Below are 56,815 nucleotides of genomic sequence, written 5' to 3'. Positions count from 1 at the left end.
AATTTTGTGAAATGAGTATCAAGATTTGTAAGTCGTGCATCGCACGGGTGCTGTACTAGTTTTTATAATACTTCCTCCGTTTTTTTTGTTGACACTGTTTGACTTTTACACTATTCACACAACACGCTTTGACTCGCTTTTGTGGTTTATAGATACCATAAAACATATTCATGTGGGATTTTATTTGAATAGTTTCAATGTATATTTTATTAATATCCACTTTTTATAATTTTATAATGTTGATAATTAGAGATATTAATGTTAAAAACATATGTTGGCAAGCGTGATAATAGAAAGGTGTCAACTAAATAATTTTTTAAAAAAATTAAGAACTGAATTGAATTGAAAATAATTTGAAGAGAACTGGCCCGTACTATTTATATAATGTCATCAATTAGTTTTTTTTTTCTTATTTTTATTTTCTTTTATTTTATTTTAGGAAATTTTGATAATTACTACCTACTATTCTTTCCATTTTAGCAATTACCACCTGCTATTTTTTTTTTTTTGAAAATTACCACCTACGCTTTTATAAAACATCAAAAACTCCCACCTATTTTCCTCCCAACTACCTTATGACAATATCACGTCATGTGAGCCCCACTTTTTACTTTGCCTCTTCTTTTCCTTCCCTTTTTGTCATTTCTCACTTGATTTTCATCTCCTTTGACTCACTTGTTAAAGACGAGAGGGATCAGAATTTCTCTTTAAGCAGCTTTCTTGCACTACATCATTGAGTTGTAGGTTATTGACTTGATTTAAATGACACTCGGATTAATTACTCGTATTCATGGTCTAGGTGTTGGTGATAGCATAATTGTTTTCTCTTATAGTCGCCTTTTGGTTGTATTGGCAACACGGGAGAAGGAAGCTCTTATATATATATGCCTAATTGACATACTCGAAAAAGTACATAAAAAAAGGAAAATTTAATACTTACCACCTATGTAGTTCAAGTTTTAATAATAATCAACAGTTTTTTTTTTTTTTATTTTACCATTAATAATTATTCAAAATTTTAAATTTTACCATCAGTTTACTTAAACCCCCCTACATGACATCATTCACTTCAATTTCCCTCACTTTTTGGATGTTTCTACTGTGGTCCACTTTATTTGGAACATAACTATACTGAATTCTCATTGGCCGATTTTTTTTTTTTTAACCTTGGTCAAACACTATTTTTAGTATTATCCTTTTTTAATTCAATTTTTATTTTCCAAAATATATTTACCGAATTTCTGAAAATTATTTTATGATTTTCAAAATTTATTTATTAAAATCAGTTTTTAATTAAATAAAAAAAATAACATTAAATTAAAAAAATCAAAATCAAAAAATTTTTCATCAATGTTCTTTATTATTCATTATTGTTCTTCAACTTTGTTCATCCATGGATGAGATTAACCACCATTATGGTAATCTTTGTCCCGTAAATACACTCGTACATCAATGAAAATTGAAAATATGCATCGATTTACATATTATATGTGAAGAGTTCATTCGAAATTTGGATTCATGTATGAATTTGGGATTGTTTTTAATCCTAAAATTAAACAATAAATGTTAATTGCATAATCGCAAACAAGGGATGCAAAATTGGTCATTATATGTATGGGAAACTTTTAAAAAAAAATAACAATTTTCGAAATCTGGGTTTGTGAACAAATTGGAGAAGACAACGATTTTTGTTTTGAAACACTTGTTTGATCCGAAAAAAAAATATAGTTTTCAATTCTGTTTGCATATAACTATATAAGGCATTAACCCAAATGCTAATAGGACATTACCTATAAAACACAATATTATTGTTTATTTGGTCTACGACCATACGTTATTTTGGACATTGCTAATTATTAGTTCATACTGTGCATGCATTAATATCCTAATAATTTTCTTAACTGATAGCAAATAGGATCTATCGTGGTCCTCAATCCTCATTCACTAGCCAAGTCACAATGTACATATACCAAGTTTGGTATCAATGATCACTTATATATCAGCTATTGTGGTTTGATTTCTGTATGCATTCCGTTTAATCCCGCCCTTTATTTAAGCCATCGATTTCCTTTATTTACCGGCAAGGGTACAGGGTAAAGGGGAGAGGGAGGGGGTCAGTTCGGCAGGGGTGAGGGATTTCAGGCGGCGGCTAGGGATGGTGGAGGCTGGGAGGGAGGGGTTGCTGCCATGGGAGGGGAGAAGGATGGGGTGGTTGAGTGGTGGTGGTGAGGGTGGTTTTTGATTTAATTTATAAATCAATTTAATTATTAAATAGTTAGTGAAAGTTATGACTAATTAGGATAATTAAGGGTAAATTAGTGATTAAACGATTCGACCAGAATCAGAACCAACAACAATGTAGTCCTTTAGAGAGCCGGTTAAACGGAATTGAGATAAACAGCGAATAGTACCAAAGATTTCAACGGAAACATGGGTTTGAAGCTTACCGCTTTCATTGGGGCAAACAAGATCTAGAATTTTGCCTCGTGCAATCACGATTTCATGCTTGTTGCTGCCGGAGAAATTGCCGGTAATGCCGGAGATTATGCCGGTAGCTTTTTGGAGGGTTAAGCTGTAGAGATACATACTTCAATTCACAACTCAAGGATTTTAGGTTTTCACTTTCCCAGACACAAATCTAAAACAAAACTTTTATTAGTCCTATGTTTTTTATTCGACTTGTCTTGTACAATTATTGGACTTTTTGTACTTTATAGATTGTACGGACACAATGGGGAAACCGTGAAACCTAAACCAATCATTTTTTTTTATTACGGAGTATTATTATTATTTAACGATAACTAAAGCGGCTAAAGAATACGTACTTCCTCCGTTTCTATTTAGTTGACGCGTTTGATTTAGGCACATATATTAAGGAGAGGAGAGAGAGTGATAGAGAATGAAAAAACAAGTGGGGTACTTGTAAATGTAAGGTAAAAAATTTACCCAAAAAAGGAAACGTGTCAATTAAAAAGAAACTTCCTAAAAAGGAATACGTGTCAACTAAAAAGAAACGGAGGTAGTATATTATAGAGATGGAATGAACAAATAGTTACTCCCTCCGTGTTTTAATAAGTGTTACACTTATCAAATTCGGCCGTGTTTTAATAAGTGTTATATTTCTATTTTTGTCAAAAAACTACATTAAAACATTATATATCTTTCCTCTCATGATCCCCACCCAAACCCACTACTACTTTTTTTTATTATATTTCCCTCTCACGTTCATTACTTTTCAATAACACACCATCTTTCTTTTACAATTTTTTTAATACTTTAACTACCCCACTTACCTCTTATTTTACTTAAGTCATCAATTTCATTGCCTCTCTTCCCTTATGTTGTTGAAAGGCATTCTTCACGTCAAGTTAAAATAAGGGCCACTTTTTGTTTGATTGCAGCCAAGGCAAGATAAAGTGTGTATACTTTATATCAGCTTGAAAATTTCTACTCCCTTGGGGCCTTTTACAATTTTTTTAATACTCCAATTACCCCACTTACCTCTTATTTTACTTAAGACAATTAAATTGCCTAAAACTATGTGCCGGTCGAACTGTAACACTTAAAAAAAACACGAAGGGAGTATTCTAATTTCTTTCAAAAAAAAAAAACAAATAGTTATTCTAATCCATAGTTTTCCACGAGAGAGTAAGAGATAGCTCAAGTTGGGCTGGTCATCGGTCCAAGATCGGACCGGATAAGGCCGGAGAATGAAATTTTAAATTCAAGAATCGAAAACCGGACTGATTAAGCTAGGATCAAACCCAAATCGGACCGAAAAAATCGATCTAGAATCCGAACCAGACCACTTTGAGCCGATTTTATAAATTTATTTAAAAAATGCTAAATTTTTAATAATATTATGGAAAAGTGGAAAACTCGAAAAAATATCTAAGGAAAAATTCTACTTTAGCGTCTTTTTTTTAATTTTTAAGTACAAAAAAGTCCATATAATTAAAGTTTAACCATTAGCTAATATTTTATGCATAAATTAAAGGAAAAAATTGGTCCGGTCCAAGACCGGTTTTTTCTGGGGTTTTGGACCACACTGGACCAAAGATCGAAAAAATAAATTTAATTTCTAGACCAAGAGACTGGGCCGGTTAATTCGATCTGGTCCGGTCCGAGGTTGTTCCAATCTGGTCCAGAACACATTTTCGGCCCGGATCGATTTTTGAACATCCCTAAGCTTAGGAATGTCAGTGGAGCGGGTCAAGTAGGACACCTGCCCCGCCCTAGTGGGGCGGGGATGGGTCTCGGTTTGGCGAATGGTGGGGCGGGGATGGGGATAAAAACGATACCCGCCATGGGTGATGGGGCGGGGTGGATTTTAAGTTGTACCCGCCCCATCCCCGCCCCGCCTCACCCGCCCCACTTCGTACCCGCCCCATCCCCACCTCATACCCACATCTATATGCTTTTATATTATTTTATAAAATAATTACGTGAAATAAATATTAATTATAATATTTTGTACTACACTTATATTATAAACAAAAATGTGTGTAATATTAAGAATTTTTTTTTTAATAATATAATCCGTATTAGTTATGTAGGATTGTGTATTTAAGACACGGAAATTTGGTGGGTCTTGGGTGGGGATCAGGCGAGTATTTGGTGGGGATTAGGCGGGGATGGATATCCAAGTGGGGGTGGGGCGGGGATGGTTTTGGAGTTGTACCCGCCGGGGCGGGGATGGGGATGAATATTAGACCCGTCGCGGGGATGAGGATGGGGATGGGATGAAAATGTTAGGTGGGGATGGGAAGGCCAACATCCGCCCCGTCCCGCCCCATTGACATCCCTACCTAAGCTCAAGTGGTTAGAGCTTCCCTCTCGATTCCAGGAGATCTTGCAATTAATTCTCACCCCTGCCCTTGTGCGCTCTCTATATACCAAAAAAAAAAAAAGTTACGTTCTCCACAAAGCGCAAGCTATAGAAAAAAATAAAAAAACAACGGAAAAAGCATATTATAAAAATGTAATGAACATATAATTACAGTGAAATAAAAAAATAAAAAATAAATAAATAAAATTAAAAATTAAAAAAAAAAAAAAAACAATGTTAAAATTTGATGACTATATACCTAGAATAAAATAACATATGGTTAAATAATCAATAATTATCAATAACTATATACTAAAAGCAAAATCAAGAATGACACGTGTCATCCGCTATTTAAAAATTTTCCCACCTATTTTACTCTCTTTTAAGATTGATAAAATGGAAATTAAAAATCTAACCTTTGCACTTTCTTTTCTAAAAACTCCAACCTTTTTGTTTGTCCCACAAAAATCCAATCTTTATACCCCTTTTCACCAACAGATCCATTACCTATTAATAAACATCCTACTAATGGCATCGCTTCTACTCATGGATAATTTTAGGTGTCTTTGCATCGTTTTTGATGGAGCTATTAATGTATAGTCGCAGGAATGATAAAACTTGATTGGTCATCAAGATCTGCAAATTTGCAAGACAGATCTTCTACATCTACACCCCTATACCAACAAACCCAGAATATCACAAATTTGCAAGATGAATCTTCCAAATTTGTATCTCTACACACACACAAAACAAACAATATTAAACATCCCAACATTAGAGAACTGACTAAACCCTACAATTGGCTGAAAACATTAAATTAAAAAAAGAATAATTTGAGGCTTACCATCGATAAAAATCAATAACAGTCTCTTAAGTTTTACTATGGTGGTTAGGGGCGGAGCTACAAGGGGGGCTGACAGGGGGCCCAACCCCCGTAGCCTAGCCCTGCGGCCTATAATTTTTTAACTTAGCCCCTGCAAATTTATTATACATAAAAAGTCTTATTTTAGTGTTAGAAAGGTAATACTTGATACCTCAAGGTTATAAGTTCAATTCTTATAACTTTCTTAATCAGGCGTTTTTTTTTTTTCCCTTTTATAATTCCACTTTATTTTTTCTCTTTTATTTTAATTTTGTTTTATAATTTGGCTGTTATTTTTTTCTTTTTATGATCCCACTTCCTTTTTTTTTCCTGTTTCTCTCTCTTGTATAAGTAGTAGATGAATATTCAACGCTTCAAATTCAATAATACTTTGTCTAAATTTGATTAATTGATGATCATAATGATTTTCACTTTATATAATGTTGTGACATGCATTCAAAAAATACATAACTTTCAAAAATCAAGATGTTGCACTTTGCTTGTTGATGTTTCTCTTGGTTTTTGTTAATTGTCAATAAAGCCAGCCTTGTATGATGTTGTATTGTTGTGACATACATTCAAAAGAACACGTAATTTTCTAAATTATAAATGTTGTATATTGTTAGTTTATGTTTCCCCTTATTCTTATCAATCATCAATCATCAATCAGTAACTATATACTAAAAGGCACACCAGCCATGACACGTGTCATCTCCTAGTGTGTCCTTAGTACATTTAAATAAAAATATTTAAAGAAACTAATATTTTGCATATATCTAAATAAAAAAAATCTTACAGTCTATGGAGAAATTATATGACAAAGATACAATAATGTCAAAGATATGAATATATAAATATTACTACCATCAATTTATTATCTTCTAAAATTAAGGAAACAACAATAATCACCAAGTAAATATTCTACTAAATATACCATGATTGTCCTAACATATATATTACGATGATATATAATTATGCAATCTTCCCTTTAAAAAAACAATCTTTGATTTAACGAATATACCCTTCAAAAAAAACAATCTTAAACTTAACAAAGACACCCTTCAAAAAAAGACTTAACAAAGATAAGAAAGGTCAATTAATATGAATTATGCATATTTTTTTTAACAAGTAATACTTAATAGTAAGTAATATTATACTTAACTTTATAATTGACTCACTTTTGATAACTAACAAGTAGTAGTTCGGTTATATACTATTATGTCTATATTTTATATTAATAGAGATGATGACTATATTGTCTATATACCTTAGAGAAAGCGAAATAAATAAATTATGCAATTTTAGATTTAACAAAGATAAGAAAATTTGTATAAATTTAAGAAATGTCAGTTAAATCATGCAATAATCTTTATACCTTTTATTTTTAGCTCAATTTTTCCAAAAACATCTTACCTAACCATTATAAAAAGTATTAATCTAAATTTTTGAGTCACAACCACTAAATAACTTTAAACGTTATTTTTTCTAATGGCACAAAATTATACACTCTAAATATCAATCCGTCGAATGAAAATATTACTATACAAGCTAGGGTTATCTACTTATATGAACTATTCCATATTTTAATAATGTAAATGATGTACATTTTCTAGAGATGGTTCTACTAGATGAATAGGTATTCAATGGCACATGTTAATTTCTGGTGTGCCATTAATTTTTTTATTTAAAAAAAAAAACTCCTATAAAACATTTATTTTAGGAAATTATTACATAATAATAATTGTCATAGTTAAGTGTATACATTGATTAATGATCTTTTGCATTCTAAATATGGATATTCCACTATCTAGTATCTAAGGTATGTGTTTTGACAACATATATATAAGTACTTAAAAAAAACACAATCTTTTGAGAATATTTTTTTTAGCAGATATAATCTTCATTCATTTATTTGACAAGAACTACTGAATTAGGCACAAAAAAATTTACTTGGTATTTCTATCATCTTCTTCTTCTCTATTTTGTACGAGTATTCTTGTTTTCTTTTTGAGGAAACTCATTCTACTACATATTTCTATAAGAACAAAGGATTGAACAAAATGTCAATACGAGTATACAACAAAATGATTGTAAATTTCTATAAGAACAAAGGATTAAAATGCTCATTTTATTTTAATTAAATATAATGCAAAGTTAATAATAAATATTAAAATATACCGTGCATGGCACGGGACCTAACCTAGTTTTTACCGATTTAGAGTAGTTTTTAACTTTTTTGTGAAGTACTTTATACTTGTCTTGTATTTGTTATAATGTTAATGATGAACTTTGAAAACAAAAGGTAATAAAATGATGAACTTTAAAATTTGTTTAGGATTTTTTTTATTATTAATAGCAACACGAAAGAAATTTTAGCCTCGAAAATATAATAGTCTTGGCCCCGTAACTTTTTATTCCTGGCTACGCCAATGATGGTGGCTAGGTTTAAAGAGAGAAAATAGAGAAAATTTTAGGGTTTTTTTAATTAATTTGACTCAACTTGGTTTATTTTGATACTCCCTCCGTGTTTTTTTAAGTGATACACTTTCCATTTTCGGCCGTGTTTTTTTAAGTGATACACTTCCTTTTTTGGCAAAAAAATACATTAAAATATTATATCTGATCTGTAATACCCCTCATGATTGCTTTAAAGGAGTTTGATATACTACTCATATCAACAAGATGCATCTTCCTTTTAGGGAGCTCATATGCTAAGAATACTCCTTAGTTAAGCGTGCTTGGCTGGGAGTAGTCTTTGGATGGGTGACCTCCTGGAAAGTTTTCCCGGGGTGCGCTTGAGTGAGGACAAAATGCGCCGGAAGGACTTGTGTTGGTTTGTGGGGACAATTGTTGGCCCTCGATGCGCATTTCGTGACAATAGACCCCTCCCTAATTTGTTTGGGGTCGGGGTGTTACAAATGGTATCAGAGCAACCCTGCGACCGCGTGCTGACCGTGGATAATTAATCCTATGTCAGTCGCCTAGCGGGGGAGAATTCTGGGGCCATATGGCCATAGCCAGACTGGATGTAACACTTTGGCTACCCAGTTGCCGTTAGGCGTAATACCGGAGTCCTAAGGCTTCTAGGCGCAACGGGGGCGTTGCCGTTCTCAAGTGGGGGTGTATGTAATACCCCTCATGATTGCTTTAAAGGAGTTTGATATACTACTCATTTCAACAAGATGCATCTTTCTTTTAGGGAGCTCATATGCTAAGAATACTCCTTAGTTAAGCGTGCTTGGCTGGGAGTAGTCTTGGGATGGGTGACCTCCTGGGAAGTTTTCCCGGGGTGCGCTTGAGTGAGGACAAAATGCGCCGGAAGGACTTGTGTTGGTTTGGGGGGACAGTTGTTGGCCCTTGATGCGCATTTCGTGACAATAGGCCCCTCCCTAATTTGTTTGGGGTCGGGGTGTTACAATATCTCTCTCCTCTCATGGTCCCCACCCAAACCACTACTACTTTTTTATTATATCTTTCCTCTCACATTCATTACTTTTCAATAAACTATTAACACCACTATCTTTCTTTAGCAATTTTTTAATACTCCACTACCCCACTTACCACTTATTTTATTTAAGTCAATTAAATTGTCTAAAATTATGTCCCGGTCAAAGTGTATCACTTAAAAAAATACGGAGGGAGTATGTAAACCATACACCAAGATTTTGTATATTGTAGGGATATTCAATATTTAGTTTCATAAAAGAATTAGTATTAAATTTTTTTTTTTTTTTGAAACAAAGAATAAGGGCCTGTTCTCATTGACTGAACTCAGCTGAATTAAACTGAATTGAACTGAGCTGAACTGAACTGAACTGAGCTGAACTGAACTGAACTTATTAATTATTAATTTTTAACTACGGATTAGTGATCTTTTATTATTTATTGATTATTTATTATTATTATTTTATTATTATTATTATTATTATTTATTGATTGTTATTATTATTATTATTTATTGATTATTATTATTTACTGATTGTTATTATTATTATTATTATTATTTATTGATTATTATAATTTATTGATTGTTATTATTATTATTATTTATTGATTATTATTATTATTATTATTATTATTATTATTTATTGATTATTATTATTATTATTATTTATTGATTACTATTACTATTATTATTATTATTATTATTATTATTATTATTATCGTCGTTGTAATAAGAGCTTAAAAGAATGAAATTTGGCTTTATATTAATTTGCTCCCAAAAGTTAAAAAATTGAAAAACAATTTAGATCTACTACCCAAACTCCACACAATCGAACAACCAACATACAAAATAACCAATTACACAAAGCTTTGTTTCAATAAAATTTGAAATATACAAAGAATTAGAAGAAAAAAATATATAATTAGAAATTGCATGGCAAGGAACTAGATCTTACATATGCGAACAAATAAATAAATTTATAAACAAAAAAAACATATTTGGTACAGTTGGGCGAAGTAGCAGTGACCACCGACATTTTTATTATTGTTGGGCGAAGTAGAAGCGACCACCACTGACGACGGAGTTACTTAAAGCAGCAGCGAGCCTTAGGTGGGCAAAGCAGAGGTCGGAGGCTCAAGGATCGATTTTGAGAGTGAGGGAATTGAATGAGAAGGCGATTGATAATCGATTTTTGAGAGTTTGTGAATAGAGAAGTAGAAGAAGCAATGGAAGTAGGAAGAACATAGAAGGAACTCAAGGATGAAGAAGGAAGGAAGGAAAAGAGAGAGAGAGGAACAACGTGAGAGGAAGAGAGAGAGAGAGGGACGGCGGAGAGAGAGAGAGAGAGAGGAAGAGAGAAAGAGAGGGACGGCGGAGAGAGAGAGAGAGAGGAAGAGAGAGAGAATGATAACCCTAATTTTGAAACCCTAATTTTGAAAATGGGCTGGCCTGGGCTTAGTTTACTAAGTAGTAGCGATTTTTTTTTTAAATTTTAATTTGGTATTCGGGTATTCGGGTACCCGTTTCTGAAAAAATGCGCCCCATGTCCCGACCCGGATAGAAGGCAATTTTCCCGGGTCGGGTACCTGACCCGGAAAAACTGCTTTTTCTCCTAAATTTCCCATTGGGTATTTACCGGGTCATCGGAAAATCGGGTCGGGGTTTTTTGAACACCCCTACTTTATATCATTAGCAATATCATTACACATCAATTGAACTGAATTGAATAAATCGAATTAAATCAAAATCAAGCACAAAATCATATTTTAGGGCTATTAATTTCGAAATATTCGAAAATTAGGGTTAGGGAGTTCGAAATTTCGAACATATTAGGGCTTAATTCGGTCCTTTTCATGGCTATTTGAGCATAATTAAATCACATTTAATTGAATCCAAGACTTTAATCACATTAAATATAACAATTGAACCATAATTAAATTAATTTCTCCCTCTTAGGGTCTGTTCACATTTACTAAACTGAGATGAACTGAACTGAACTGAACTGATTGGAGCTGAACTGAACTGAATTGAGCTGAAATGAATATTTTATGTGAGAGAGATATTAAGAGCTGAACTGAACTGAACTGATTAGAGCTGAGCTGAACTGAAATGAACTGATTGGAGCTGAACTGAACTGAAATTAAGTAAATGTGAACAGGCCCTTATTTGATTATAAAATTAACGTGGACATCAAATAATCGTATTATTATGATCTAGCGCGTTCATGCAAGAGGCTAACTGATATCATTGTAGGAGTTTATTAGGTACTACGCAGCGGAAATAACATGAATCATATTCATAAAGCACCTAAACCAAGAATCGCATGCATAACACACAAGACACATAATCATACCTTTGATGCGTGAATTCCACAAAGCTATTCGACAGGCAAATCAGGGAGAGAATAGAGCCCTAAGTGTTGCTCCTCTACTTAGTCAACGAGATTCGAACGAGCCGTCAACCAATACTAGATTGGTCGAGTGATTGAGGAAAACCGCGATCACCACCTTTACGGACAACCGACCACCGCACAATCCACCACCACCACGAGACACCACCGTGCGTCGAGGAGGAGGAGAGAGCCGTGAGAGAGAGGACTTTGAGAGGGGTTGGGTTTCGTGTTTGCTAATTCGGGTTTGATCAAAAGATCAGTTAATAATTGCTTACTTGCAAACCTAGGCACCTAGTCTATTTATAATGTCATTATAATTAGACTAGGGCACCCAAAACCCTCCTTATTCCTCCATATGGCCGGCTACCTAGAGTGATGAGGCCCATGATGGGCCTCGCTCGTCCTCTAATGCTCGATCTAGCCCCTTTGTGTGACCTTATAGGATCCGTCCAATTGGGCTTTGGCCTATTTTACTAGTCCAAAGATCGTAAGTATCTCTAGCTATGGCAAAACGACGACCCAAATGTCCGGACTTAATTATCTTTATAATTTGATCCATTTATATATCTAGTAATTGCACATGACGAAGACATAACTCCTTCAATTTCGCCAGTGCTTTAGGGTTACTCGGTTAGTGTTATAGGGGTTACTCAGTTAGTATTAGAGGGGTTACTTGGTCTGTTTTATATGGGTTACTTTTTTTTTTTTTTGAAACCATTATATGAGTTACTTTGTTCTTTTACAAGTGGTCGCACGGTGTGGTTGGCCATACACAAGACGGGTTGTAAGTTTAAAAACGTAAAGACAAAATTTTGCACAAATTAGTGTAATTAATGAATATATTTTATTAATACTTTCTTCTTTTAGCTTTTTATACATAACACTTAGGGCTACATATAGCATTTTTCATTGTTAAAATATGTACAAATAGACAAAGAAAAATACAATTCCCTTGGAAAACACAAAAGTTATATTTCCGAATTTAAAAATAAAAACGTAAAAATGGGATATTGGATATTACTCCGTAGAATGAAACTAAAATCCATGTGTAAAAAATCATTCAAGCTTACTAAAAATACATAATCAACTTGATTTTTGGTTAAATATAATCAACTTGATAACTCAAAGCAAAACTGATAGACGAGCTGAACCGACATACCATGATACCAACTAAATCAAAAATTAAGACCACAATTTAATGAAACCAATCTAATCCATACCTCAACCAAAAGCCTACAAACCAGAATTTAAATCCTACCCCACATTTACTTGTAATTGAACGACCTTATTAGCCATTAACATTATGTTTGTACTAAAACATACTTGTATCTATAATTGTACTTCCTTTATTTGACTCTTTTCATTCACTTGTAGGGCCGTTTTGCACTAGTTACTTGTTTCATTTCACGCTTTCAGCCAATGTTGTGAATTATACAAAAAAAAAAAAAAAAAAAAAAAAAAAAGAAATAAAATTGGTTTTTCTACATGATACCCCTTGTACATTGTACCCTTGTACCCTTGAGTTATTGGGTTTTCTACATTGTACCCTTGAACTCCGTAAGTCCAAAGTTCTACAAGGTGCCCTTGAGTTTTTGTGTTTTTCTACATGGTAGCCTTGAGTTGTAAAATAAATTACTCTTAACTTAATTTGACTCAAACCAACACCATCTAAATGATCTATTTACCACTTTCATATTTATATTAGATGGAGGAATCACCAATCTTTATTATTCGCTATTGTAGGGAATATTTCAAGCATTATGATAACCCCAAACTTGAACCCCACTGTGATCATACACTAAAGTATGGTGGCGTTCCAAAGGGAAAGAAAAGAGAGCAAAAGAGTCGCCAACAAGTTTTAGGAACTTGTAAACCCAAAAGACAATCCAAAAGGACCATCAACTACTCCATAAGGTCTTGAACCAAACAGGGTCCGGGGATGAGGGTACGAATCCAATCTACAAAAGAAAGGACCCGCCCTATAAAATAGGCCTCTACTTTGTTCTGCTCGTATTTATGTGCGCTTTTCGAATAACATACAAACATCATATTGAACCTAACCTGTTTATCTATGTTGGTTGAATATTAATGCACAAATAAAACTATTATTGGCGATCACTTGAGTTAAAATAACATTAACCTAAACCAAATTATTAATTATCTTATTAAGCGTGATTTCAAGTACAAATTCCCTTTAACATGCATAAAAGGTGTGATCAAGCAATAACAATATAAAATAAATATCAAGCAACATAATAATAAACATAACAATAATGATGATAATAGCATGATAAGGCATGATAAAGCTTGATAATAATAGCAAGATCCTAGGCATGATACTAACAAGATTAATAACAACTCCTAGCATGTCACTAAACAATAAAGATCAAAGCTTTAAACCTAACATGGTACTTACATGATATTAGAAAGAATAAAGGCACCCTAAACATGATACTAGAAAGCATAAAATAACATCCTAACATGATACTAGGAATTGAATATCCTAACATGATACTAGGAATCATAAAACAATAATAAGCATGTTTTCTACATTGTTAATAAAATTGGGAGTAAGCTAATCTACTTACTTTGAAGCCTCGTACCTCTTTCTAATAACAAAATACACAAGTTAGTAAACTTCAATGAAAATAATAAAGAACAATTAAATAATTAAATTGAAATCAAATTAAACAAAGTTTTGACTAGTTTTGGACCAAACCCTCAGAAATTATCAAACCTTGCACGTCTAGGGCGAAGGCAACTTCGAACTTGGTTAAGAGATTCTAAGTCTTGTGAATGCGGAATATTGTATGTAAAAAGGGGTAGTTTAGAAAGAGAGAGAAAGAATAAGAATTAAGCTATATTGCCTAGAGAGAGCATAGAGAGAATTAATGATGAGAGTTGATGAATCAAAACAGAGGTTCGGGGACCCTATTTATAAGGAAGCAGTCCGAAAAATCATAGAATTTGATAAGGAATAAAAATACACGCTGTCGCCAGGAATCGACTCTGTCGCGAGGCGACAGGGTCTGTCGCGTGGCGACAGACTTGTCGTTTGGTGACAACCTGTATTAGCGTGTTTTCTTCACGCAGAATCCGATCTTTAATCAACTTGATCTACAGAATCCGTACAGAAGATAAAATACGTACTTTTAAGATAATAATAATAATAAAATAATGTTCTACTCCAAATAAAAGTCTATTTAAAATAAATAATTATTAAATCTAATAATATTAGAATTAAAAAGAACCTTCTAGAAACTTCTAGAAAATTATAATTAATCCTAATGATTATAGGAATAATAATTAATATTTGGCCCTCCTCTAGATCATTGGGCCGTATGTAAATAATTAACCGGGCCCAGTTTAGTATTTTGGCCATAACTTCCTCAATATTCATCGGAATTGGGCTTATAATATATTGTTGGAAAGGTCTTTTCGAGCCCCATCCAACTACACTATTATTGGACCTTAATTATGAACCAAACTAAACTGATTTGGCTATTTTCAAATAGAGTTATTTTCAAAAACAGAGAGAAGAGAATTTTAATAAAACTAAACCGCAACACTTGACTTTCAACCACTTTCACCCCATTCGATTATGGTTCGACGCGAAAGGCATTCATCACTGGGTTTGGTTTTGGGGAGACACAAATGGGTGTCTACAGCTATTTAGTGGAATTTTTGTATGATTGTTTGAGATGGAGGATAATAACTTTTTTTTGCTTCTACTTTAACTAAAAGAGCTTGTTTTAGAGGGGACTCAAGTTGTTTGTTTTTTTTTTTTTTTTTTTTTTTTTTTTTTTTTTTTTTTGCAATAAACATACTAATTGTGTCTTTGAGGGTGCTAAATAAGTGCTAAATGATCTATTTACCACTTCTATATTTATATTAGATGGAGGAATCACCAATCTTCATTATTCGCTATTTAGTGGAACTTTTGTATGATTGTTTGAGATGGAAGATAACAACTTTTTTTTTTTGCTTCTACTTTAACTAAAAGAGCTTGTTTAAGAGGGGACTCAAGTTTTTTTTTTTTTTTTTTTTTTTTTTTTTTTTTTTTTTTTGCAATAAACATGCTAGTTGTGTCTTTGAGGGTGCTAAATAAGTTGATTAGATGGTGTTGGTTTGGGTCAAATTAATTTAGAGTCATTTATTTTACTACTCTAGGGTACCATATAGAAAAATCCAAAAACTCAATGGTATAATGTAAAATAAACTAATAACTCAAGGTCACCTTGTAAAGATTTGAATTTAGGAGGGTATAAGGTAGAAAACTAAAAAATTCAAGGGTACGATCAGAAAATAAACCCAATAAAAAAAAAGTTATGTGGGTATGTAATTGCTAAATCGTCAACGAATAAATTATTAATAACATTCGATTGTTTTAATTTATACTTTTTGATTATTTAAGATATTATTAGCAGTCAAAATATGAGCTTAGCACACATGACGACAGATCTTATCGTCATGTGTGCTAAGCTCCAACGAGGCACTTAAAAAAGAGGAACTACATTTGAAGGGTTGTGAGACAAAATAAAATGTCTCACAACATAAAATAATATAGCAAATGTACTAGGAAGAGGGAGAAAGGAAGAGAGAGATAGAGAGAGTGAAAAAGGGTGAGGTAGGGCCCACCTTTGGAGTCAGAAATGGTTTCACGTGCGAAAACGACAAAAAAAATTGGGACCACAACTACTGAAAGTCACAACTACTGAAAGTATATTTTGTACCACTGAGGATTTTTTTAAGTACCACTAAAACCGCATTGAGTACCACTGGGAGTGTATTATGTACCACTGAGATGTAATGGTATTATTTGACAGCGTAATTAGATATTTGAACTTTTTTTTAAATACCATTAAAATTATATTTTTGTACCACTGAGAGTGTATTTTGTACCACTGAATCTAAAATGGCAAAATTTAAATCCCGCATGAAATGACCAACCTACCCCTGTGAGACACTTCTAAATCTCTCTCAACCCTCCGTTTATATAACCTCCTTAAAAAATAGAGTCATCCCTCCTTTATCTGCAATACTATACCATTAACTAGACTTAGACCTGATTTAATATTTTGTCTTTTAAAGGAAGGCTTTTGCCACACTGACTTGGAGAAAACTTATGAAGGAAAAAGTCAGATTTGACTTCAAGTTACATCTAGTTACGAAAAGAAAATTTGGGATACATGCCACTATATACTTCCTCCGTCCTCTTTAAATAGTCCTTTATGTGCAAATTTTAGTCTCAAAATGTTCACCCCATTTGCTTTTTCAAACAACTATTAATATTAATTCTTTACCAAAATTCCCTCCAATTTACAACAATATTGGTGCAATATTTACCTTTCCCATGTAAATTTTATTTTCCCATATACTTTTATTACCTTCTCTCTACTTTTTTTTCAATTTTCTTTTACTATTCTTATTTGTATTTATTAATTCCCGTGAAAAATGCCCATAAGGGACTATCAAAAGGAGACAGATGGAGTATTTGCTAGCTTTGCTAAAAAAAAAAACCCCCTTCTTTCTCTACAAATACATATCCAGTTCTTTTTTCTTGAAAATCTATTCCTCTTTTACCGAAACGGACCTCGACGAGCCCTTGAACCTAGCCCTCATAATCATCAAATCTAGTCAAAGTGACATATATAAATAATGTAAAAGTTAAATTTTTTCAAGTAAAAGGAAGGAAATATAACAAAAATTAGGGTTCGTTTGGTATCACTGTGGTTTTCTGTTTTTTGGTTTTTTGTTTTTCAAAATTATATGATATATGTCATATAATGAATTAAAAAATAGTCAAACTTATTAAAATCATGATAAATTAGAAAACTGACAATTAAAAAGTGGAAACACCTTTTTCTTGTTTTTGTAGTTTGTTCTAAATTTTGTAAATATATATTATTAGATAATAGATACTAATGATAAAAATTAATTTTTTTTTTTCTAAAAAATAGGGGAATTGCTAGTTAGATTCTTCTAAGTTCTAAACGTCTTTTCAAAAATCAAATTCTAATATATTTTTTACATAAAATGAGAAATGATCAACGAAAATAAAAGGAGGAAGTATGGATGTACAAATATAATACATTTTTTTTGAATAAGTACAAATATAAAATTATAAAAATGTATGGATTGTTCTTCAATTATTTGATACAAAGTATTATTTAACTCTCTTGCAATTAGAGAATTAAATTTGAAAGTTTTTGGTATTAAAAAAAAAAAACAAAAAACACAGTCTATGCGTCGAATGTGCCTAAAAACTAGTTGAGCTTAACAAGTGCTCATGAATATACTAGTTAAAAAAAAACTTATTGATGACATTGAACATATAGTACAATGTAATGTTATTAAGCCTTGACGGAAGCAAGCAACTGATCAGAGATCTTATAATCAGCTTCAACATTAAAAACTCCAGAAAACATAAGAGGAGGCCAATTAAATGTAATTGTACCAGTCTTTGTCTTAGCATCATTACGGTTTTTAAAATTGTTCAAGTTATAATTCATTCTCTTTAGACTATTGTAAACATTTTGTCTAATTATTGTCTTAGCATCATTAAATTTCCTTTTAGAAACTTCAGCTTGCGCACTAACAACTCCAGATACCATTAGCAGCGGGGTAGAGTTAGCTTTAGTTTTTTTAAAGATATAAATCGCTGTCAAATCGGAGTTGTTATTGATAATGTTGTCCATATCATGCCATAGTTTTAAAGCATCGTTATACAAGCATCCAAGCATTTGGTGGATGACATCTACGTCCGTAAGAGCGTCCTTGCTATTGCTCTTTATGCAGCTAATGCATACTTCTGGAGCGAATGTTGCACCGCACATTTTGTTAACTAGAGTAACGTTGTCTGCGGCATGTGTCAAAACGTCTATTAGGCAAAGGAGAGAAATTACTTGTGTGCAAATTTTCTTGTAAAAACCCATTGTATTGTACGGAGTATTATTATGTTTTTGAATTGGAAGCCTAATTCAATTTTAAATAGATTGATCAATTCATGTAATTTATAGATCAGATTTAGGTAGTTTTAATTATTAAAAACTTATTACGCCGAAGAATATGGGTGAGCATGCACAAATCACGTTAGCCCAAAGATAAACTATTGGATATACTTTAACCAATAAAATTAATGTGGTCTTAAATAATTTTAATGCATTTTTTTGGATTAAAAATTTACATTACAAACATTTTTAAAAATTATGTGGTTACAAAATTACTTGAATATAATCATTTCTATAGCATTACCCTTTAACAAATTTGATAAAACGATCTGCTAACGAACGCGCCCGAGGCGTTAGATAAGCATTTAAAATATTACCTAAGTGGTATTAATTTGGGAATTCATGACAAAATCACACGTCGGTAGGTGTAATTAATGTTCATTTTAATGTAATCTTTCTACTTTTAGTTATTAGCTTTTTCAACAGGCGTTCGTTAGCTAAAAATAAGCATTTTATATCTTTCCTTTTTTGGTATAAATATGAAATGCATGACAAAATCATGTGCAACTCACTGTAATTAATGAATATATTTCATTAATACTTTCCCTTTTTAGCTTATTATACATATCCCTTAGAGCTACATATAGCATTTTCCATTGTTAAAATATACTTCGTATATGTACAAATAGACAAAGAAAAATACAATCCCTTAAGAAAAACAAAAAAGTCATACCGGAGTATTTCTAAATTTAAATAACCGTGACTCCGACTCAACAAATTTTTTTCGAACATAAAAAATGATGAAATTATAAAAATGGGATATTGGGCATTAATTAAGTAGTAGTATGAAACTAAAATTCATGTGTAATTGTTTCAAAAAAAAAAAAAAAAAAAAAAAACCATCCATGTGTAAAAAATCATTCAAGCTTACTAAAGTTACATAATCAACTTGATTTTTGATAACTCAAAGCAAAACTGATTGACGAGCTGAACCGACATACCATGATACCAACTAAATCAAAAATTAAGACCACAATTTAATGGAACCAATCTAATCCATACCTAAAGTCCTAAACCAAAATAAAGCCTACGAACCGGAATCTAAATCCGTACACATTTACTCGAAATTGAACGACCCTATTTGCCACTTCTAACATTATGTTTGTACTAAAACTTATCTATAATTGTACTTCCTTTGACTTTTTTAATTAATTTACACTTTTTGCATTGTTAATTAATTCACTTGATTCACTTCAACCAATGTTCGTGGGTACAGACTTGTTGGAATCATCTAAACAAATAGATTATTAAAATTCAATTGTTGTAATTTATACTTATTGATAATAAAAGATATTATTAGTAGTCAAAGTTCCGTGTCAGCTTGTGTGCTAAGCTCTAATGAGACACTTAAAAAATAGAGGAATTAGTTATCATCCCTTCATTTTTTTTTTGTTTAAATACATCACTTAGGATTTTACATTTTTTTTTTTTTTAATTTTTAGAATGATGAGGGTTACTTCACTTACTTGTTCACACGTTACTCGGTCAGCTAGGGTTTACCTCACTTAGCTCGGCCAGGAGTTACTCATTTGGTCAAGGCTTATTTGATTAGTTAGGGGTTACTCGTTGTTATTAGGTGACACCGATCATATACAAAAGTTGATGTTTATAACATTAGATTTTACTTGAGTTATTTTTAAGAAATTGAAAAAAATAGGTCGATACATAGAAAAAATGGCCATAATAATAAATGTAAAGCAGTTGTACAGTACTTAGCTTGTACTAACTAAACAAAGACCTAGTTATTAGTATTTTGTGGAGTCTTTCAAAAGGGCGTGTGTGCCATACTCTAGTTGTTGTTATATACAAGCAGTTTGTTTAAAAAATCAAGATATTTAATTAATACAGTAGTTGATGACATAAGTTTGTGCACAAACAAATTAAAATGATGAGAGTAAAATTGGATTTGGCTCATACTTTACTAATTGTAGTAATAGTATTATCAATATCATCATCACTACATCACGCACACACCGTGGGTGAAGATGTTGCTGCTACAAAAAAAATAGCTCTTCCAGGTTGTCCAGACAAATGTGGCAACGTGACGATCCCCTATCCTTTCGGAATAGGAGATAAGTGCCACTACCATCACCCCGAAGACGGCAAGCACTACAATATCACTTGCGACATGAATCGGAACCCTCCAATTCCAACTTATGGTGATGATGGTAGTATTCAAGTCCAAAAAATCAGTCTAAAAGGCGAATTCCGGGTAAGTAGCCCAATCTCATATAAATGTTATGGTAGTGGTGGTGCGAATATCAAACAGTCTAAAACCTGGACTCGTATTGCGAGGTTTGCCCTCTCGAGGACCCATAACATTGTTGGCGCTATTGGTTGCGATACCATAGGTGTATTCTCTGGTTTGCAGATGAATAGATCCATTAATTTTGAAACAGGATGTATAACTAGTTGCACTAATAAAGAAGATGTGGGTGATGAATGCGCTGGAATAGGCTGCTGCGAGGTCCCTATTCCAGACGGAGTAACCGACATTAATATAATGGCTTCGAGTATGCATCACCATATCAATGTGACCAAGTTTAACCCGTGCAGTGCCGCGTTTGTTGTGGCAAAAAATGATAAAATATTCCCCTTCAATATTCAAAACCTTCTACAACAAAACGACACTTCTTTAAGTAATTACAAAGTACCAAGGGTCTATAATTGGTCGATTGGAACAAATAATTGTACAGCAGCATCTAAACAAGGTAATAATTATTACCTATGTAAGGAAAATAGTACCTGCTACGACCCGTCTGTTGGGGAATGGGGATATCGTTGCCAGTGTAACCCTGGTTACGAGGGTAATCCCTATCTTTACGCTTGTCAAGGTAATTCTATCTTTTTCATTTTGGGTCTCGAGTTTTTATTAGAATCAAGAACTTTTACAATATTCACATAATCATTTTTTTATCGATTTAGTAAAAAAAAAGATCTATTTACAAATCTATTTTTTTTTAAATTAAAGATATTATTGTTAGTTAAAAGTGATGCATTGACAAGTGTCATATCATCATAACATCATTTCAATGTAGCTAATTGAGTGTTCTGTGTATATATATAGACATCGACGAATGCGCGCACAGTGAACTGAATTCATGTGAGAAACCAGCGTATTGTACTAACACGCCGGGAAGTTACAATTGCACCTGCCCTAAAGACTTCGTCGGCAGTGGCACAAAATCTGCTCATTGTCATTTCATTGCTGATCGAAGTATCCGAAAGAGAATGCAACTGGCAATAAAAATCATCCTTGGTGAGTATTACTAGTTTATTCTCTCTAAAATTACATATTTCCTCCGTTTCTATTTGTTAGTCTCATATACTCAATCTGGTGTTTCAAAAAACAACTCGTTTTGTGTGTGGCTAGTCACACCGTGTGATCACTTACAAAAGAATAAATTAACCCTATAATGCTGACCAAGTAACCTCTAAAATATTGACTAAATAACTCCTATAACACTAACTGAGTAACCCTATAATATTGACGAAATAACCCCTTTAACGTTGACCAAATAACCCCTATTACACTACGTAATAACCCTTGCCACACGGTGTCGCTAGCCACATATAAGACTTTGTGTTTTTAAAATCTACTCATATTGAATGTATTCCATTTTAAACTTAATTTTTTTATTCTATTTTATACATATTAAATTCTTATTGGTGAAATTAACCTATTGTGGATTAATGACATGACTTTATGTACGTAAGGAAACCCACCCTTAAAAATGCAATTATGGGTGATGTTTTCCCAATAAAATCTAAAAATTAAATAAGGTAAAACAAATTATGACATGTTTTGTGCTTTAATGTTAAATTCCAAATATTCTTAATTTCTTAAATTATGTGATTTATTCCATATGGGATTATCATATGAAAGCAAAGGAAGTATCAACTTATTTATTCTTATGAATCATAATGTTAATTTAACTTCTTTTTTTTTTTTTTTTTTTTTTGGTACAAAAAATCAATATTTTTTATTTGAAACAAATACTTGAATATATTTTTAAAAAAACACAACTCGAGTTTATCAAAATTTATTGATCATTAAACATTAAAAAAAATACAAATTTAATGATTATAGGATTTTAAATTAGAATTAAGTTTTATGTTAACTATAACCTGTGCAATATACAATTTTTTTAGAGGAACTCGTACGATGCACTCATATACCTCATAATGTCCCTACTTTGTTGATATGATTTGACCGGCACAATGTTTTATAACATACTTTGACTAAAACAATGCTTTATACAAATTTAATTGACTTATTTTTGTGACAATAATTAATAATCAAGGTTATATATATATATATATATATATAGGTGTTAAATTGAATTGTTATTATTATAAATAAATCAAATAATATAAAATTAAAGCTTAAGTGTCAATCCTTGTTAGAGAAAAAGACTTTTAAAGGAAAAAAAATATGATGTAGAATGGTACAGAGTACGGGAGTAGTACGTTATTCTAATAAATTACATGTTTGTTTTTTTTTGGAAGACTAATATATTACATGTTTGTTTATTATAGAAAAATACCTTTATATTTTATTTTTTTTTGAAATAAGGAAAAAAAAAATACATACTATAAAATATATGAAAGACATGTTAAATATTTTCACATAATGCATATATATAATATATTTCTTCGTATATAGTTGACAAAATAAAAATTAAAAATTATAGGATTTATATATAAATTAATATTCGTGAAGATTTGTATATATATATTTTTTGAACGGTGAATATTTGTATATTAAAAAAAAATAGTATATTAATAATACCGAAAAAAAATTTAATCAAAATATTACAAGTGTCATGTCAGATTCGCTTTTAGTATTATGTTATTGGTTTTAAAATTAAAGATGTTATGATTTTACATTTTAAGTGGTTCAAGGACAAACTTTAGTAATTGAGGGTGTATTTAAGTTTAGAGGAAGTATTTAATTATTTTGTAGATGTGAATAAAAGCCATATACAACTATAAGTCAAAATATGCCAATAGCAATGATGATTAGAGTTGACAAAATAAACTGCTAATAATGATTTTAGGGAACATAGTTCATGCTATGATTGTACTAATTACGAGTACATGCTTAAATTAGAAGCACTAAAACAAAGACAATTCTATTAAAACTTCGGTGACATGTTCAACCACAGTTGGGACTTGGGAGTTGGGAGTTGGGAGTGTTGATATTTGATCGTACGGTCGTACCATTAATTGAAAGTGTCATCATGTTTCTAATTTTTTTTTAGATACTCCCTCCGTCCCCTTTTGATAGTTTCTTATGGGTAAATTTTAGTCCAAAAATGTTCACCCCATTTGTTTTTTCCAACAACCATTAATATTAATTTTTTACAAAAATTCCCTCCAATTTGCAACAATACTTGTGCAAATTTAAATTTTCCATGTAAATTTTGTTTTTCCCATGTACTTTTATTACTTTTTCTCTCTACTTTTTTGCATACCAATTGTCAATTTACTTTTTCAATGAACTTTTACTATTTTTATTTGTGTTTATTAATTCCCGTGAAAAATGCCCATAAGGGACTATCAAAAGGGGGCGGAGGGAGTAGTTATTTAATTTAAATCCGTATTGTAATCATTATTAAATATAACCACACTACTTACACTCCATATAAGGATATAACCAATCAAATGCTCAAAATTATAGACAGGTTCTTTTTATCTTATTTTCACTTAATTTAATGGGAAATCATTTAAATAGGTTCAAAAAAATAAGATAAGTTTTGATCAATAGTTATACATGTTTTGTTAAAAAACAATAGTAGTTATACATGTTTAGTTTATCACTAAAATATGCTCTAATTACTTATAAAAAGTTTCACTCCCTCTGTTTTGTAGTATAGTGTAGGTGGGGTTGGTAGTGTTGCAATTATATATTATAAAACAAATGAAAAAAAAAAAAAAAAAGTGTTGCAAACTTGCAATTATTATGAGACAGAGGAAATAATTAAATAAGTTCAAATAAATACCATAAATTAGATAAATAAAAGTAATTATTGAAAATCAAATGAATAAAAAAAGAAACTGACGAAGTATCTTTCATCCCTTAAAATTGACAAAAGGGAACAAATGGAGCATCTTTCATAGCATTTTAAGGTCTCCCTTAGAATAGTTTATACTCTATTCAAATTGCTTGATAAAGGAAAGAAACTGATATTTAATTAGTCATTACTCTTAATCACCCTTTCCGTTGAATTTTATTGTTCCTTTTTATGTTGGTTAGGCCAGTAAGTTTGATCTCCACTACTTTTTTCTTTTTTTGTTTGGCAATGTCACGTTTATAATTATATAGGATCCTAGCATTATCATACCAAAAATTCATAAAATGTCATAGAGAATGCTTTGGAAGTCATATGATCTTAGCATTCTCACGCTTCAACTGGGTGAAACATGACAAGCTAGGTCACTATGGACCATTAATTGTGGATGTGCTTGATAATAGGTTATGCAAATAATCTATTACTTTTGTAGTATAATAGAGTATATAAACCAATTTTGAACTTTAACCATCAACTTAAATTTTTAGTTGTGTTTGGTCCATTAGCATGGTTGCATGGTATCAAGAGCCAACATGACATAAATGTCACAGGTTTGGATCTCATCCGTTCCCATTTCAACACTTCAAGTCCAAAAGGCTCTCACGTGAAAGAATATGATAGAGTATATAATCCAATCTAGGGCTTCGACTATTAGGTTAAAGTTTTGGTTGAATTGGATCTTTAACAGTGTTAAATAATAAGGGCCACCACAAACTAATTTACTTAAGATCATTTTTCATGACTACATGCCAGTTTTATCACTCGAGCGCGTAATTGTTTTAATGCAACACTTTGATTTACACCATGTTATTAAGTAGTTTTTCTCATTTAAAATCTTTGTACGAGACCAAGAAAAGTAGTCTAACACATACAACTTATTAACACTTAGATTATTATTTATGTGGTTAGGTGTTGGTGCCGGCATCATTGTATCTTTGTTGGCTGGATTTTGTTTACATTGGCAACTTGGAAAAAAGAAGATCCAAAAACTAAAGAAAAAATGCTTTCAACAAAATGGTGGTCATATTTTACAACAAAAACTTTCAAGACGAGATGTATCAGTTGGCAATATGGTTAAAATGTTTACAATTGAACAACTACAAGAGGCCACAGATAACTATAATGAGAATAACATCATTGGTCGCGGAGGTTTTGGCATGGTTTTCAAAGGAAAATTACCAAACAACCAAATTGTTGCCATCAAAAGGTCACTCAAGGTAGATTCCACCCAAGTTGAGCAATTTATAAATGAGGTCATTGCCTTGTCCCAAATCAACAATAGGAATGTGGTAAAGCTCTTAGGTTGTTGTTTGGAGATAGAAGTACCATTACTTGTTTATGAGTTCATAAGTAATGGTACATTGCATGATCATTTGCATGATGAAAGAAGAGTAGAATTTTTTATTTGGGATATTCGCTTAAGAATTGCGACACAAGTTGCTCAAGTCTTGGCCTATTTGCATACTACAATTTCTATACCGATAATTCACAGAGATATTAAGTCTGCAAACATTCTCTTGGATGATAAGTACACAGCAAAAGTTGCTGATTTTGGAGCTTCTAAGCTAGTGCCGGTAGATCAAGAGCAGTTAGGAACTATAGTTCAAGGAACATGTGGGTATCTTGATCCAGAGTACATGCAAACTGGTGAGCTCACTGATAAGAGCGATGTTTATAGCTTTGGTGTTGTTCTTGCTGAGTTACTAACTAGAGAGAAGGCGATTGCATATTCTAAGCCGGAGAGTGAGAGATGCCTTGCTATACATTTTCTTAGGAAGCTTAAGGAAGATAGATTGTTTGAGATCCTTGATGACAAATTAGTAAGTGATGGTGCAATCGAGCAGCTTAAGGAAGTAGCTAATCTTGCAAGAAGGTGCCTACAGCTTAAAGGAGAGGATCGCCCAACAATGAAAGAGGTCGCAAGAGAGCTAGAAAGGATTACATGTATTACTTCTTCTCATCCATATTCGTCAAACAACAACATGCCACTCCAAGAAGAGAGTGAAAATATGCTTGGTGAGGCGCATGATTTCAACAATGGCTATACATGAACTACTCTTCAAGTAGCCAATTGGTGGTGCTTTTGGACTATGGGAGATGATTTTTATGCTTGTTCACTACTTCATGTTCGACAAAGTTCTAGCTAGCTAGCTAGTTGCATCTATAATGTGTTTCAAGTTCTAGTTTTCCAATTGTGTTCAAAGTTCAAGTACATGCACACATGTTAAATAATGGGATATTATTAAATGATAAACTAATTCAATTGTGTTACTTTTTTATGCTTGTGCTGGTTTGATTTGTGCCCTCAGTTCCTACTTAATGCTCTATGGTTTATGAATTTTTTTTTTGAAAGAAAAAGCAAAATTTATTTATGCTCTATGGTTTATGAATTTTGTTCTACGCAAGATTAATCCGTTGCAAATAATAGAATTAATCGAAATTGTTGGGATTCTTGTGCGTATGAATTTTGATAATTATCCTTCGATTAATGGTAAAATGATCTTTTTTAGCATTTTATTTTAGGACTAACTAGTAGTCATTTGTCACCGCCTAGTCAACATTCAAGTATATGTTTGTTTTCGTGTATCCTAAATTAAGATAAGGGCGTTTTTAAACAAGGATCGTTATGTAATACATCGGCTAATGTTTTGGCCAAACAACTATTTTTTCAGCCTTTAAATTCGGGCTTTCTACTTTTGTCACTTCTTACCTAACCACACATAGGCACATAAAACTTTATCTAATAAAACCAATTTATAAACAACTTTTTGTCTCCTATCTAAAAAGTAAAAATAGGAAACCCCTTTAATTTCCACTTACTTCATTTTATATGAACAGTAAATGGAAAGATTAAAAAATGGAGGAAGTACTTAGGGCTTGTTCACATTTACTTAATTCCAGTTCAGTTCAGTTCAGCTCCAATCAGTTCAATTCAGTTTAGTTCAGCTCCAATCAGTTCAGTTCAGTTTAGTTCAGCTCCAATCAGTTCAGTTCAGTTCAGTTCAACTCCAATCAGTTCAGCTTAGTTCAGTAAATATGAACAGACCCTTATTTGGGACCACCTAGTTTGATTATAATAACCTTCAAATATTATTTGGGATTTGGGACTATATAATACTTAATTGAGAATGCCGAATTTGATTGTAATAAGCTTCAAGTATTGTTTATTGAGACTCTATATAATACTTAATAGGGATTGCCTAACCTTCAACCTTTCTTTATTGAGACTATATATAATACTTAATTGAGTCTATCTAATTTCGTTGTAATAACCTTCCACTTTTCTTTATCGAGACTTTGTAATATTTAATTGATACTACCTAGTATAATTTGATTGTAATAACCTCCAACGTTTCATTATTGAGACTCCATAATACTTAATTGTGTCTGCCTAATTTGATTGTAATAGCCTTCAACTTTCTTTATTAAGACTCTATATTACGTAATTGGGATTGCCTAATTTGATTGTAATAACCTTCAAGTTTTCTTTATTGAGTCTCTTTAATACTTAATTGGAATTGCCTAATTTGATTGTAATAACCTTATTTTTAGACTCTTTAATATATATTTGGAACTGCCTAATTTGGTTGTAATAACCTTCAACTTTTTTTTTTTTTTCACTGAGACTCTCTAATACATAATTGAAGCTGGCTAATTTGATTGTAACAACCTTTAACTTTTCTTTATTGACACTATATAATACTTAATTGGAATTGCCTAATTTGATTGTAATAATACTAATAACATTAAAATATTAGTGAGTGAGACTAATACGATCGAGTACTTATTTAGAATAATAACTATTTTTTTAATCAAGAATAATAACTAATTTGACTATTATAATATATATACATATCAATATACCTATACTAAAGGCGAAACTAGAAGTGACACTTGTCATAAATTGGTTAAAAATTTTCCCTCCAAAAGGATTTTTTTTTTTTTCAAAGCTTCTTAGAGAAGTATTTAATTTAATACTTACTTTTTTATTTGGCAAGTATATTCATTTTTACACATTCAACAAAGATTTATATATTTATTTATTTTATGACGGGAACAGAGTCATATAATACAATAATGTAATATTATCTACGAAGTATAACTTTGTAATGTAATCCATAATGGTTATTTTTATTAGTCGTGCACTCGTGCATGCAATTCTTCCTCTGTTTTCTTTAAAGATTCAAAACAATTGTAATTACAAAACTTTCATCCTATTTTGCAATTTGATATTATTTTTTATAGTAAAATAATTGTATTAAACTAATGATAAATATTGAAATTACCGTGCATGGCACGGGATTTAAACTAGTATATATATATATATATATATATATATATATATATATATATATATATATATATATATATATATATATATATATATATATATATATATATAGTATATATATATATATATATATATATAACTAAATTGACATGTGTCATTTCTGATTTTAGTAAGGAGTTGAGCATCCAAAGAGCTCTCAAATATGATACGTGTATACAATTTAGGGTCCAAAACATTCATAAGGGCTTGTTCATTTCAGCTTAATTTCAGTTTAGTTCAGCTCCAATCAATTTAGTTCAGTTCAGTTCCGTTTAGCTCTGTTCAGCTCCTAATTTCCTTCTCTCATAACATATTCATTTCAGCTCTATTCAGTTCAGTTCAGTTCAGCTCCAATTAGTTCAATTCAGCAAATGTGAACAGACCCTAAGTCTTTAAAAAAAACATTCATCAAAATTTAGTACTCAACAAATTAGAGAAATGACACTTGAATTTTTTACTATATTTTTATGAGAATAATATGCTTTAGTGGAGGATTATACAATATTCATTTAATAATAATAAAAAAAAAGAATTCTCGTTTAATACAAAAAAAAAAAAAAAAAACAAATTCAATATGTATGATTTTGATTAAAAGATTGCACATTAACTGATGGGTCCATGATTATATTTTATGGTAAAACAATCATATCATTAACATAAATACATAATTACAATAATTTAAGTTAGTAAAAGATAAAGTCTGGATATCAATATGACCCAAGATAAATTTACTAACTATTATCCTCTCATTGATTACAAACTTGACTAAGTTTCAATTTTATATATTTATTTATTTATTCTGGCAAAGATGAGTACCACGTAGCCTAGATTAAGCCATCCACTATTTGTATACTAATTTAATTAAGGAATATATATATATATATATATATATATATATATATATATATATATATATATATATATATATAGAGGAAGGCTCATGTAAGAACCCTCCTCTATATAAGAACCCAATCTTATATAAGAACCCATCTCAGCCGTTCATTTGTTTTAATCTAACCATCTAAAATACTCCATTAGTAATGGCATTTCTGTAATTCTTTATAATTTTTTTTTACACTTTTGATAAAATACCCTAAATCTTATGTTATTCTTTCTCTCACCTCAACACTTTCTCTCTCCTCAGCACTTTCTCTCTCCTCAGCACTTTCTCTCTCCTCACTCTCTTCTACATCAACGAGCTTCTTCAAGAATTGGTAAGTTTATCAATTGTTAAAAAATTATGATTTAACTTTATTACTTGATTGCTTTGATGTATTTCCAGATTTTTTATTTGATTTTTCATTAGATTTGTTTGTTTTTTTTGTGCGATTTTTTAGAACTATTTTTTTGATTTTTTTTTGTTCGAATTCCATAGTTTTTTTATTTTTTTTGTTCGAATTCCATATTTTCGTTTTTTTGTTCGAATTCCATGATTTTTTTATTTTTTTTGTTCGAATTCCATAGTTTTTTCGAATTCCATATTTTCGAATTCCATAGTTTTTTTGTTCGAATTCCAGATTTCATTTTTTATTCAATTGTTTTTCCAGATTTTTTTTTCGACTTTTTTATTTGATTGAGTTTTCCTATTTGCTTGAAGTTTTTTGGATTTTAATTTCAAATTGTTTTTTTGCTACAATTTGTATTTTTGATAATTAGGTTTTTGCATATTCATGGATTTAGATGATGTTGAAGATAATTCTCCTTCTTCCTCTATCACTCATTCAGGTAATTTTCATTGTTTTAGTACTTTAATTTCAATTTACTTACATGTTCTAAACTTTACTTGTTGATTATGTTCAAAAGTTGTTTTAATGTTCTAAATTATTTCTGGTTATGTTCTAAAGTAATTCATTATGTATGATATATAGTAATTCACTATATTCTAAAGGAATATGTTATAAGTATGTGATTTAATATGTTTAAACCCTTGTTTTAATTCTTTAATTTCAATTTACTTACATGTTCTAAACTTTACTTACATGTTCTAAACTTTACTTATTTACATGTTTTAAAGTAATTTTGTGAATTTGTTGATTATGTTCAAAAGTTGTTTAATGTTCAAAATTAATTCTGGTTATGTTCTAAAGTAATTCATTATTTTCTAAATTTTTTCACTTTATTCTAAATTTTATTATGTATGTTATAAAGTAATTCACTATGTTCTAAAGTTTATTCTTAATGTTCTAAACATTTTTTTGTATGTTCTAAAGTTTTCTATGTATCTTTCTCTTCATATTCTATGACTTCTATAGTAAGTTCTAAAGTTTACCTTCTAGTTTTAAATTTTACTTTTTATGTTCTAATGCAGTTGGCGTTATTTATCGTACTCCTGATGTTGTTGGATCATTTAGCCCGGGTGGTACCACTAAGGAATGGATTCCAAGTGTTCCCGAGGAGTTAAAACCCCGTTTGGGGATGGTATTCAAAGATCCCGAAGAGGGTCTTAGTTTTTACAAAGCATATGCAAATGCCGCTGGGTTTACTTCTAGGAAATCTACTACTTCAAGGAAGAAGAATAACAAAGATATAATTGCTTTTCAATATGGAGTTTGCAATAAGGAAGGTTTCAGGGCAACAAAAAAACCTATTGCTCAACAAACCGTTGATGAGAAAGGAAAAGTTCGTATTACTAGGAAACGTTTAGTCACTCGTGTAGGATGCAATGCTCACATATGTATGAGATATGATGGTGGAAAGTATGTTGTTAGTCATTTCAAAGAAGAACATAATCATTGTTTATATACTCCAAGTTGTGCTAAATTTCAAAAGAATAATAGGAATATGCATATTATGCATAAAAAATTGATTGTTGATAATTCAAAGGTAATTTATTTTTATGTGTCAAATATTGTTTTAATTGTTATGATTTATTATGTTCTAAAGTTGATCCTTAATCGTAGCATTTTTTTGTTTTTTTGTACACAGGTAAATGTTGGTCCCGTAAGGTCTTATACTATGATGAAAGAATTTGCCGGATCACATGATAATGTTGGTGCATCTAAACAAGATTTCAAAAACTTTTATAGAGATTTGAAAGCTTATATTGCTGGATCAGATGCCCAAATGTTTGTGGATAACTTTCAAAATAAGAAATTGCTTTGGACTGCATTTTTTTTTGACTATGATGTTGATGAAGATGATAGACTTTGTAGAGCTTTATGGGCTGATCCTATTTGTCGAAAAAATTATGCACTTTTTGGCGATATGGTTTCCTTTGATACCACATTCCAAACAAACAGGTGATGTTCTAAATGTAGAATTTTTTATGTTCTTATATTACTATCTATCATGTTTTGATGTTCTAAACATATATTCCTTATGTTCTAAATATACTGATGTTCTGAACATATATATATGCCTTATGTTCTAAATATACTGATGTTTTGAACATATATGCCTTATGTTCTACAATATGTATATCATGTTTTTATGTAATAAACATTATGCTTTTGTGTTTTACACTTTATGTCTTGTTTTCTAAACTAATATCTATCATGTTCTAATGTTCTAAACATTATGTCTATAGTTTATTATTTAAGTTTTAGATAATTCGTTATGTTTTTAAACAAGTATAATATTGACAAGTCTAATAATTAAAATAAATTATTGTGCTCTATGTTTATTTTTAATGTTCTAAAGTTTACCGTTATGTTCTAAAGTTTACCCTTATGTTCTAATATTTTCTGCATATATAATTTGTGTATGTAACAGATATAATATGATCTTTGGTCCATTTACTGGAGTTGATCATCATAAGAAATGTGTTACTTTTGCGGCTTCTTTTGTAGCTCATGAAGATATATCATCTTTTGAATGGGTTTTCAAAACTTTTCTTAAAGCAATGGGAAATAATGAGTCTGTGTGTTTGATAACCGATCAAGATCCAGCAATGAAACTTGCTGTTCGTAATGTTTTTCAAACTACAGAACACAGGTTTTGTATGTGGCATATTATGAAAAAGGTGCCTGAAAAAGTAGGTCGAGCAATTACCCAAGAAACTGATTTTTTGAAAAAGCTTTGTGCATGTGTTTGGCATTTAGAGATTGAGCCGGCAGAATTTGAAGAAAAGTGGAACAAAGTTATTTCAGAATTCAATTTGAACAATCATGGATGGTTGGCAAACATGTACGACATACGTGATATGTGGATTCCAGCGTATTTCAGAGATTTATTTTTAGGTGGCATCATGAGGACCACATCTAGATCAGAAAGTGAAAATAATTTTTTCACTATGTTCACAAATCCCCATCTCACTTTGATTGAGTTCTACATGAGGTAATATGTAAATGCCTAAATATGTTCTAAAGTTAATCTTTTATGTTCAAAAGTTTTTCTTTAATGCTCTAAAGTTTTTTCTATTTATGTTTTATAGTTTTATTTTTATTTTATTAGACTCTCTTTTATGTTCTACATTTTTTCTTATATGTTGAAAATTTTTAGTTTAATGTTTTAATAGTATTTAGATCACAATAATTATTTCATGTGTATTATTTTAATATGTTCTAATGTAGTTCACTTTATGTTCTAAAGTTATCTTCTATGTTCTAAAGTTAATTTATATTTTCTATAGGTTTGAATGTGCATTGGATGCTCAAAGGCACACTCAAAATAAAATGGATAATGATTCGAAGAATAAGCGTCCAGAGTGTAAAACACCAATTCCTTTAGAAAAAGATGCTTCCGAGTTGTTTACAACAACAATTTTCTATGATTTTCAATATGAGCTTGAAATTGGATGTTTTAATTGTGGTGTTGAGGAGATGAAGAAGGACAATGAGATTTATATTTTTAAATTAAGGGAAGGATCTAGGAGGAGGACTTTTGATGTTGTTTTTGATCCAACTACCTTAGATACCAAGTGTTTTTGTAAAAAATTTGAACGTGATGGTGTGCCTTGTAGGCATATGATTTGGGTGTGGAAGGCAAGGATGTTAGAGAAAATTCCCAAGACCTATGTTCTAAATAGATGGTGTACAATGGCTTATAAGAAGCCCATTTTTGATTTAGAGGGTAATGTGTTGGAGGAATGTCTTAATGCAGTAGATAAGAAGATGCTATTAAATGATTTGTGGACTGAAATTCATGCTTGTGTGAGTTTAGTGCAAAACAATGAAGATGAACTAAGTGATCTTGTCAAAAAACTTCGAGCCATGAGAATAGATTTGGAACATAAGAAAACAACAAATGGAAGTAACAATCTTTCTAGCAAAGTTAAAGACATTGAAATGCTTATTGGAGCTAGTTTACCTTTTGAAGTTTTGATCAAACCTCCTAAAATTTCAAAAAACAAAGGTACGGGGGTTCATGTTCCAAATCAGGTTAATGTTCCAAATGATATCAATGTTCCAAATGATACCCATGTTCCAAATGATACCAATGTTCCAAATGATACCCATGTTCCAAATGATACCCATGTTCCAAATAGTGACAAGAGAATGAAGAGTGACAGAGAAAAAGCTGTTGAACAAAGTCAAAAGAAGAAAAGATTATGTAGAGCATGTGGAGAGCTTGGTCATCATGATAGTCGTAATTGTCCAGGGAAAGTCAAGTGATATGTAAGTAAACATTTTTTAATTTTCTTATGTTCTAATTAGTGATAAATTAAAATTATTATATGTTCTAAACTTCATCAAATATGTTCTAACTTTTTTTTAATGTGTTTATGTTCTAATTTTTTTTAAAATTTTTTTTGCAGGTTGATGGATATGCTATAAGTACAACCACCTCAAACATTTAATTTATAGAAATAATCACATTTACTTGTACATGAAAAAAAAGTTGGTGAGAGCGACAACTAATTGAAGCTTAGAGTGGAAATATTTTTGTGTCGTTTTTGGAGGAGTTTGTGTCTTTAGTGTGACCTCATTCCTATCCTCTTCCTTCTTTATTGTACAAAAGAAAAACTTCAACTTATTCCAAATTAGAAATACTTTAGAACATTATAAAAATAATGTTTCAAATTAGGTTAATGTTTCAAATGATATTAATATTCCTAATGATACCCATGTTCAAAATAGTCATCTCCATATTTATACAAAAAATGTACTATATATTGTTTTAAATATATGTCTAAAGATATAAACTTAAGATTTACACAATCATATATCAATTTTTGTTCAACTTTGACCACTTTCTAGCCATCTTCATCACTCTTTTCCGTTCTTCATTTACTTCTGATGTTATAATCTTCCCACAATACTCCACTCGTAACTTTTTCATTTGCTCAAACTGCAAACAAAAAAAATACAAAGGCATTAAACTTAAAATACACATGTAATTCAGAATATAATAAAAAATACTTTAGAACATTTCCATGTAATATAGAACATAATAAGAATTACTTTAGAACATAGAAATCTAACTTATAACATAATCAGAATTACTTTAGAACATAATCAGAATTACTTTAGAACATAATCATAATTACTTTAATCAGATTTACTTTAGAACATAATCTATCTAACTTAGAACATAATCAAAATTACTTTAGAACATTATCAAGTAATCTTTAGAACATAGACATTAAACTTAGAACATAATCACAATTACTTTAGAACATAATCAGATTTACTTTAGAACATAATCTATCTAACTTAGAACATAATCAGAATTACTTTAGAACATTATCAGATTAACTTTAGAACATAGACATCTAACTTAGAACATAATCAGAATTACTTTAGAAGATAATCAGAATTACTTTAGAACATAATCAGAATTACTTTAGAACATAATCAAGTAATTTAGAACATAGTTATTAAAATTAGAACATAATCAGAATTACTTTAGAACATAATCAGATTTACTTTGGAACATAGACATTTAACTTAGAACACTTTAGAACATAATCAGATTAACTTTGGAACATAGACATTTAGCTTAGAACATAATCAGAATATGGAGATGTAATTAGAACCTAATCATCTGTCTTGACACTTACATTATCCTTCTCTAGCCCCGAGTTCCATTGTTTTTGACATTGTCCTTCATAGGTTTCCATGTGCTTCAACAAAAATACTCCACAATCATGATTGTTTGCATTGCTCTTCCATTTCATCTCAATATTTCTTGTTTCGAAAGTGGAGAAAACGGCACTCTTGTTATCAATTTCTTCATAAAATTCACCAAATGCCTTCAACTACAAAATTAATGATATGTACTTTAGAACATAATCAGAAATTACTTTAGAACATATGCAAGTAATTTAGAACATAGATATGTACATTAGAACATAATAAGAAAATAATAATTAACCAAGTCAAAACTCTAAACCTTACCATCTTTGTAAAATCATCTCCATATTTATCCTCGATAGAAACATTCGGTGGAAGAAATCTATTATCAATGACATCGAGAGTTCCTTCCAAAAAGTTGAAGCACAACAAATAATAGTGATCCGGTAAAACAGCCGGAAAGAAAACCTACGTTTAGAACATAATCAGAAACTTTAGAACATAAACAAACATGTGTTTAGAACATAATCAGATACTTTAGAACATAAACAAACATACATTTATAACATAATCAAACATGTGTTAAAACATAATTAGATACTTTAGAACATAAATAAAAATAATTAGAACACAATAAAAATTGAAAAAAAAAATTTGTTACCAATTGGAAGTTGTTAAATGTTGTTATTTCGGCATTTGTCATTTCTTTTCTCATTTGATGAAACAAAGCTTTCTTTCTATCTTCCAAACTTTCTGTATTTTTGATGTATTTTTCAGTGCAAAGAATGAGCTGAAAAAAAAAATTAAAAATACTTTAAAATTTTGACATGTAATTAGAACATAATTAGATTTAGAACATAATTCAAAATACTTTAGAACATTGACATGTAATTTAGAACTCAATTAGAACTACTTTAGAGCATTATTAGAAATAATTTAGAACATTGATATGAATATTAGAACATAATCAGAATTACTTTAGAAAATAGACATAATTAGAACATACATAGCATTCAGTTGAGAAAAAAAATCTACTCTTCTTGTCTACACCCCGCCTTTTGTTTTCACAATTTAATATGGAAACAAAAGCATCTGCAATGTTGTTGAACATGTGACTACATGCTGAAAGACTATCCATCTCATCTCTCCTAATCACAATTGCCGCTTTGTCAGCATACAAAACCTCCCTAAAATGAGAACAAAAAAATATATTAAATAAAAACCGCATTTAAATTTAGGGAAACATGTACTTTAGAACATAAGTATCTACCTTATAATATATAATTATTATAAGGTAACTACAATGTTTAGAACATAAGTATATATAATTATTATAAGCATATATAATTATTATAAGCATATAAATATAAATTGATGAAATCTTACGCGTTATCTCCTTGAGCAAAAGCATACTCAGCTATCATTTTATGATCTACATTGTTGAAAAGTTTTTCATGATTAACCATAAAAGGTGAACGCAAGAACACTGGAAGCTTATCCTTTCCTCTTTTTTTTCTTGCTTCGTCTTCTTCTTCTTCTTGTTTTTCTTCTTGCTTCCTATATAATTGAATTAAAAAAAACAAAAAAAAAAAACAATGAACAATTATAATCAAATAATAATCAAACAACCATCATAGTTTAAACCTAATTTCTAATGTTTTCATAATGATTACCGTTGCTTATTTTCTTTGTTGTTCTTTTCTTCATCATGCTTCTTCTTTTCTTTTTTGGTTGTTTTATCCTCCTTTTCTTCATTCAATGTAGCTGGAAGAGCTTAATTCAAAAAAAACATCACATAATTAATTTAGAACATAACAAAACAAAATTTAGAACATTAAAACAATTTTTGACATTATAAAAAATTACAAATATACAAATTAAATAGTATTAATATCCAATATACATATAAGAAAAATAAAATTTAAATAAGTTGAAATTACCAACTATTGGTGAGGGCGACAACAAATTGAAGTTTGGAGGAGAAATATCTTTGCATGTCTTTTTTGGAGGAATTGGTGTCTTTGGTGTGTCCTCATTCCTTTTCTCTTTCTTCTTCGTTGTACGCAAGAAAATTTTAAGCTTATTCTTTTGTCTAAACATAATCAAAATTACTTTAGAACATGGACAAGTAATTTAGAACATAATCAGAAATAATTTAGAACATAAGCTTAAATAGTTTAGAACATAATCAGAAATACTTTAAAACATTATAAAAATAAAAATAATTAATCTAAGTCAAACATCAAAACCTTCATAACCAAATAATTATGTATTTGTTATTCTATTCCTAGTTTTTAACCAAAGTTGTAAAAAACACATCAAACCACACCAAACAAACTTGTAACACACAAACAAATATATATAACTAGAACACACAAACCATTAAATTTTAAATATTAAAGTTTTACTAAATTATCCAACATATGTTCTAAACCAAAACCATCGTTTAAATATTCCTATTACTAAGTTACATTGATTACCCTTCCTTTGCTTCAACTTTCTTGTTCAACATTTTTTCCTCCTTTTCTTTTTCTTTGGGTTCATCTTGCTTCTCCTCTTGTTTTTTTTCTTGCTTCTCCTCTTGTTCTTCTTCTTTCTTCTCTTCTTTTTGTTCTTCTTTCTTCTCTTCTTTTTCTTTTTCTTTCTTCTCTTCTTTTTCTTCTTCTTCTTTCTTCTTTTCTTGTTCTTCTTGGTTTTTCTCCTTCTCTTCTTGTTGCTTCTCTTTGTGATCACTTTCGGGATTTAGAAAATCACATTTAATAACATCTTCAATGATTTGATCATCTAGAGCAATTGTGAATGAAAAAGAATATAAGAAATACATGGAACATAAGAACTTTGAAAAATAAGTATAAAATACCTTATAACTAAAACATGTAATTTAAATAAATGACAAGTTACCAATTTGTGGAGAGAGCAACAAGCTATTCTCTTCATTCTCCTTGCTTTTTTCTTCTTTGTTGTTCTCTTCTTTGTTGTTCTCTTCTTTTTCTCCTTCATTTGATGTTAAGTCTTCAAAATAATTATAAAACACAATATTAGAACATGATAATATCATAAGGATTTGATTTGGAACATAAACATAAACTTTAGAACATATAGTATAAACTTTAGAACATATAACGTAAACTTTAGAACATATAGCTTAAACTTTAGAACATAATCATACACGAATATTCTATTTCATTTTTTTAGTACTTTTTCTTATCCAAATCATTATATTCAAAGAACATTAATAAGAAATGAGCTTGAAAATAATGTGAAATTACCAACAATGGGTGAGGAGATACTATCATCTTTCTTGTCATTGCTTTTTCTTTCATTGTTGTTCTTTTCTCTTTCTCATTCATTTGATGTCAAATCTTCATTATAATTATAAGACACAATTTTAGAACATAACTATATAATATAGATTTGATTTGGAACATAAACACTTGATTTAAGAGCATCATTTAGAACATACGTATAATTTAGAAATTAAGCATATAATTACCATGTCCCAATGTCTTTTCATCATTGAATTTCTTCCATGCTATGTTCATCAACATATCCAATTCTTCTATGAATGCCGGCTCATCGAAGAAATGTTGATCTTGACTAAGCATAGAAGGACTTTTCTTCGGTTGGTTTTTTTCTTCTTGATTTTCCAATGGCTATATATATAAGAATATATAAGTTAGAGTCCAATATGGCATTTATATATATAAATTACACTTTAGAACATAGGCTGAAAATAGTTTAGAACATAAGTAATTTAGATCATAAGTAATTTAGAACATGATTATAATACCTTTGTGGTATACTTGCCCCAAATGTTGTCTATCAGATGATGCATTTTCCCACTTGTTTCTTCTTCAACAAAGAAATCTTTTGCTTGGTCCAACATGCTATACATCTCTTTCACATTCGATGCAAGACTCTTTGCCAAATCTCCAAATTTGCTTAAAAAGCCCTAACAATTTAAAACATTAAGTAATGAGTATTTAAAACATTATAGAAAAGTTATTAAATAAATATGAAAAAAATATTAAAACATTATACCATCATGTCATTTGTAGATGTGATAGAATTACAAGGCATGGATTCTTTTTCCATAACTTTCTCCTTTCCTTTGTCTTTTCCTTGCTTCTTTGACAATGGCATGAGTTTTTTTTTCATTACTTTCTTCTCCCCTTGATTTTCACTAATTGTCAAGGGTTGCTCTTTCTTGTCGCCTTTATCTTTCCCTTGCTTTTCTTCAATTGTCAAGGGTTGCACTTTCTTCTTGCCTTTGTCTTTCCCTTGCCTTTTTTCCAATTCCTTTTTAAATATAACTTGCAAATTTTAGAATACATGCATAAACATAATGATAGATAAATATAAAACGGTAATTACCATTGATGGACCTTCACTTTCTTTCTTTTCCTTATCCTCCGATTGTTTCTTCTTGATTCGACCCTACAAATCATAATATGAATAGATTACAAACTTTAGAACATCCGTAATAAACTTTAGAACATCGATAATAAACTTTAGAACATAAAATAAACATGCATAATACTCTTAAAAACACATGTACAATAAACTTTAGAACATATATTATAAAGTTTAAAACATATAGTATAAACTTTAAAACATAAGTATATACAAAAATCATACCAAATTCAATTTCATTCTTTCTAGTACTTTTCCCTTTCCAAATCCTAGGTCTTTCTCAAACTTCAATCTTGTATAAAACCTTTCTTGGTTCCAGAATGAAAGTAGTGGAACACCACGTGGTATCTCTAACCCCTTTCTTTGTACCCGATCAAAATAGGATACCTACAAGAACATCATTAGAATTACTTTAGAACATTGATATATAAATTAGAACATTGATATATAAATTAGAACATAGATATATAATTTAGAACATCATTATAAATACTTTAGAACATAGACATGTAACTTAGAACATAATCAAAATTACTTTAGAACATAGACAAGTAATTTAGAACATAGATATGTACATTACAACATAATCAAAATATTAGTAACATATATAATGAATGTTAAAAAAATTAAAAATTACCATAAGAAAAAGGCCCCGCGAAGTATGATTCTCCATCTTGCCATTTTTTACAAGTTTCAATCAAGTGCTCCTTCACAAATTTACACCAATCCAACTTCACTATATTCTTTATATCCTTGCAACTATACAAATACTTTACGTATAGTTGGTTGCTATTCGTTGAACGAATGCAACTATTAACTACACATACAATGAAGTTGTAAATGAATTCATCAGAAACTTGATCTCTTTCTTTATCTATCGCTTTCACCTTTTCGATCCTACTAATCAATTGTCCATTTGTTGGAGCACCCTGTAAGTAATTTAGAACATGGACAAGTAATTTAGAACATGGACAAGTACTTTAGAACATGAACTTATATACTTTAGAACATAATCAGAAATACTTTAGAACATGAACTTATATACTTTAGAACATAATCAGAAATACTTTAGAACATGAACTTATATACTTTAGAACATAATCAGAAATACTTTAGAAGATCATAAAAGTAATTTAGAACATGATTAGAAATACTTTAGAACATTGACATTTAATTTAGAACATAAATATATACATTAGAACATCATTAGAAATACTTTAGAACTTAAAACATAATAAGAATTACTTTTAGAACATATTCGGAATTACTTTATAACATACACAAGTAATTTAGAACATAAGCCAAATAACAAGTTTAGGATACAAGCACACATAAAAATATTCATACCACTTTAAGGTCTAAGTTTTTTCTCCATTTTTGCATAAAATTTGCACATTCCACATTCTCCTTATTTTCCGAGCTATCAACAATTGGAATATCTCCCATTGGCAATCCATATGTCATGTGAACATCAATTTCATCAAAGAATATTTCTTCTTCTCTCCCCGGTAGCATCAAGCAACATCTTTTGGGATCAAAATTCGTAAGAAGTTGTTTTGTCAACCTAGATTCAAATTAAAGGTTTAGAATACAAAATACATATAAATTAGAATAGAAATAAAAATAAAAATAAACAATATAATTTAATTTTAGAACATAAGAGTCGATCTTAAAATCATAAAAATAAAACTTAGTGCTAGTGCTTACCAAGAATCGGCATGATGTGGTGCATTCAATTTCAAAAAAGCTCCAAATCCAATGTTCTTAATTGCTTGCTTATGCTTTTTAGAAAGATTTACCAACACTTGTTTCATCAATTCCTTAGTTGTAACTCTTTGATAAGCTGTTTGCTTATTTTTTTCCTCTTTGATTACTTTGACATCCTCACCATCATTTTCTTTTTCAATCTTTCTTTTCACATTTTTTTTCTGAACCACCTGAATAAAGTAGAACATTAGAAAGAATTTTAACATAATAAAAACATGAACTTTAGAACATTAGCACAAAGTATAGAACATTAGCATATAATTTAGAATACAAGTACTTGTTAAAAGCATATACTTTAGAACATAATCACATAGTTTAGAACATAATTCAAATTAGGAGAAAAAAAATTTAAATTAGAACATGAACTTTAGAACATAAGCTGATTATTTAGAACACATGTATATACTTTAAAACATAAACTTGGAAATGAAAGAATGTAACTTACAAAAATAAAGTTACATATTATTTACTTTAGAACATAAGTATGAATATAGAATATAAACATGCAATTTATAACATTAGCATATAATTTAGAACATCAACAAATAATTTAGAACCTTTTTCTTATCATCCTTCACATCCTCTTTTGAATCATCTTTTTCCTCTAACTTTGGTCCATCCATCTCTTCATTAGTATCATCTTTTTCCTCCAACTTTTGTCCATCATCATTCTCATCCTTGTCATCATCTCCTTCTTCCTTTTTTTGCATTTTTCTAGGTGGTTGAATCCTTGTTGGAAGCTTGCTACCTCTTTTTCGTTTTAGACTTTGCACATGTTTCTCAAATTCATCTTTGTCAATTACTTCCGCTTCATTTTCAACAACTTTCCTTTAAAATCAAATATAAATAATTTAGAACATATATGATAATCTTTAGAACATAATAGAAAACTTTAGATCATAATAGAAATAATTTAGAACATAGTAGAAAACCTTAGAACATAATAAAAATACTTTAATTACCTTTTTCTTCCATAAGTAATTTTTTCATCTGGTATAATAGTAATAGTAAGTTCTTCTGAATTTTCTTCATTTTGGCCTTGCATTTTGCTGCAATTTTAAAATATAAAAAAATATTAGTAACATTCCAACATTAGTAATATATTTTAAACATAGGAATAGTTTAGAACATGCTGAAAAATAGTTTAGAACATGTTATCATAATTATATCACTAACAATTAAGAACACAACAAGAGTAAGAGAATGCAGCTACAAGCCTCATTAGTGGAACACCATAGCTAAGGCACCATACATATTCGGACTATCTTACACATGTCAGCAGATCAAAAGATTAAAAGCCAGAAATTGCATTGGGAAGGAGTTCAGAACATGCTGAAAACGAGTTTAGAACATGCTGAAAACGAATCAAGAATAAGGCAGAATCTCATTTTAGAGTGGAACTCCAGTATGTGGCAACTTAGCCTCAGACTGTGACGCACTGGCTATCCTCAATTTGATCAAGGAACCGAATCAGCTGATACAAATGGGCTAGCAACAAGGCCAACAATTTATCAGATTGCAAAGAAGTGGTCCAAGAAACGAAGAATAAGAATTATTTCCAACTTGGATACTGAGAACTTATCATAGCATACCTAGTGGTAGCGCTAATCTTTGTAAACATAAAAGTGAGTGTTCAGATGCCATCATTCAGAGTGGCGATTTCATCATTCCAAAAGTTTACATTGCCACCAACTCTATTTACAAGAACAAGGGTACCATAATTAATCAATTATCTAGTCTAAACTCAACCCAATCCTTTCTCCTAATCCACAGCCCCAGCATATCGATTCATAATCATGTTCCATGGAAGGTGGGTGCTGCTCCTGAAAAGTTGAGGCAATACAGGATTTTACGAAGTGCCTAGATTCAGAATAAGATTTCTGATATTGTACAACAGTTACACGGATAAGACACATTCAACAAGCAACACCAGCCAACATGTTATGTTGTATCTTGGACATGAACAAGCCAAACATGGGATCGGATAGCAATTTATAAGAGGCCCTTACTGTGTTTCCTAAGTTGGAGCACAATTCAGCATCAATGAGGTAGAAGTAAGCAAGTAAGAAGGGGCATCCTGCCATTAGGCAATAATATTTATCTGGTTGATCTGTGTGTATAGCAATCTTCCAGATATGCATTCTGGCCAGCTTATGCCAAACGAAAACCATGACACAGATTGTCAATTTTCTAATTAAGGCAGGACCCTAGACGCCTACTACTGCAGCTTAGAATTATGGCACTAAATAACTCATTTGTCCTGGAACCAACACAATTTTAACCAATCTCCCTGCTACACCACATTAGCAACTCCAAAGACACAGTGTAACTTTGTTCTAAGTTCTACACATGACATTAAAAAGTTGAATAAAAAAATAATGAACAATAATCGAACGAAATAATGAACAAAAATCGAACAAAAATCGATCGAAATAATGAACCCTAAATTTGAAATAATCGAACAAAAATCGAACAAAAATCGAACAAAAATCGATCGAACAAAAATCGAAATAATCGAACAAAAATCGAAATAATCGAACAAAAATCGATCGAAATAATCGCAAAAATCAAACAAAATAATTCACAAAAATCCGAACCCTAAATTTGCTAAACCGAACTCAAAATAATCAAACTCCATAAGAAAAATCCAACTCAAAATCGCACAAAATAAACTGCAAAAATCGACTCATAAAATTGCAAAAATAGAACCCTAAATCCGAACCCTAAAAATTGCAAAAATCACCAATTAAAACTTCAAATTCACTTGAACATCATGCTAATTTCATTAAAATTTGAACAAAATCGAAAACAAAAACATACCTGAAGCGAAATCATTCAAAATTGCAACTTCTATCAGATTTTTGGGGGTTTTAGGAGAGAGAAAATGAGAAAATCGGGAAGTAGAGAGAGAAAGTTAGAGGAGAGAGAAAAGGTTGGGAAGTGGGTAAGGGGGTTGAAAAAGTTGGACAGGTGTTTTAATCTTAGCCGTCTAAAACAATTTGATCCTACGGTTAAGATGGGTTCTTATATATCTAGGGTTCTTATATATCTAGGGGTTCTTACCGGATCCCTCCCCTATATATATATATATATATATATATATATATATATATATATATATATATATATATAACTAAATTGACATGTGTCATTTCTGATTTTAGTAAGGAGTTGAGCATCCAAAGAGCTCTCAAATATGATACGTGTATACAATTTAGGGTCCAAAACATTCATAAGGGCTTGTTCATTTCAGCTTAATTTCAGTTTAGTTCAGCTCCAATCAATTTAGTTCAGTTCAGTTCCGTTTAGCTCTGTTCAGCTCCTAATTTCCTTCTCTCATAACATATTCATTTCAGCTCTATTCAGTTCAGTTCAGTTCAGCTCCAATTAGTTCAATTCAGCAAATGTGAACAGACCCTAAGTCTTTAAAAAAAACATTCATCAAAATTTAGTACTCAACAAATTAGAGAAATGACACTTGAATTTTTTACTATATTTTTATGAGAATAATATGCTTTAGTGGAGGATTATACAATATTCATTTAATAATAATAAAAAAAAAGAATTCTCGTTTAATACAAAAAAAAAAAAAAAAAAACAAATTCAATATGTATGATTTTGATTAAAAGATTGCACATTAACTGATGGGTCCATGATTATATTTTATGGTAAAACAATCATATCATTAACATAAATACATAATTACAATAATTTAAGTTAGTAAAAGATAAAGTCTGGATATCAATATGACCCAAGATAAATTTACTAACTATTATCCTCTCATTGATTACAAACTTGACTAAGTTTCAATTTTATATATTTATTTATTTATTCTGGCAAAGATGAGTACCACGTAGCCTAGATTAAGCCATCCACTATTTGTATACTAATTTAATTAAGGAATATATATATATATATATATATATAGGCAAGGAATATATCATCTTTCATATTTTGTCATATACTTCCTAAACTCACGCCACTTAAAAAAAAATCACCCCACTTCCTAATTTATAGGTTTATTAAAAAATAAAAAAAATGGTTTTAAAAAAATAAAATGAATGGTTATTTTTTAAAGCTTCAAACGTTTAATAATGGCAGACAAATAACAAAATTTAACTGATCACATATAACTTAAAAAGTCACTACATAAGCCGTAATATATTAAAAGTTAAAGGAAGTTACATAATTCGAGTTTCGAGCTGGGACATCACCTTTCCTTAAAAAAAAAAAAACAGGTCGTAATACATAAGTATTGTTATGGTAATGATTATAGAATTATTATGTCCATCTTCAACAATATCATAGCAGCTTCAACATTCAACCATGGCAAATTACTACCAAGTTCATATGATTTTTCAAAATTAAACACAAAATTATAAGTTTCGATCAATAATGGCTGCCATTGTTTAATGTTTCTCAATTAATTTTCAATTTTTTGCATGTCATGAATGTCATCGTTTTTCTAATTTTTTTTTTTACTATTGATTATATGATGATCAATTTAATTATGATATTAAATAAAATATTAGAATTTAATAATTTGAAAAATAAGCAAAAAAAAAAAAAAAAAACTTTTGAAAAAATAAATTTAACCAAACTAAAGTTAATGATTTGATGATTAGACTTGATGACTGTGTAATGATTTGATGACTAGACTTGATGACTGTGTTAATGACACGATGACTAGACTCGATGACTGTTTTGTTGAGGTATCGAATTGGACGGCAAAGAAGGCGGCGATTTCCTTCTTGTTTTCAACACTTGAACCTGAGATACCGAACTGTGGGAAAGCACTAACAGCATTGAGAAAAGCAGCGCGAGTGTAGAAGTTCTTCCCAGGATAGGACACGGCAGCTTGGCCAATAATGCCATTAAAGAATGACTGAGTCACATTACTAGACTACCTGGAGTCGTCGGAGTGGCCTGGCCTTCACAAGGGCCAGATTGACGGTTACCTTTACCACAATAAGGTTCCCCAGTGCCACAGAACCCAAACTTGATGCAACATAAGTTTGGTGCACACCCAAAATTTTGGCCAAATATTGAACTTGGTAACGACGAAAATAATGTGATGATCAAGTTACCTTTACCACAATAGTATGTACAAATGTTTTTTTTTAAAGCCAAAAATGGAAGCTCTAGCCACCTGAGTTATTCGATCTCATGATCCTTTTGGATTGGGAGAGAAGCTCTAACCACCTGAGTTATTCCTCACACTCACATTAGATTTTTTTTATTTATTTATTTACTTTCATAGCAATGCTATTGAACATTCTAAACTCTCACAATTTTTTCAGAAAATTTTATAAATTTTTTATTAATCCTTACAATTAATTTGGTTGTTTTTCCGTTTAAAAAAAATATAAAAAAAAATAAATTTATTTGATTGTTTTTGAAATTATTTAAGCTATTTTAGCTATTACGAATGTAGTGTTGCATGATGCACTCCATAATAAGCTAATAATTTCAAAAAAAAAATAATTATATTGGTATGGTTTTTTCTCAATTTTTGTTAAATAAGACATTTATTCATTTATAATAACAATATTTAAAGTTTTATGTTTGTCAATGCACAATTTTTAGCATTAATCTTTTAATTAAAAAAATTATTTTAAAAATATATTTATCAAGATAATATTTATTTTCCCTTCATATAAATGCGTAATATGGTTAAGATTAGAGAGTGACAATAGCGTAAATGTTCAAATGTTGCAGTTAATAAGAAAGACCGAAGGTAATGTATGGATATATTTTAGGAAAAATTCACTTTTATAATCCCAACTATGGCGATTTTACTTAGGTTTATTATTTAATAATCTTAACTATGCTATGTGTTTGCCTCTTATAGTCCCAACCGGTCAACACTACACTAAGTCAATGACTCGTCATAAAAGGTTACCATAACACGTGTCAACACGTGATTGGTCCAAAATTTTAAAAACAATAATAAAACCAAAATAAAAATCTCAACCAACTCTTTACCATCGTGAAACCCCAACCCCCCACCCCCTAACCTTGACGGACCGATCGGCCACCTCTTTTGGCCACCGAAACCAACCGACCGGCCAACCCCAACCCCCAAAACTACATGCCCAGCCAACTCCGACCCCAAAACCACCAGCCAGCGAACCTCGACCCCAACCCCAAAAACCACTTGAAGTCACCGCCGCCACCTGCAGTCACACCTTTGCATCGATTTTCGGTCGACGGAGGTGATTTGTCGAAGGGCGTGTGCTTTAGCGATGGCTTTAGCGTAGGCGGTGACAATATCGTCGCCGGAGGCTCAAATACGTATGCTTCAATAATTTGAGTTTTTGGGGTGGGGGTTGGCTGGGAGGTTATTTCGGGGGTCGAGGGTGGGTTAATCGTCGGATGATTGGTGTTAGTGGTTAAGGGAGGTTGCCGGTTTTCGGTGAGGTTAAGGGTGGGGTTTAGGGTTTGACGGTGGGGATAGGGTGGGTGGGAAATTTGGGATTTTTTGTTTTTGTATTTTTCTTTATGTTTTTATTTTATTTATTTTTAAACAAATAATTGGACCACTCACGTATTTACACGTGGCTATTAAAAATAAAAAAAATAAAAAAAAACTTTTTCAACAGGTTACCGCTCATTGGGACCATTAGAGGCAAACACATAGCATAGTTAAGATTATTATTAGATAATAAACCTTAGTTGGGATTATTAAAAGTAAAATTGTCCATATTTAGTATTATTAAAGTATATTTTAACTCCTAATTAAGCATGACGTGTTATCGAGACATAGAGGAAAGATGACATTTTGTCTCAGCTAGGCACATCATCAATTTCTAACAAGGCCTACAACCCTGTCGATATTTGCATTAAAATAAAAAAGTTTAATTTATTAAATTATAAAAAAACCCTTCGTTAATGAATGATGATCACCGTGAATTTAAATTGCCGGATTAATGTTGAAGATTGCATTCCTTCAATTCTATATAGCAAACTAATTAGAATCACAATGCAGATAAAAGCTATAACACGTTGCTTTGGCTGCTATATGTTACTTAAGCTACTTGTATTTTTCCACTTCACCGCAAAATGCTAAGATGTACGTATAATTATATAAAAATGAAATTGAAGTCAAATTCATGGACCTTTGATGCTTAGAACAAGAATATACATATCAAGATATTTTGGTGATTTTTGTCTATACATATCTCTTAATATACATATCAAGATATTCTTGTTCTTAGAATAAAATACCAATTTAAATTAGTTACAATGTACTTTGTATAATTTACGCTTAATTAGAACTCTCCTCCTATGCAAGCTTGTGTTAAGTCCACCAAAGAACTAATTATCAAAGCATGGAATTGAAATTTTATGTTGTATAGGCCTACTTGAAAAGATTCAATTTTTACCCGACCTAGAAGGTATTAGAAGGTTAGTTTTGTGTGAGAACGTTTCACGTGAGTCCGGATTATAATGCACATACCCATCCACTCCCATTTCATCGTCATCTCCGCCAATCTCCGCCGTCTCGGACACCACCACCACCACCACCTTCGCCCCAATCGTTTCATGCCCTTTTCCGTCATCGACAAAACCCAACAACCCGAATTCAAACTCGAAAACACCCATCAATAATTACTCGAATTCCTACCTCTAAGGTTCATTTTTTAGAGGGAAAAAACCAAGGATATTCACAGTTTTGTTGTGTCGCTTCTTGGTGTTTAATTCCCTTCTCTTTTGTTGTTGGGCTAAAACTTTGTTTATTTCCAGTCTCGAGGCTTGTTGTTGGAGTACTGATTTGTCTTTTGAAATTACAGTTGCTTTATATTTGCATCATATTTGAGGGCTACTATGTGTATAATGTTATACTTAGTTTACTGGGATAATTTAAATTGTGTGGTGATTATGTATATTGTCTTTGAAATTGGTCTGGTAATGGGTTCCATTAGCTATTTTTTTTTCTTCCTGCAAATTTGATCTCGGGGTCCATGCCCCGTGTTCATTTCCAGTTTAGTTTACTTGCTATTGTTTTCATACTTTTAGTATGATCAATATTGCCTAATATCTGATACTTATAAATCAATATCCGACTATTATAATCTAATTTTTGATACTTTTTACCTAATACCTGATAATTATAATTTAAATTCTGACCATTTCAGTCTAATATCTGATAATTATAATATAATATCTGACTATTGTAATCTAATTTTTGACAATTAAAACCCGAAAAAACCACTAAGTAATTGTAGTATTTTTTTTAAAAAAAAAATCAGAAATAAGATTATGTTAGTAATGAATAAGTTAATATTCGTCAAGAATTAGATATTTTTAGTCATGAATTAAACCATTTTAGTCAGGAATAAGTTAATTTTCGTTAGGAATTAGATACTTTTTTTTATTTATGATCGGACTCACGAGTCCGCTCTACCCAATACTTTTACAGAAGGTATTTACATATATACTTGAAAAGGGAATGGGGAATTTCTCAAATACTTTTATGTTCTTTTTTAGTTGACACGTTTTGTCTTTTAATATTATTTACAAACTTTAATTTGACTAGCTTTTCTGAATAAAGTTATGATGAAGACAACCATGCATGTGAGATCTTGTTAGTACCGTCCCAAAGTATAAATTCATTATGCTGAGTAATTTTTACAAGTTGATAATTAGAGGTATTAGTCCTTAAAATTGTGCGTTGGCGGCAAACATATATAATAAATGAAGTATTTCAAGTAATAAAACAGAACATATGAAATAGAGAACTACAGCACTGCGGGTTCCCAGGGATATGGATTCGTATGGTCACGTAGTGTATCTCGACGATTTCTTAATTACAAAGTTCTATCGAATGGGGAGACGAGTCACCAATTCCGGCCTTCTTGTGGTCTGCGCCGAGAGATCCTTAGTCACCTTATCTTTTTTTGCTTTGTATGTGTAGACACCCATTTGTGTCTCCCCAAAACCAAACCTGGTGATGAGTACCTTTCACGTTGAATCATAATCGAATGAAGTGAAAGTGTGGAAAGTCTAGTGTTGCGGTTAGTACAGTTTTTATTTCTTTTCTTTCTCTATGTTTTTGAAAACCTATTTTAAGAAAACAGCCAATCCGGTTTGGTTTGGTCCACGGCAAGGGTCCAATAATTGTGTAGTTGGGTCGGGTTTGAAAAGAGCTTTCCAACGATATATTATAAGCCCAATTCTGATGAATAATGAGGAAGTTATGGCCAGATTACTAAACTAGGCCCGGTTTGATATTTATGTGCGGCCCAATTATCTAGAGGAGGGCCTAATATTGATTTATCATTCCTAATGCGATTAGGACTGATTATAGTCTCTAGATTCTTCTAGAAGGTTCTTTTAAATCCTAATTTAATAAGCATTGATAAATTGACTTTAGTTGACTTTTAAGAGTTTTAATTAGAATAAAAGAAGTGTTTTTTAAGGAAAATACAATTTTGCCCTCTCGTACGGTTAAATTTTATCAAAATAAGAAAACGCGTGGAAAATTATTTCCAGCGCCAAACGACAGCTCTGTCGCCTGGCGACAGACCTGGCGTCTGACGACACATGCAGCGTCTGGTGCCAAACCTGGTGTCTGGCGACAGCTCCAACGTCTGGCGACATGCTCGTTGTTGGCGACATCGGTCGTGATTTATTCTTTTCAAAAGTCTGATTTGTTTTCTATCATATCTGGCTAATTTTCTCTATAAATAGCCTCCTAAAACCTCTGTTTTCAATCATCAATTCTTATGAATTTTCTCTAATTCTCTCTCCCACCAATTCTCATCAAGAATCTCTTGATTACTCTCTCTCTCTTTTCTAAACTAGCCTTTTGCATACAAAATTCGGCATTCACAAGATCTAGAAACACCTAGCCAAGTTCGAAGTTAACTTCGCCCAAGACGTGAAAGGTTTTGATTTCTGAGGGTTTGGTCCCAAATCTCTATTTCAATTGTTTAATTTAATTGTTTGTTTATTATTTTCCTTGAAGTTACTAACGCATGTATTTTGTTATTAGAAAGAGGTACGAGGCATCCAAGTAAGTACTTTAATTGATTTATTGATATTATGATGATATAGAAATCATGCTTAGATTGTTATTATGATTCCTAGCATCATGTTTAGGGTAACAACTATAATTTCTAATATCAAATATGACAATTGTGATTCCTGCAATGCTTCCTATTTTCTTCCTAATAGGCATGTTAGTATCATGTTAGGGCTTAAGCTTTGATTTTTATTGTTTAGTGACATGCTAGGGTTTGTTATTAATCTTGTTAGTATCATGCCTAGGATCTTGCTATTATTATGCTTTAAGATGATTATGATTGTTATTATTGGTTATGATTAATTATGATTATGATTAATTATTATTTTGATTATGTTGATTATGATGTTGCTTGATATATATTTATTGTTATTGCTTGATCACACCTTTTATGCATGTTTAAAGGGAATTGGTACTTGTAATCACGCTTAATAAGATAATTAATAATCTTGTTTAGGGTTAATATGATTATAATTCAAGTGATTTCCAATAATAGTTTATTTGTGCATTAATATTCAACCAACATAGATAAACAAGTTTAGGGTTAACCTATTGATTGCATGTTAGTCAGAAAGCGCACATGAATACAAGTAGAATAAAGTAGATGCCTATTATTAGGGCAGGTTCAATCTCTTTTAGGTTGGATTTGTACCTTTATCCCCGAACTACCAGTCATGGTTCCTGATGTGTCTATTTTATATAGTATTTTACCCCCGTCCCTTGGTCATAAATAGTAGTGTTAGTTTTTGGCTCTTTAGAGCCACTTTTATTACTAATTGGTGTTTTCTAGTGTTTTCGTAGATTTGGTTGACTTTTGCAGGGATTTGCACTTTTGGAGCATTTTCCCGGGATATTATGGAGCAATTACGAGCATTGGAGAAGCACGACCAGTTTTTATAGCCCAGGGCCGGTTAAAGCCATCGAACGAGTGATTAAGGGCTCGGTATATAAGATACCGGGGCATTTGGACAGAGTATTCAAGACCCGAAGAGGAAACCCAGATTGGCCCAAAGAATTGTAGCCCAATCGAAGTCAAAATAGTGGCCCAAGAGAGCCGCCCGGCCAAAGAGGCTGGCGCCTGGAGGCGCGCCCGGCCGGGCGAGGGAAGAAAAGGCTGGCACCCGAAGTCGCTCCCGGCCGGGCGCGAGATTCATACTTGGAGGAAAAAGGCGCGCCCGATCAGGCGCGTGTTATTGTTAGGAGTTAATTATTCGACGTTTAAGTTTGTTTTAGTTTAGGATTTTTACGGGGTATAAATACTTTCCATAAAACGAGTTTAGGACCTTCTTTTTACTCTTTCTGAATTATTTCTTAGATTTTCTCTCTCTACTTAGCTTTTAAGTTAGTTTTCTCTCTCTTATACTTTGTTCTTAACTCTATTCTTAGTTCCAGATTTATTTTGGTAACGATTTTTCTTCTCTTAATCTTAGTTGTTTACTTTATTCCTTTGATCATGTCTTGTTTTATTGTTTTGATTAGTTAAGTTTTTACTATGTGTGAGTAGTTTTATTTCTAGGGTTTGTGGGGATCCATAAATAATATGAAAGGGTGATTTATTGTTGTTAATTGTCAATGCTAGATTAATTTCCTATTGATTGGTTTAATGCTCTGTGACTAGATTTGCGCAGATCTTTTATGCATGAGTTTAACAATATTGATTCGAGATTCGACAGATGAGAATTAATGTTTAGGTCTAGTTTCAATAGGCAGGTTAATTTATAAATGGTTAAGTCGAGATTCGAAAGATGATATTTAATACCGGTAAATTAATTGTGTGATTGTAATACGTAGCGAAAGGCCTTTATGATCTGATTAATGTATGCATTGATGATTGATTATTGTGTTTTACCCTGGAATATTATTTATTGGTGAACCTATGCCCTAGATCCTTTTATTCATTGTTTTCTCCTTATTCTTAATCTTCGTAGTTTAGTTTCATATCCAAATTTACATATTGGTTACTTTATAATTTAGATTACTATAATTAATTAGGAATAGAAAGACTCGTTTCTCTGTGGATTCGACCCTACTTCCCTATCTACATTAGGTAGAGGATTTAGGAATTACTTTTGATTAGGGGATACGACTTTACCCTGTCAAAATTTGGCGTCGTTGCCGGGGAGACGGTTTTATTTTTGTTTCTGATTATTTTTTGTATTCTAGGTTATTTCCTTTTTGTCTCGGAGAACGTTAGTTCTCTGAGGCAAGTCTCATATTTTCTTTTAGTTTTTTTTTTTGTTTATGCCCAGGTGTTCCAGATCAGGGTACATCCCATTCAATCCCGAGATCGAACGATCCTTTCATAGAATGAAGAATTTTTACAAGCAAATTCTGGCGGATTCTGGTGATAATAATAATCACCGGGACCCTCCAACTGGTTCTAGCGATTCAGAGGTATCATCAAATCCAGAATAAGAGATGACGGCTCCAAAGAAGCTTAGTGATTACTCACAACCAAAGCTTACAGATTTTCCACACCTTACTCCCACTCCGGCTCTTGATGGGGTACGATTTGAGATTAAACCCCAATTTATAACGATGATAGAGAGGAAGAAATTTAGTGGAGCTAAGGGTGAAGACCCGAATCTTCATATTGCAGAATATTGTCAGTATTGTAATACCATCAGGCAAGCTGGGGTCACACAAGACCAAATCAGGGAGATTCTCTTTCCTTTTTCTTTAACTGGAAAAGCCAAATTATGGTTTAATGGTTTAAATAGAACTTCACTTGGTATAACTGACTGGGAAACTCTTATTTTGAATTTTTATAACAAGTACTATCCTACAGAGAGAACAGCCGTACTACAACGTGTAATTCAGAATTTTGCTCAAGAAGCAGATGAAACTTTATATGAGGCTTGGGAGAGGTTCAAGGACCTACAAAGAGAATGCCCCCACCATAATTTTGCACAATGGCAGTTAATCCAAGCCTTTTACAATGGCATTGGAAATTCATCTAGAATAATTTTAGATTTCGCAGCTAGTGTGAGGTTTATGAATCTTAATGTTGATGATGCAGGTCAGGTTATTGAAAATATGGAGATACATAATTCCCAATATGGGAATCCTAGAGGCTTTTCTAACAAGGGGAAGCATAGTGTTGACTCTGTATCCTTTTTGCAAGCTCAATAACCTCTATCTGCCAAAAATTAGATAATCTTAGCACTGCTCATGTAGCTAATGTTTCTACAATTAATAATAATGCTAATGAGGCTTTCTGTGAAAATTGTGGAATTTTAGGTCATTGGGAACAAGATTGCAGGAGTTCCGTGGAGCAAGTTAATGTCTTTCAAGCTTATAGGCAAAACAACCCATACTCCAACATATAAAATCCTGGGTACCGGAATCATCCGTACCTTTCCTACCGGAGTACTAATGTTCAGAATCCACCACCACAAGAACAACAGGCGCCACAGCAACAACATCAGAAATATTACCACCCCAATGCTGGCAAGAAGAACCAACCACAATAACCTTCCTCATTTTTTGACCCTGCCTTGGTAGAAATTAGAGCGATGCTGGTTAGTATGCAGAAGCACATGGAGAGTAGAGATGCACAAATTGATTCAGTTCTACCACATAATAAAATTGTAGATAATCAAATTGCGCAACTTTCCGCTACTCTTCAAGCCCGCCAACAGGGAGCTCTGCCAGCACAGCCGACCAGGCCTACGGATCAAGCTTATGCAATTACTCTGAGGAGTGGTTCAAACTATGAAGGGCCCCCTAGGCCCAAAGTTGATGAACTTGTTTTAATAAATAATGCTAATCTTGATTCCGTTAAACCAGACAATGTAGCTAATATCCCTGCAGGGCTAAAGCATAGTACTAATATATCTAATTCTACATTGCAGGGTACGACTCCAGAGAAGGTGGCCACTCCAGATAACAGTAATAATGCTCCAAAGCCAATTATCAAACTTCTATTCCCCAATCGTCAACTGAAAACAAATTTGGATAAGCAGTTTGGTAAGTTCCTGGAGATGGTAAAAGATTTGAAGGTAACAGTTCCCTTCACTGAACTAATCACACAAATTCCTGCATATGCAAAATTCATGAAAGAAATATTGACAAGAAAAAGGTCTATTAGTGAGGTAGAGACAATAGCTTTCACTGCAGAGTGTGGTGCCGTACTTCAAAATAAATCTTTACCTAAATTAAAAGATCCGGGTAGCTTCTCTATCCCTTGTCATATTGGAAATCTAAAGAATTAACAATGCATTGTGTGATTTGGGTGCTAACGTTAGTGTTATGCCATTATTTGTGTGTTCCAAGTTGAATATGGGTAAATTAAAAGCTACTAATATTACTCTACAAATGGCCGACCGTTCTTTCAAATACCCCTTAGGTGTTTTAGAGGATGTTCCCGTTAGAGAAGGTAAATTTTATATACCTATTGATTTTTTTGTTCTTGATATGGCTGAGGATATGCAAACCCCAATTATTTTGGGTAGACCATTCCTTAACACTGCAGGAGCAATTATTGATGTGAGAAGTGGTAAATTAACACTATCAGTAGGGGAGGATAAAATTATTTTTAATCTTAACAATACCCCTAAAAGCCCCATGACAGAGGAGAAGTGCTTAAGTGTTAATGTGGTTCATAACAAGCCCCAAGCTCTTGAAAAAGATCCCTTGGAGGCGGTATCTTGTGTTGCATCCCTTTTAGATGAGATAGACAAATGGAAGAAGGAAGTTGATGCAATAGAAAGAG

At 31.3% G+C, this 56,815-nt stretch overlaps 1 protein-coding gene, 1 non-coding gene and 1 pseudogene across 2 annotated transcripts; 2 read left to right on the top strand and 1 right to left on the bottom strand.

The window, feature by feature from the left end:
- Positions 1–20,422: 20,422 nt before the first annotated feature.
- Positions 20,423–26,662, top strand: LOC145607333 (wall-associated receptor kinase 2 pseudogene; annotated as a pseudogene).
- A 3,949-nt stretch (positions 26,663–30,611) lies between these two features.
- LOC145607332 (protein FAR1-RELATED SEQUENCE 5-like) lies at positions 30,612–34,678 on the top strand. Its single transcript, XM_081663024.1, has 6 exons — positions 30,612–30,666; positions 31,250–31,764; positions 31,867–32,180; positions 32,653–33,216; positions 33,512–34,259; positions 34,637–34,678. Exons 1-6 carry the CDS (start codon positions 30,612–30,614, stop codon positions 34,676–34,678), a joined length of 2,238 nt encoding a protein of 745 aa, XP_081519150.1.
- A 20,222-nt stretch (positions 34,679–54,900) lies between these two features.
- On the bottom strand, positions 54,901–55,007 carry LOC145609800 (small nucleolar RNA R71). The gene has a single exon (XR_014106091.1). It is a non-coding gene; the product is annotated as a small nucleolar RNA R71 (small nucleolar RNA).
- Positions 55,008–56,815: the final 1,808 nt, after the last annotated feature.

Source organism: Chenopodium album, chromosome 23 (assembly GCF_948465745.1).
Source record: "Chenopodium album chromosome 23, dcCheAlbu1.1, whole genome shotgun sequence".
Classification (NCBI taxonomy): Eukaryota; Viridiplantae; Streptophyta; class Magnoliopsida; order Caryophyllales; family Amaranthaceae; genus Chenopodium; species Chenopodium album.
The sequence above is the reverse complement of the archived record's forward strand: the minus strand, read 5'-3'. Positions and strand labels throughout refer to the sequence as shown.

What these genes read in the sequence shown, in the direction of transcription:
- LOC145607332 (XM_081663024.1), top strand. Translation starts at nt 30,612, where the DNA reads ATGGATTTAGATGATGTTGAAGATAATTCTCCTTCTTCCTCTATCACT. An exon ending in ACCACATTCCAAACAAACAG is followed by an intron (nt 32,181 to 32,652) that starts GTGATGTTCTAA and finishes TGTATGTAACAG; the next exon opens with ATATAATATGATCTTTGGTC. An exon ending in GGGTTCATGTTCCAAATCAG is followed by an intron (nt 34,260 to 34,636) that starts GTTAATGTTCCA and finishes TTTTTTTTGCAG; the next exon opens with GTTGATGGATATGCTATAAG.